The sequence below is a fragment of the Marmota flaviventris genome, chromosome 13 (assembly GCF_047511675.1).
Source record: "Marmota flaviventris isolate mMarFla1 chromosome 13, mMarFla1.hap1, whole genome shotgun sequence".
Classification (NCBI taxonomy): domain Eukaryota; kingdom Metazoa; phylum Chordata; class Mammalia; order Rodentia; family Sciuridae; genus Marmota; species Marmota flaviventris.
Genome location: NC_092510.1, coordinates 76,917,344 through 76,989,432, shown reverse-complemented (window position 1 = coordinate 76,989,432; position 72,089 = coordinate 76,917,344). Strand labels below are relative to the sequence as shown.

General features: G+C 34.7%; 2 protein-coding genes and 3 pseudogenes across 2 annotated transcripts; all 5 read left to right on the top strand.

Annotated features, from left to right (window-relative positions):
• Positions 1–18,732: 18,732 nt before the first annotated feature.
• Positions 18,733–19,695, top strand: LOC114098788 (olfactory receptor 13C3). The gene has a single exon (XM_027943014.3). It carries the CDS (start codon positions 18,733–18,735, stop codon positions 19,693–19,695), a length of 963 nt encoding a protein of 320 aa, XP_027798815.3.
• Positions 19,696–36,429: 16,734 nt separating this feature from the next.
• Positions 36,430–37,377, top strand: LOC114098807 (olfactory receptor 13C3-like; annotated as a pseudogene).
• A 10,393-nt stretch (positions 37,378–47,770) lies between these two features.
• LOC114083943 (olfactory receptor 13C3-like) lies at positions 47,771–48,724 on the top strand. The gene has a single exon (XM_034635653.2). It carries the CDS (start codon positions 47,771–47,773, stop codon positions 48,722–48,724), a length of 954 nt encoding a protein of 317 aa, XP_034491544.2.
• Positions 48,725–59,047: 10,323 nt separating this feature from the next.
• On the top strand, positions 59,048–59,997 carry LOC114098769 (olfactory receptor 13C4-like; annotated as a pseudogene).
• An 8,206-nt stretch (positions 59,998–68,203) lies between these two features.
• LOC114098768 (olfactory receptor 13C4-like) lies at positions 68,204–69,146 on the top strand (annotated as a pseudogene).
• Positions 69,147–72,089: the final 2,943 nt, after the last annotated feature.

Sequence of the window (72,089 nt, the reverse complement as noted above, 5' to 3'; positions counted from 1 at the left end):
TGGGAGCTTTGTGGCATTGCGCTAATGTTCTAGCTTCTGGCTTTGGGAGTTCACTTATGTATTGGGACTAACAGAGGCTCATTAGTTGGATCTTAAGTTTCATTGTTATCACATATGTTAAAATTATGGTAGAGAGTAGGAACATAAAACCCATTTAGTTCTTTCTTGGGTCATATTTAGTTACAATTAAAAGGTAACTCAAAGTTACTTTCTTGGTCAATGAATAAGTAAAAGATAAAGAAGCACTGATTATAGAAACTTGGTTCAAGGAACTTCCAGAAAGGGTTAATAGAAGAGGAAGTTTACATCCATTATTATTTACAGAGAATTATATCTAATAAGAATTGCATTTATATTAGGTATAGGAATCATCATAATTGTCTCTTACAAAGTTTGAATCCCACAATTTTTTAATATGTTATAATATAACCACACGGGTGATATGATATCTGAGCTAACACATGATATCTCAGAAAACATTTTAAAAATCTTTTCAAACATAGTTCCCATAGTTATGGCCATATTATTTGACCACAAGATGGTCAGATTATAATATTGCAGTTCTATATATTTGGGACAGAGATTTTAAAAAAAAACAGATTACAGGTACAGTAACAGTGTTCATATTGCTTGTCTACTGAAGAAGATGAGGGATAACACACCAATTTACATTGATATTTCTAGGTTAAAGCACCACAGAGGGGAATCCAATGTACCTTCTATCTTAAGAATTGGTGGTGGGTGGGAGAGAAAGGAATAGATGCTTTTCAAGAGGCAGATGTGACATTAGAAGAGAACACTGAACTTAGAGTACCTACATTTGAAACTCAAAGACTTGGAACCATTTTTCCTCCTCTTCTTTAAGTAAGGGCAGTTTGTACCTAAGAGTTTTGTTGTGAATGGTACTCAGAGGATGGTCTAAAATATAATACAAATCTCCATGACGCTACTGAAAACTCAATAGATGAAAAAGTTAAACCATATACAATTAACATCCATAATTTTAGGAAGAGTATTTACATAACAAGAAGATGACTTTGATGTCATTTCTGTACCCCTGAGTCTGAGGAATGTTTTTTTTTTTTTTCCTTTGGTTTGAGACTGGCTTTCTTCCTTAATAGCATTTCCTTTGTAGCCTTAAGAAATGCTCTCCACTTTATGTGATAGTTGGCAGGATAAAGCAAGGGGGTTCAAATGAGAATCAGTAAACAGTGTGCTCCTCCTATTATTTTCTTCAAGTTTCCACTTACCTGTAGTGTATCCTTCAGGTAATACCAATAGGTGAGTCTGTCTAAAATATTCTAACTCACAGGCCCAGTATTCTAGTTCAATCTCAGAAAAAAAGAAAATGGTGTAAGATGGTCCATGGTTCATTGAGAACTTTGTGGTGATATAAATATTTCTCTACATTTTGAGCTCCAGAAATATCTTCCAAAGGACTAGCTATTAGTACAGAAAGGCAATTTAAATTCTTTCTTGGAAAAGATAGGGAGGGGCCTAATATTTGCAACAAATTAAAGTCAGGAATATAAGCATAGAAAATTAAAAACTTTTCAAAACTCTAGGGGGAATGTTGTCAGACCTCATTATGTCCTATAATTGGTACATTTTTGTGTTGACAAAATTCAAATAAGGAATATATTGCAACCCACATTACCACAGTATTTGAAGACTTTAAGGCTGATCTATGGTAAAGTATGCCATTCTTTATGAGTTAAGTCCTCTTCCACCTGGAGGAGTAGAGGTAATAAATACCATCAGTGTGCAGGGGTTATTGTGCATATTTCCCATTCTTCTGCCCTAGGATGTTGTATTCCTATCTGTTAAAATTTTTCCCCATTTTTTTCTAAATCTCTGTTATCTGTCCAGGTCTATTGTCATTATTTCCTATCCTAATGAACCAACATCCCTTTATCATATATTTTTTATTGGTTCATAATAGTCATACATAACATTAGGCCTTATTTTGACATAATTATAAATGCTTAGAGTATAGTTTGCTCCAATTAAGTCCTCAGTACTTATCTTTGCCCTCCCCCTCCTCCCACCTCCTGTTTCCTTTCCTTTATTCTACCTATCTTTCTATTTATTTACATTTTCTTAAAAAAATTAGTTTCTTGTGGATAGACATGATGATATTCACTTAGTATTTTCATATGGTACACTGGAAAGTTAGTTAAGATTAATTCAATTATTTTCCCCTTAACCTGTCAATCTTCCCTCCCTATCAATCCCCTTCTTCCACATCCTTGATCTTTCTTCTATTGTACCAAAATCTGTTTAAAGCAGTTAATGTGGACCAATAGGCCAGTAAGTTGATTCATGCTAAGGCTCATAGATCTATGTTCAAGTCCTTTTTAGAATGTTTTGGTCCAAGTCATCTTATACACAAACTTGTTGTTGCCTTTAATGACATATTGCTTAAGTAGAGTTTGAATCCACATTTTGGACCCCAATGTTGACTTCTTCAGGATACTATCATACCTCCAAATACACTTTAGATTGACATGCCAAAGAACTTCCCATAGATCCCTCAGAAAACAGTGGTCCTATCAGTGGTAGGTTTGTAAGCCCAATAAGTTACCTTAACCTAACCATGGCTTCCTCCCTTCTTCCCTCCTTCTCCTTTTGTAATGGGGTCTTGTTATGTTTCCCAGGCTTGCATCCTCAAATCTCCTGGGCTGGGGGATCCTCCCACTTCAGTCTTCCGAGTGTTTGAGTGTTTGGACTATAGACACATGCTACCATGCCTTGCAAGTTTTTTATTTTTTATAAATAAATAAATTAATTAATTTGGTGGTACTGGGATCAAAAGCAGGACCTTGAAAATACTAGGCAAGTGTTCTATCCCTGAGCTACCTCTTCCCTCTCCCTTCTTTTCATTAATTTTTACCCAGATCATCTTCCTTGAAGTTGGACTGTTAAGCTTAGCAAGGGAAATGACCCATGAAACTGGCAGCGACATAAATCACTGCAGTAATTCTCCCCTTCATCTATTCCTAGTCATATGGAATAGACTCAGAAAAGCAAACATATAAGCCTTCCTCATGCACTGCATAGGAAAGAAACAAAGCCCACTAATCCTGTTTTTAAAAGATGAAAAGAAGGAAATGACCTGTTCTGAAGCAATGATGGGCACTTATAGATATTGTCCCAGTGTCATGTTCCACAATTGATCCTTCTCCTGGAACTCATAAACGTAACCAACATGCCACCAACATAGAAGCGAACAAGGAAAAAAATAGAAAATGAGAAGTTTTTGCAAATGCTGTTATTCTTACCACCTCTCTATATCTTTATAAAATATCTCAATAATCTATCAAATGACAATCCCTCTTTTCCTTCATATATATGAAATTTTAACACATATTCATTCTGTTGTAAAAGCTATCAGTCTTTTATTAGGAGATTCTAACATTCAATCAATCCACTTCTTTATGTATCATGCATACGGTAAGCCCTTTGTGATGCTTTATAACTTATATTTCACTTGGAGTAAAATGGGTTCCTTAAATACAGTATCAACATTAAAAATAGCCCAATATTCTTGCTAGAGGACTTTAATAGTGGTAGCAGTATTTTCTTCATTTTTCAGGTATGCAAATATAAGTCCAGCATAAGTGTTTCCCTATTATCCACTTGAAACCAAGAATAATAAACCAATGTAATCTACTTGTCAACTGCAGTTTTTCCTGGGTTCCTTCAAAAATCAGTCTGTTGTGAGTTGAATAATGTCCCTCCAAAAGATATGTTAAAGGTCCATGCTCAAGTGCCTCAGAATGTGACCTTATTTGGAAATACTGTTTTATAGTTTTAATCAGATAAGCTGAAGTTACACTGCAGGACAGGGTTGTTTAACCAATGTGACTGGTGTCCTTATATGAACAGCAGAGAAAAACAGACACAACGGTGAGGGCTACCACATGACACTGGAGGCAGAAACGGAAGTATTGTGGCTGTACACCAAGGAAAATCAAGAATTGCTGACAAATCACCCAAAGCTGGGAAGAGGAAAGGAAGGATTCTCCCCTACCGACTTCGTGCATTGGCCCTGCTGAAAACTTCATTTTACATTTCCACCCTCTAGAACTGTAGACAATATATTTCTATGTTTTAATTCACCCAAGTTGTAGTGCTGTGTTATGTCAGGCATAGAAAACTAATATATAGTTCATAACTGCTTTTAGTCTCTGTTTTTTTCTGCTGACAAGCATAATAATTTTAGTATATTTTCAGTTTCTAAGGGAGACAGTGGATGCATATTTTTGCACATATTATTGCATTGCTTGAATGCCTCCATGTCTTCTCATCTCGTGTCCAAGAGAGGCACTTTCAAAGAGCTAATGAAAGCTCCCACTTGTTAATTACTGGTCCTTTTCTAAATTAAGAATGATATTTCATCATAGGCATAGACTTACTCCAGTTGGATTTCCCCTCTTCAGGTCCCTAAAGTGTTGTATAACGTCCCATCTCGTACATGTGTATTTTTTCATCATTCAATCTTATAAGGCTCATTTTCCAGACCATAATGTCTGTCCATACCTTGCTATCTGAGAAATTATAAAAATGTATACCATGTTATTATAAAGTTTTTCTGAAAGTAAGAAGCACTGCTAATACTCATTGAGCAGATTTATCTTTCTATTTTCAAGGGACTATTGTAAACAAGTGAAAAGATTGTTTCCTTTGAGGTTGAGCGTCTGCTTTCTTTACTTGAGTAGATATGACGCTGCTTCTTTAGCATCCTTTGTAACTGATCATGGGGAGAGGCCTATTTTTCTGTGGGGTAAGAAATTCCTCGGGGAGATTAACATAGGGACCAAACACATGGCAGGCCTTTTTATGTATGCTATGGACACCTCCAATTATCCTTCATTTCATATTCTTGAATATGCAATTTCCATTTAAAAGTGAACTCTGTGTGCATTTCTGTATTAGAATGTTCTTTTCATATACTTCATAACATGCATATTTCAGTTCCAAAGTAATTTTCCATATTTCCATAATAGAAGAAATCTAAATTAATGCTCAGTTGGCCAACTATTGTCTTCCAAAAGGCATAAAACTTGAGGCTTCCTCCAATAATTATCTATGAAAAGTTTCAGTGGTATTCCCAGGATAAAAGTAATGGAATTTGGTTAAAAGCTTTCATCAGTGTGATGACATATTGTGGACACTTCTGATTATATTTGAGAATTGGGATTTCATCTCCTGGGACGTACATTTGAATATTCTTTGGAGCTCCAAGAGTACCTGCTGCTATTCAGAGCCCCACTCAAATCTAGCTTTTCTCAATCTCCTGGCAGCTTCATAAATAAAGAATAATAACGTTTCTTGATATGACATATGATTTCTCTACAAATCAATCAACCTGATCAATTAAGTGCTTTTGATTTGGAGGCCATAGAACAATACCTTACTTGGATTGATAAAGGAAGAAATAATAATAGACCAAATAATTCCTAAGACAATATTACTGTTTGCTTGGCCTTGTATTTTAGCAAGTTTAATCAGCCAGTCCCCTGGTGGTTATATTATTTATCATCGCTTGTAATTCAGTCTTAAATATTCAGATTAAGATATCAGCATTTTGTCATCAGAATAATGAACAGTAATTTACAATTGCTTGAGTGTGCCACCTCAACAGAATGTGGCAATAAACAGGAGAATTTAAATGTCTTCTGGGAGCATAGTAATTATGTATTGGAATCCACTCATACTGGATTTAAATTTCTTCTGAAATAGAAATAAAGAATATGCTATTAAAATAGATCATAAAATAATAGTACATATCTTGAATTGTTAATGCCATGTCAGTTATGGCTAAGCAACCACATTATTTAGTCCTCAGTAGCCAATCATAAACCTCTTTGGCTACAGGTCATACTGGATGATTATACAAAAAAGTTGTGGGTACTAATACATACATTTTTTTTTTTGTATATCCAGGATTGAACTCAGGGGCACTCAACCACTGAGCCACATTCCCAGCCCTATTTTGTATTAGAGACAGGGTCTCACTGAGTTGCTTGGTGCCTTACCATTGCTGAGGCTGGCTTTGAACTCATGACCCTCTTGCCTCAGCCTCCTGATTAGAGGCATGTGCCACTGCGCCTGGCATACTTACATCTTACAGAGTTCCTTGATGTATATTATGAATTTGATTGTATTCTGATAGTTCTTAAGTTCCCATGTGGCTTATTCTTTTAGAAAAGAATAAACAGAAGATTTGTATGGCCCAATGATTTGGCTAAGTGAAGTGTCCTCCATTCAAACATATAATACATATCCAGTAATAATTTTTGGTAGAGGTGATACAATATACACACATTGCTTTCATTTTTAAATTAAGACTTTGAGACTTATTTTTATATCTCTCAAAAGAAAAGCCTAAGTTTTGATGGCTTCAATGGTGAATTCTACCAAACATTGGAGAAAGAATTAATGTCGATCCTTTATAAATTTTTCCAAAAAGTTGAAGATGAGGGACCCCTTTTAAAATCATTTTAGGAAGCCAGCATTGCACTTTAAATTAATCTACTTTCAATTAATAATACTAGTAGACTAAATAATCCTAATAGACTCCCCTCCCCATCATTAAATGGCATTTTGGAAAGTTAAGCTAGAAAATCTATGCATTCTCTTGTTCTTCTACTTCACCTTCCTCTCAAATGAGTACATGAAATGACCTGAGCAGTTGGAGAAGTTGTCTGTGTCATAAGCATAATATTAGGGGACACTTCAGTGTCATTGTATAATCAATCCAAATTTTCTTGCATTCTCAATGTCTTTGGAGCTTCAGAAAGATGATTGCATTTAGTCTCTAATGGTGGAATTTGATTATTCCATCTTTAAGGTATTCTTTGTGTAGCTCCATCTTTATCCACCTCATCAGATTGGAAGTTTTTCCATCTACCTAGATCTTTTAAGGTTGTAGTTAATTTAGTATCCTGAGTAAGTCTGCAATAAATCTTTCTCTTTTTTTAAAGAAAAAAATTTGTAGTTGTAAGTGGCAGAATGCCTTTATTTTGTTTTATTTTTATTTTTATGTGGTGCTGAGGATCGAACCCAGTGCCTCACGCATGCTAGACAAGCACTCTGTAGCTAAGTGACAGCCCAGCCCTGTAACAAATCTTTCTATTCAACTATTCTGAAAGTAATGGAAATATCTCCCTCTATGCTAATGCATAAAATCCAAGTTAATATTGGGTTAGCTGGAAGTTGATGACATTCATTTACAGTATGATCTAACTCTTTGAATAATATCCCTGCATCTCTAATGTCTCTTGATTTTCAGCTCTTACAATATATATTATCTTAGTAGTGACTATGGATTAAATGGAGGTCACAATCCAATCAAAGAATTATCTTCCTAACTCCGTGTTAGTGCCTGTCCTTCCTCATTGCAGACAGGCTATTGTGGACTTGGCAATCTTAGGATCACTCTGGTATTTTCATTTTTGGTAAAGCAGCCCAGGTAACAAATTGGCTTAACTTCCATCCATCTGAACTTCCTGTTAATCCATTTAGTTCTTTTCTCAGCTTTAGATCTATCAGCCACAAGTTCCACTGATATGTATTTCTTCTTCTCAATGCTGATAGAGCTACTGTGACATTAAGTAACTGGTGGCCTTGGAGCTATATATTTTTAATAATTTTAGTATATTAACAAAACCATGTTACTAATGGTTTCTTCCCCACCTCCCCACAATTTACCTTTTTTTCTTCTGAATAAAGCCTTAACTCTCATTTAAATTACGGAGATGAAGGTGTTTCAGATATCCTCATGTCACCAATTGCAACAGTTAACAGATTTTTATGTAGATTTGAGTAATTGAAGCTCCACAGGGTATAGTCACATAGATTTTAATAGAGATAAAAGATACAACATCTCAGCAAATGAAATAGCAGTCACAGTGAGGTCCAAAATCTTCCAGTAGCAGTTCCAGGATTTTCCTCATTCTCACAGGATATATTTTATTTTTGGTTTGTGAAATGCCAAGATATGTACCAAAATGGTTTGGTCCCTAGAGAGACAAAGCTCAAGTTTGGTAAGAGGTCTTTTATACTCCACTGTTCCTGTATTTAAAATATGGCATGTAAAAAAGCTATACGCAAATCATTATCATAAACAATCTAGTACAGTGTACCTCCAGCAGAGTTTCAGACTATAAATAGTATGTTATTATTTAATAGGATATTTCATTCTTTTCTTGACCAGGCATCAGTCCCCAATTTCCCAGTGTTCGTGGAGGTAAACATAGACAACTAACACATTCATGAAGCTCTTCATTTTACAGCAAACTTGATTTATTTTTTACCAGTCTCCTATATTCTATAGCTAATGTAACATAATAAAAAAGAAAAACTGCATATTTCCATTAGTTTTATAGAATGCATTGGATTGGAATAGAGTTTCAAATTTCTTTTCTTGCTTGATAAATTATAACACCTAATCAGATTAGTGAACTCCCAGCTTTGTCTCTGATACTGCTTAAACTACTCTTAAGTACTATTTCCGCCATCTTTTTAAAAATATTTTCCCTCCCTCCTCCATTTTTGTTCTGTATCTCTCTTCTTTATAACTCACCACTACAGCAGGTGTTTGAGTTGATGACTCAGTTACAAAAAAGACAATCTAGCTTTTTATTGATATTCAATTTAAAATTCACTATTGAAGAAACAAATTGCTTAGATGATTTGCTTCACATTAAAGCAATGGTGAGAAGGCTTTTAAAACTCCAATCTTGTTAGTCTTTGCCTAAGTAAAACAAACAAAAACCTCAAATTAAAATGAGGATAAAAAATTATTCCAATGTCTGAATTGAGATAATGTTGCATCTTGAAGAAAATGAAGCTAGTAGTGTTTTGGGAAATTAATCAGGTGATAGGTTGGAAAGATGATCATAGCAATATTGTGAGTCTTATCTATCAGACTCTGGTATAAGAATATGCAGTTCTGCTAATAAGTTCTATTTTGAAGTGCCTTATAAGGCATTACACTCTAATGAACTTTTTGTGATCTTTTAGAATTACTAGGCACATTAAATTGGAGAAGAGGAAATTACTGTAGAAACCCAATGCTATTATATCATACATCATTTTCAACTACTCATCAAATTGTAATACAGTCATTACTTTATAGGTTTGTTTACTCCGTATGTTCAAATCTTGAGGAAAGGGAATGTAGCAATTTCCTTCTCTTGCAAATAATGTTCAGAAATGTTGCTCATATGCAATAGTAGATATGAATATGTTTTATGAACTTCAAGATTCTGTAACATTTACTATGAAAAATATAATTCATAAGAAATAAAGATAAAAATACTGTTTTAATAAAATTGTCTCTTAGAGTCCATATAAAACTGGTGAAAACTAGTTAATATATTATAATATATATTTATTTTTAAAAAGCTTGTTATTCTTGATATGGAGAAGAAAAATATACAACTAATTTTTATTTTTATTATTTCACTGATGAAGATGTTTATTAAGTATGTCATGGATCAATTTTGATTGTAAAATCTTAAGTAAATCCATTCCAATAAAGTAATAAGATTTTTCTAAATAAATGAAAAAAAAAGTTTAACATCCTTAGTGGAGAGATACAAATCAAACTACACTGAGATTACATCTCACTTCAGTTATAATGACAATCATCAAGAATACAAATAACAATAATTTCTGGTGAGGATTTGTGGGAAAAGGTATGCATTGTTGGTAGGACTGAAAATTAGTACAATTGCTTTAGAAAACAGTATGAAGATTCCTCTAAAGATTAGAAATGGAACAACTATATGACTCAGCCATCCCATTCCTTTGTATCTATCCAGAACACCTCAAATCAGCACACTACACTGATACATGAATACCAACATTTATAGCAATACAATTCACAATGGCTAAATTATAGAACCCACCTAGGCCTCTGTCAACAGATGAGTGGGTAAAGAAAGTACATACACACTCAAAAAGGAGTTTTACTCAGCCATAAAGAAGAATGAAATGATGTCATTTGTGAGTATATTGATGGAACAGAAGAGCATTATGCCAAGTGAATTAAGCCAAACTCAGAAAGTCAAGGGTTAAATGTTTTCTCTCATATGTGGAAGCTAGAGAAAGAAAGAGGAGAAAAAAGGATTAATAAAAATGAATCTCAGGAAAATAGAAGGGAGACCAATAGAGTAAGAAAGGGGACTTAGTGGGTAGTAAGGGGAGGAGGGGAAGGCAAGGGAAACTACTGAGAAAGGAAATCTACAATTTACGTTATGTCCATGTGCAAATAGACCACAATAAGTCACACACACACACACACACACACACACACACACACACATGATGGACTAATTAAATCACAATAACAATAATAGAAGGAAGATAAATAGAGCAGAGCAAGTGGATTGGAGAAGGAGGAGAGGAGGGAAAGGGAAGGTACTGGGAAATGAAACTAATCAAATTATATGCAGGTACAAATATGGTATAATGAATCCCACTATTATGGAGAATTACAGTTTACCAATAAACATAACTATTTGGAATTTAAAGAATGTAATGAAATTTTCTAAAATTGTACTTAAACTATATTCATTGAAAACCATGTTATTAGTGGTTTCTTATCCCCTTGAATTTACCTTTCTAATGTAAGAGTTGTCAAAAGTATTCTTTCCCTTATGTAAATAATGTGACCATTATATGTTACGTAGGTTTAGTGCAACTCTTTTCTCAGTCCTTAGTTCCTTGTAAAATTCTCAACTGAACATTGTATCCCCAATGTCCAGTAAAGGGTTTGTACATAGTGGTATTCAGCATATATTTTTGACTAAATTAATTTATTAAGTAGGACACTAGAAGAATTTCTCAATTCTTTTTTTTTAAACTTTAATTTGTTATATATGACAACAGAATGCATTATAATTCATATTATACATATAGAGTACAATTTTACATATCTCTGGTTGAACTCAAAGTAGAGGCACATCCTTCATATCTTCATACATGTACTTAGGGTAATGATGACCATCGCATTCCACTGTCTTTCTTACCCTCGGGACCCCTCCCTTCCCCTTTCTCCCCTTTTCCCCTTTGTCATATCTAGAGTTCATTTAATCCTCCCATCCCCCCCCCAAAGCATATTATAAATCAGCATTCTTCAATCAGAGAAATCATTTGGCATTTGTTTTTTTGGGATTGGCTAATTTCACTTAGCATTATATTTTCCAGCTTCATCCATTTACTTGCAAATGCCATCATTTTATTCTTTTTTAATGCTAAATAATATTTCATTGTGTATATACACCACATTTTCTTTATTCATTCATCTACTGAATGGCATCTATGTTGGTTCCACAGTTTAGCTATTGTGGAGCAGGTGGCATCACTATACTGAGCTTAAACTATACCACAGAGCAATAGTAACAAAAATGACATGATATTGGCACCAAAATAGACTTGTAGACCAATGGTGCAGATTAGAGGACACAGAAACTAACTCAAATAATTACAGTTATCTTATATTTGACAAAAGCACCAAAAACATACATTGGAGAAAAGATAACCTCTTCAACAAATGGTATTGGGAAAATTAGAAATCCATATGCAACAAAATGAAATTTAACCCTTATCTCTCACCATGCACAAAACTCAACTCAAAGTGGATGAAGGACCTAGGAATTAAACCAGAGAACCTGCACCTAATAAAAGAAAAGGTAGGCCCAAATCTCCATCATGTCAGATTAGGCCCCAACTTCCTTAATAAGACTCCTTAAGTGCAAGAATTAATATCAAGAATCAATAAATGGGATGGATTCAAATTAAAAAGCTTCTTCTCAGGAAAAAAAAATACAATTAGTGAGGTGAATAGAAAGCCTACTAATTGGGAAACAATTCTTATCACACTCACATTAGACAGAGCACTAATCTTTAGAATATATAAAGAACTAAAAAATCTTAACACCAAAAAAACAAATAACCCAATCAATAAATGGGCCAAGGAACTGAACAGACACTTCTCAGAAGATATACAATCAACAAATATAAGAATTTTTCAATTCTTAAAACTAGAAAAAGTAAACCCTGATTTCCAAAAATAAAAATTGTTTAAAAATATATTTTAAAGAGATTTGTCACCTAAAATATTAGACTTCATAGTTTTTACTAATTAAAATATTAATAATGACATTGTGACTTTGAACACTTTCTGAGTTTTCTCACATAGAGAAAGTGAAAACTTAATTGGTTTCTGTCATGTTCTTTAGCTTAAAACTTCTGTGCTATTAAATTAAAACATAAAAAAATTCCAGGCATTATTTTAATTTGTATTGATTTAAATTATCTTGATATTTTGGAATATTTTAGATTTATACACAAGTTGCAAAGATAGTGAAAGAGTTTTTATACTTGTAATCTTGATGAATGGGATTTTATAATTTCTAGTTATTCAAGTACTACTGTGTAACCTTGGAACATTATTTTATTACTTCATACCTTAGTTTACTCATTTATAAAAGGATAAATCCTACTATATAATTTCTACAGAATTTCCCAGCTTTAAGATTCTCTGGCTTTAAATATAAAACACAGTGCTGACATGTTCTTTTTTGTATTTTAATGCTAATATATTGTGTTTTCTAGTATGTATTTGTGTGTCTGTGCATGCATAAGTACCACTCCTGCTTTGTTTAACAAATTGTTATTTCTCAGAAGCCCAACATTGTATGACAAATTTCAGTATATCTACCCTATAGCTTAATAGACTTTCCTAAAACACTTTAATTCAATAATGTGTTATCTACTTACCTGAACTTATTCCCAGAATAATTCATTCTGGATTAATTTTTTTTTTATCTTAACATATGGGTTTACTTTTGTCTTGTGGTTTTTTACTTATTGTATAGTTTGGCTGTTTGTCTTCATTCCAAAGAAGGTTGGGGAATCATAGAATTTACAGGGAAATGGATGGCATTAGAGCAGATTATGCTAAGTGAAGCTAGCCAATCCCTAAAAAACAAATGCCAAATGTCTTCTTTGATATAAGGAGAGTAACTAAGAACAGAGTAGGGACGAAGAGCAGGAGAAGAAGATTAACATTTAACAGGGATGAGAGGTGGGAGGGAAAGGGAGAGAGAAGGGAAATTGCATGGTAATGGAAGGAGACCCTCAGGGTTATACAGTGGAGGAGGTAGAGAGAGAGGAGGGGAGGGGAGGGGAGAGGTGGGGAGGGGGGAGGGTGGAGGACGGGAAAGGCAGCAGAGCACAACAGACACTAGTATGGCAATTTGTAAATCAATGGATGTGTAACTGATGTGATTCTGCAATCTGGGTATGGGGTGAAGGTGGGAGTTCATAACCCACTTGAATCAAAGTGTGGAATATGATATGTCAAGAAATTTGTAATGTTTTGAACAACCCACAATAAAAAATTAAAAAAAAAAAGAATAAAGATGCAGTAAGGTAAAAATTGAATAATAATGCATTTAATTCACAGTGATTAGTTGCTTTATTTCAATAATAATACCTAGTTCATTTTTTTCAATAATGACATTACATCATTTTGCCAATTATAGTTTGAATTATTAATCTCTTTGAATTAACTTTGCTTTGGTAGATATATTTTAAGCAAAAAAGCTCTCACATTTCAGAAAATATCTTAGATGAACATTTGCCCTGTTTCCAAAAGGTAAAGGGCAAAGGAATGTTATTTTTGAGCTTTAGTTCAGTCTCAACCAACACATTCACAACACCAGATTTAATTGGGTGTGTGGGAAACTGTCCCTAACGCATCAGAAGTTTCTCCATTGCACAGATCCTTCACTCCAACTTCAAATTGTTTGGGGAATTGGGGAACAATTATAATAACTGTTGCATAATAAATATTTACTCTCCTGCCTGTGTGGTATCAAGCATGGTTTATTGAACTTGACTTTAATTCAGACTGCTGACATAAACACTATGAAAAAAGTCCTGGTTCCTATAGGAGGTGGAAATAATTTATCATGATCAAGGTGAGTCCTGCATACTAGAATCTGTACCATAACTCAACCAAACTCTATCTATAATAAATGTTATTAATATGAATCTGTACTATAAATAACCTGAAGCAATACAGGCAGGCTCCATTTTATTTTCTCCAAATGCAGCTGCAAATTATTATTGTATTTTTATTTGCATAATATCTGTTAATTCTAAAAGTAATCTCCATATACTATCTTATCATTTCCTTGCCATATTCTTACAAGAAAATTAAGGTAGGTGTTTTTCTCAATGATATACAAATGAGAAAATTGAGGTCATCAATTACAAAGAACTTCAAACCAAAGGCTGATTCTAGTCTGAGGCACTATTCCATTTTGCTAGATCCATATCATAGATAGTCCAATGAGCCCCATGTACTTGCAGTCCATGAACTGGTGATTGCATACATAGTAAGGCAACTTGTTAGTACTGATGGAAAGATGATTAAAACCTTTTGCAGGTGAACAATTCGGACATTATTAAGTTGCCCTGAATTAGAATCCACAAGTACCACACAGGGAAATTGCTCAAATGTCAAGAAAATAAACATTGATGTATTCAGTCAAAACCCATCTGCTGTGTGTAGCCACTCTGTTAGAGTTGGGTATAGAGGGATGAATAAGGAAGGCAGTGATTCCCTATTTCTCTTGTAATCTCCTAATAAACATGGTAGCCAATTTAAAGTGCTAGGAGCAAAAGAAAAACAAAGACAACAAGACAGGCCTGGTTTGAGGTATATTTGAATCGGTAAGACATTCCAACTCCGGAAAGGAAGGCTTAGAGCACTTGGCAAGGTAAGTTCCATTAGCTTAGGATGCACTGCTGTTAAGTGTGTCTGGAAGTGGAAGACAACAGGCTCCCCAAGCCTGAACCCCAATTTAACCCTAACCCCAGGTTAGGGGTAGGGTTACGGTTAGAATATCTCGTGACCTTTTGGAATATCTCTGTGACTTTGTCAGTGCCTTGTTGTTTTCTTTTTGCATTTGTGACTGGACTTACCAAAATTCTCATGCTTCTTATCCAATGTATCCCCCTGGTTAATTTCTGAATCCCACTTGAGAATTTTGATGTACCATAAGAATTCCTATAGAATCAGTGGAGTGTCATTGGATCCTTTCTCTGGGCATTGTTGAATGAGTACAGTTAATTAATTATTGTGACCCTAGTTTCTCTATGGTTCTCCGAGCACTTTCTGATGTTGACATATAAATTCTCTAGACTTTAGAGATACCATTTGGGCATGATAGTAATGTAAAAGGAATGGACTTAGGATCTTGCCTCTGCCCATTATTATCCATGGGACCTTGGCCCAGTGAACTCTTTAAACACAAAATATAGCACATAGGATGCTCCATTAGGCTGAATAAAATAAAAATTGATAACCTTTTTTGGTCTCACCTTTTCATCTCTAAACTTATATATATTTCCTGTCTTTCTCTTCAAAGTTTAAATGTCATATTTATTTTTAACTAAATTTTTCTGTGAAGAGAGACTATTCCTATTCAGTCAGATTTCTGACTCTAAGCAATATTTGTTCTAGTAATTTTCCCAAATATTATCATATATTGTGAATTGTGATGAAATTCTCAAAACTATCACTCCTTGCAGCAATTAAATTTGGAATTTTTATCAGAGTCAAATCCGTGATGATTTACAGAGAAAGTAATATTCACATCTAGTCAGCTTTTAGTGAACAACACTAATACAAATATCTTAGTTCATATTGTTACATTTCTGCTAAAAACACCTCATATCATACTGTATGATGTCAAGCTTGGAGAGCTGCTAATGTCAGTTGTGGGCTAACACTTGCCCCTTGCTTTTTTGCTTTCTAAACATGAACCCTTTCCCCTCCAAAAGACGTGTCACAGTCTCTCCCTGGGTTTAGACTTTTGACATACTAGATTCATTTTCCTTACTGGAAGGGCTTGCCACCATTCCTCCTTAGCATCCTTAGCAAGTACCTTGTGCATAGAAGACATGCTGCCGATTTGCCTACTCCTAATTTTGGCTCAACTTCTCCCTTTTGGGTTATATCCTCCTCTTTTCTTAGAAACCTGCCTAATTCTTTCCATGCTTCTAGATCCAGCCTAAGTCTTAAACTACTCCTGAAGTCTTCCTTGTAGGATAATTTCTACTTCTGGGAAAAATCTATAATTTTAATCCAAAGTATAATATATAAATATAGTTATAAAATATTTCCATATGTACCTTTTCTAGATTCGTAATTGAATGGTGAACTTTATAATAACAATATGTTATTTATTTATTTATCTTTACTATACTTGGAACAGCTTCCAAGCTAAGCTGTTAATGATATCCTAAACATTTTATAGTAGTTTGAAACAAGTTTATTTTCCTTAAAAATGTGTCTTTCAGTAATTTTGAGTGCTGCTGTCCTCTCATCTCTGCTCTCAGCTGTGTCATTAATTTAGGGAAAAGACCCTGGAAGAGGGGAATGGGGGATGAAGAATAGGAAAATAGACAGCAAGAGAAAAAAGCTGGGGCCTGGGGGAAGGCAAACCATGATGGAGTTTGACTGACCCAGAGCTAGCTTAGCACATTTATTTTTATAGGTTTTGTCATTAAAAGATTATTTGTGAGAAAGTTTCAACAAAGCAGGCAATCTGGAGGACACAGGACTGACTACCAAGACGTAGGGTTATCTTGTTATGTTCAGAATTCTCTATCCCTGGAAGCTGGTGGTGCCTGAGCCAAGGTCCCGACTGATACAACTCTGTGCCTTTGCCCAGTTTCCTCAGGGCTGGCATCACCCTAGCAACTGGGCCATCTTGACCTGCACCTTCCCATTGGAAGTTCCCAGCCCAAATGCAGCCACAAGGCAGTCAGACCACGATTCCCATCACTGCTCTCTACATTTGAGTATTTAAAAATGAAAGAAAGAAAAGAAAAACTCAACTCATCATTAGCTAAATAAACAATCCATTGCGAAGACTTAAAATATAATTATTATTGAAAATAAAAGAAGAGATCATGGGGAATTTATTACTTGATTTTCAAAAGGTATTACACTTTCGGTAGGCCTGATAAGTGTAGGAGGAAGCCTTGTTTCACTATCCACTCTGTCTCTGTGTCTGATAAAAAAAAAATCCTTGAATTTCTGATTGATGTAGCGCTATGTTTATATAACATTTAATGTTGCAGAGAGAAATTTGAAAAAGAAATGTGTCAATGTGGAGTTTTCTTTAAAAACAAAAAATTATGTTCCTGAATTTTTCTAGGTTGTTACTCTAATCTCTTATAATTAAGCACTCTTTTGTCCCCCACCAAAATTGGTTTGAATTAGGAACATCGAGATAAACTGCAAATTCAGTGTAGTTATAAACCTTGCAAGTCAAGTGCTTTGGCATACAATTGCAAAATCATCACCTGGGGTACTTATGAGAAATTCAGATCTCAGGATTTGCCCTGAGCACTAAAATGTGATCTGAATATTCCCCGTTTTGAAAATTAGTGAATCCATGAAACTGTACTTCAAACTCAATTATTTCCTATCTTGGTCAAGTCCAATCTTTTATATTTGCCAAAGAATAGGGATACTATAAAGAACATTATACTTTGTAAAGCATATTAATGATAGTATAGATGCACACATATTTGTATAAAATATTTAAACATGCTTACAATTTTTAGGTTGGCTTAAGCAAAATTTCAAACTCTGAAGCTGCAGAATGAAATAAGTGAAGATACTGTGTAATGTTTTCTGAAGATTCTCTATCTCATTTATGTGGAACTGGTCAACCCAATGGTCTTGTCATAGAACAATCAAACAAGATAATAAGAGTCAGTTGAAATATAGGATCAACTCTAGCTATGTTTTGAGTCAGATGTTATACTTCAGTTTATGTTATTTAATTTATTATGATAATATGTTGATAAAATATGCAATTAAACTGATTAATACAAGATATTGATCACTATAAAAAGAAGCAAATTTAAAAGTATTGGTTATGAAAGAAATATGTTTGAAAAAATCAAAACTGCTACAAAGTTTTGACTACTTCTAAAATTCCAGCCCTGGAATTTTAACCTCTCTATTGCTCTTTCACTAGTTCAAATGACATAAAGAAGTCAGGCTTATAGGTGGTACGTAGCCAGGGACTGTAGAAATACCAATCCAGAAAGCCGTTTTAACAACAGAAAAGATTACTTCTATATGTGTATCTGGCATACATATAGATTTCCTTCCTTTGTTAGCTCCTTTTTGATATGATACACATATAGAAATACCTGTGAGATAATTGATATGATACACATATAGAAGTATCTGTGAGAATAAAAAAAAGTATTCTCTTGCCATGCGACTATCTTTCTGTGGGAAGAACATTATCAATCATTTTACATGTGAGATAGCTGTCCTCAAGCTGGCTTGTGCTGATATATCCCACAATATTATTACTATGTAAAAATCAAATACGGCCTTTCCGGTTGTCCCACTACTGGTCATTTAAAAAAAAATTCTCACAGATACTTCTATATGTGTATCATGGGTAAATATCTATGTATTGTCAATGGGATATAGTTTTTTCATTATTCACTATTTCTTTGTTTTTTAGTAATACATATTATTGAAAATAATTTCCAAGCTTCAAGAAAGAACTCCTTCTAACATTCTAAAAAAAATGATTGTTCATGTACATTGTAATTTTGTTTCTTGGAAATATATGTATATTATGCTGGGTCATATTTGATATTCTGAAAATGAGTGAAAAGGATAAAATTAACCTGACATTTGTGTCAGAATTTCTTCTTCTGGGTCTTTCTGGATACCCAAAGACAGAACTCATTTACTTTGCTCTGATTCTAATTATGTACCTAGTGATTCTCAGTGGCAATGGTGTTCTAATCACAGCAAGCATCTTTGATTCCCATCTTCACACTCCTATGTACTTCTTCCTGGGCAACCTCTCCTTCCTGGATATCTGCTACACATCTTCTTCTGTACCCTCAACATTGGTGAGCTTAATAACAAAGAAAAGGAATATTTCCTTCTCTGGATGTACAGTACAGATGTTCTTTGGATTTGCAATGGGATCCACAGAATGTTTACTTCTTGGTATGATGGCTTTTGATCGCTATGTGGCCATCTGTAACCCTCTGAGGTACCCCATCATCATGAGCAAGGGGGTGTGTGCACTGATGGCCTCTGTATCATGGCTGTTTGGTGGAATCAATTCGGCTGTGCAAACCTCTCTTGCCATGCGACTGCCTTTCTGTGGGAAGAATATTATCAATCATTTTACATGTGAGATCTTAGCTGTCCTCAAGCTGGCTTGTGCTGATATATCTCTTAATATTATTACCATGTCAATATCAAATATGGCCTTCCTGGTTCTCCCATTGCTGGTCATTTTCTTCTCCTACATGTTTATCCTCTACACCATCTTGAGAATGAACTCAGCCACAGGGAGACGCAAGGCCTTTTCTACCTGCTCAGCTCATCTGACTGTGGTGGTCATATTCTATGGCACCATCTTCTTTATGTATGCAAAACCTAAGTCCCAAGACCTGACTGGGGAAGAAAAATTGCAAACTTCGGACAAACTCATTTCTTTATTTTATGGGGTAGTGACCCCCATGTTGAATCCTATCATATATAGCTTGAGGAATAAGGATGTTAAAGCTGCTGTAAAACATATGCTAAACCAAAAACCTATTCAATAAGAACATCAGAAATCCAAGTTTTTTTTTTTTTTTTTTTTTTTTTTTTTTTTATAAGAAGCACAAGATGGACTCATAGGTAAATCAATGAGAAAATTTTGGTAGAAACTAGGAAGAAACATTTTCTCTGTCTTCATTAACCTTGTTCAGCAAGAAAGGTTGAGAAATACAATTTGCTACAAACTCTGTTTTCAACATGTCATGATCCAAATCTTAAAAACACCCTGAATCCCATTTGAATCCCATTCTTGGTGATGCATGAAGAGAGTATTTAAAGTGAACTGTGTGGGTCAGTGGAGAACAGTCACACATAAGCTTTGGAAACAGGGATACAAGAGTACAAATTCTCCAATTCCCCAAACTAGCTAAAGTATATTGGATAAATTATTCATTTTTCTCTATGTCATAGCTTTCTTACCAAGAATAAGGAAAGAAAGAAAGAAAATGCAGTTGTTAGTGTCATTTAACATTTCAATAAGTTAGAGAAAACAACTACCATAGTGCCAGTAACATTCTGTCCTGAAATTTCAGAATTGAAAATAAAACTATATTAAGCACTAAAGATTAGTACTTAGCATCTCTTTACTCTAGTAAATAATGGTTAGAGTCAGACATCTCCCTGCAAAACTTACACCATTCATAGAAATCACACCATCCTTATTCACAAAGAGGAGATTGATCAGGCCAGGAGAAGAAATAAGAAGTGTGAAATGAATGTTGGGAAGCATTTCACTATTGTCCCAGTGACAGGAGAGAAACTGTTCCTGTTCCCATTTCGGTGAGGAGGCTGATAAAAGCCTCTTAAAATTTTGAGAGCTAACAAAGGAACGGAATCTGGCATCTGGCTTGATGAGTGGAGGCCTTAAGAGTTCTCAAGGATGCAGACTTGCAGAGTAAGCTAGTCAGAAGAGAGAGGAGGGTAGGTATTCTACACAGAAAACAAACAGAAGCATTTCAAGATGTTCTCACAAGCTCACATGAGGGATGAACAGTTAGTGATTGGAGAAAGGAATCAATTCTTGTTATTTTCCAATGAGGGGATACTCCTCGGTAAATCTAGAATAATATTTTCCTTTTTTGGTATGTTACTTGTTATAAGTCCAATTTTGAGCACAGGCTAACGTTGGGCTGTAACATCCCGATTTCCCATGGTCTCTATGATACCTGGGTTTTGACTTCATTTTCCTACTCAAGTTTCCTTTTTGTCATCTTTATTAGAGTTACAACTTTATCCTCCCTCTTCTACTCAGATCTTCACTTTTTTGGCCAATCCTCTTCTTTCAGGTAGGCTAACTTCTACCTAAGTGTTCATATACTACTGTGCTGTGACTATCTGCACGTAAGTGGATATTACTGCAGAGCACCTAGAGCTGAACATCTGTGCCTCTCCTCCATCCCCTCCATAAGTCCTACATTTACATCTGATCCCTGGCTATCTCCCTTTACTGTTTGATCCCTTTAAATAGGTTTTGGCCTATAAAATATTATTTCTATTGTTTTAGCCAACTCCTTAGCACCTAACCTTAATTTCCTCCACAATACCAAGATAGTCAGCATCTTCTGTGTATGCTTCCATCATATTGAACTCATCATCATCTGGCATAATACCAATAGATATGTATGAGTGGATGTAATCTAGCTTTGGTATAGACAAAATGTGCCCATGTTAACCAGTGGTCAGAAAACCAATAGATTAGATAACAAATTGTACTCTCTGAAAAATTGGAAAATCTCTAACAGATTTTAAGTATATTAAATATTAACTAAAATTCATGTTCTTTAAATTTCTAAGAAGCATCAATAATAAGAAATAAAAAGTGCTGTATTTTAGCCATCTCCCCAAAATGTCACTTTTAGTGTTTCTGCTATTAATTACTAGTCATATATTCATCATGTTTTTTATTTTGATTTATCAGTGATGTAGTATAAGCACTTTTTTAATGTATGAGTTTTATAGGATGAATCCAAGAAGTAACAACAATAGTCCAGATGATATGAACATTTCTATTTCTGGCAACATTACCCTTATAAATGTTATATTATCTATGTTAAACACAATTACAAGAATTTACTCAAACACGTTTTTAATTCTTATTATATTCATGCAAACATTTATGTATCTCTATATTATTTCATGTATGTTATATGTATATTAATTTTCTCTAAGTATAATGCACTTAATATTTTTCTTTAAAACAGTTTTTAGAAATGTTAATTTAAAAATATTTAATAGAAGATCAAGAATAATTTAACAAAACCCCATGTACATGTTATACAGCTTAAATAATTATCATACATGGAAAATCGTCTTTTATCATGTCTGTGCTCATTAATTTTCATCTTGAAGATTATTTCAAGGCAAATCCTGGCATAATTACATCATAATATATTTTATATTCTATAATTATGCTCAGGATATTAAATTGTGTGGAAATACCATAAATGGCAACAACCCAACAACCACCATTCACATTGTAGTTCAAGGGAATACACCTTCTGAAACACGTAAACTCTGATATGAATGACACCTCCAATACTGAAGCAAATATGAGGACTGGAGTCCACCATATGGGCACATGAGCCATATAAAATCCATCATTTGTCATTCTACTGAAAAGTTATTGTAAGATAATGTGGGCCATATGTTGATTGATTTTCTAAATTCCAAGAGAGGACTTTTTTTTTTTAAAAAACACTGAACACTTGCCCAGAGTTGGATATTTTACAAAGCACTTGCAACTTCAGAGTGTACACTCATGCAACTTCAGTGTGTGTACTCATACAACTTCAAAGTATGTACTCATGTGAAACTTTGTTAAAAATATGACATGGTCCTGGTGTAGGAAGATATTTCCGGACCAAAAAAATTCTAAAAGTTTATTTTTACCTCTCAGGAGAATATAGTAGAATGTTTTTGTCACTGTTGGCTTATACACCAATCATGTTGTCACCATTACTGCTTATTCCTTGAGTAGAATTTGAATATGTGTCATTGGTCCCAAATGTTCCTCAGGAGACTACCATACATGTACTAGTAACCTCCAAATACACATTTATAGTTTGTTTGGGTATGCCAAGAAGCTGTCATAGGCTCCATTTCTCCCATCACTTGCTTCTCCTTTTTTCCACTTTTCATTTATTTATTTTTTCCAGATTATCCTTCTTGGAGTAGGACTGTTATGTTCACCCAGAGAATGATCCATAAAATTGGTAGCAACTGTGGTCAATATTTAGCCCTTTATTATTCTCAGTTATGTGAAGTAGGGTTGGGTAGGTACAAGTATAGTGATTAGCATTATCCAGCAGTTTGGAAAAAGACCAAAACATTTATTTTTTTTTAATCCTCATGAAACATGTGTCAAACTTCTTTTTTTTCAGGTAAATTATTTATTTTTTTCTTTGAATAATTTATTTTTTTACTTCCATATTTATTTATTTTATTCTTTTTAATTGCTTTTATTTTTAAATATATGACAGTGGAATGCATCAGTATTCTTATTACACATATAGAACACAAATTTTCATATCTCTGTTTGTATATAAAGTATGTTCACACCAATTCATGTCTCCAAGATACCATCTCACTCCAGTCAGAATGGCATCTATTATGAAGACAAACAACAATAAGTGTTGGCAAGGATGTGGGGAAAAAGGCACATTCATACATTGCTGGTGGGACTGCAAATTGTGCAGCCAATATGGAAAGCAGTATGGAGATTCCTTGGAAAACTGGGAATGGAACCACCATTTGACCCAGCTATCTCTCTCCTTAGTCTGTACCCAAAGGACTTAAAAACAGCATACTACAGGGACACAGCCACATCAATTTTTATAGCAGCAAAATTCACAATAGCTAAACTGTGGAACTAAACTAAATGCCCTTCAGTAGATGAATGGATAAAAAATTGTGGCATATATACACAATGAAATTTTACTCAGCAATGAAAGAGAATAAAATCATGGCATTTTCAGGTAATGGATGCAGTTGGAGAAGATAATGCTAAGTGAAGTTACCCAATCTCCCCCAAAAAACAAATGGTGTTTTCTCTGATGTAAGGTGACTGACTCATAGTGGGGTAGGGAGAGGGATCATGGGAGGAATAGAAGAACTGTAGATATCACAGAGGGGTGGGAGGGGAAGGGAGGGGGCAGGGGTTTAGCAATGATGGTGGAATGTGATAGACATCATTAATCGTGCTTTAAAAAGCAGAGAACTAAGAATGATCCATATAGTCGTTCTTCTGGTAATTTAGACAGTAGTAATATTTAGATATACTATTGTGATATCATGTCCAACAAATGATCAGTCTTTTGGAGTTTATAAATGCAACAAATGTCCCACTAATATAAGATCAGGGAAAGAAAAAAAATGGGAACAGAGAATTTTCTATGAGCACCTATTTCAATTATTGCCATCTTCTCTCTATCTTCTCCTACAGGCTTTCAATAATATATCCAAGGCTTAGTTCCCTTTAATTCTTTGTATGTTAGGTTTTAACACTCTTCATGTAGTTGTGAAAGCCATACCTTTAGTCTCTTAACACACTCTAGTATTGTTAGAAGGATTTTCAAATATCCATTTCAATTTTTACTAGTCTGCAATTTTGTGGAATGGGAATAAAATTAAATCTATTGCTTGTGCTACTTTGCAAATCATTTTTAAATATCACATGCTATACCTTAGTTATATAACCAATATCCAAGTTTAAAAAAATGCTTTTGCACCAGGCCCTGATATTTGCAGTAGTAATTACTTGACTTGCCATGTATGCAAATCCAAACCCAAAACAAATGTCTCTCTCAATCAAGATTCACAGCTATCCACCTGGAAACAAGGGTAATGGGCCAATGTAATACACTAGCCACCTGTAGCTCTTCTGCATATTTTCTGTAGAAAGACCATAACTGTTTTTAGTCTCTGACTTTTCTAATAACAAATGAAACAAGTTGGGGGAATATTTTCAACTCTAGAGAGAAGAGGGACACATAATTTTTTTATAGTTTGTTGCATTGGTTGAAGACCTCTATGCCCTCTTATCTTATACCCCAAACAGGCTACTTTCAAAGAGAGAATAAAAGCTCCCATTGTTGGTTTTAGTCCTTTCCTGAATTTGGAAGGGAAGTTTTAAAATAAGACATGAACACGCCCCACTTGGATAATCTCTCTTCAGGTTAATAAATTAAGGTATCTCAGAATTTACATGCTAAACAGGAATCCTATGCTGTTACATAAGGCCTGCATTTTCAGGCTATACTACTATTCCATTAGCTATCATCTGAAAATTGGTAAAAATTCATGAATCATTATCTCATTATCTAGTTCCTCTGATTCATAAGGAAGACTGTTCTTAATTCTTCCTAAATCAAATGCTATTATTACTTGGGGACATCATTTTTTCATATTTATTCATTTTTATAATATGGTTCAAGTACCTATTATAGTAAAGAAAAAAACATGGACACATATCTTTTGTATTTACTATACATATATTATGGGTTATGATATATGTTTTGGTGTGTGTTTTTATTTGTGCATGTTTGTGTCTGTGCATGTATAATACAATTCCTACTTTCTTAAGTATATTGTCATTTTTTAAAGTTCAGTTATTTTACAGTAAAACATGGCATCTAGTAGTAAATTACTATAATTATCTAAGCATTAATATTCATACTGTACCTTAACAGACTTGACTAAAACACTTTAAGTCAATAATATGCTCTTTACTTATCTGAATTTATGTCCCAAACTATTCATCCCAGATTTAAAAAAAAAAAAAAAAACTTCTATGGCCTTAACATATGAATTCACTTTTGTTCTTGGATTTATTTATAGTATGGTTTGCAGGTTATATACTTCATGGTATATTTGTATTTTTTCATCCCAAAAACTTGGTGATTTCATTCTGTATGAAATTAATTTATCATGAAGAATGAAGAGAAAGTAAGGTAAAAGGAAAACAATAATGCGTTGAATTCATAGTGTACTTGTTTTATGTCACTCATCTCTATAATTTTTTCAGGTATGGTTTCATTTATATAGTTATTATTTGAATTATTTAATCTCTTTGAATTAATTTTGCCTTAGTAGACATCTTTTAAACTAATGATTTTTTTGTTTCATAAACTTTGGTTTGTTGAACATTTCCTGTTATCAAAAGTAACAAGGACTGGTGTATGTTATGTTCATATTGATATTCAGTTCAGCCTATATTCTCAGCATCACTCTTAATTGGCTATGTGAGACACTGTAACTACTCTTCAGAAGTTTCCCCATTCCACAGATCTTTCACTCCAACTTTAAATTGCTTTGGGTATTGGGGAACAATTATAATAATTATTGCATGACCAATGTTTACTCTTCCACATGTAAGGAATTGAGCATCACTTGTTAAACTGAGAGCTTACTGAAAATCAACATTTGGACCCATTAAGTTGTCCTGAACTTAAGTCCACAAATACTGGTCTGGTAACTAATTTGATAATCTGGAAAGCAACCTTCCCCAATTCAATCAAAACTCATCTGTACGTACAACAACTGTGTTTGGACATAGTTGTACAGGGATAAGCAACAGAGATGAGCTGCTTTCCACGTCCCTTGTCTCCCAATACACATATTAACCAAGTTCACTTGCTGGAAGTAGAGGACAACCAAAGGCAGCAATTTAGGTCTGGCGCAAGGTGAACTGGATCAGTGAGGGAGTTTCTGCCTGGGAGGGGATGGCAGAGCAGGCGCAGAAGTGGTTTAGCATCCTAACATGCATTGTAGTTACATTTTTCTGGAAAGGGTAGTAAACTAAGGCTTCTTAGTCCTGAATCCCAGAAGGGCTGGGTCTGGAACATTGCCACCATGCCCTGTAGGTCAGTTTCTTACAGTCATCTTCCTTTTGCATTCATGGTGGGTTGATCAGAGTGCTCATGTCCCTCATCTGTGGCATCTCCTGACAAATGTGTGATCCCCACTTCAATAGGATATTAATTTATTCTAACAAGTTTGCAGGGTGAGTGATTTCACAGCCAATGTTTCATAGTCTGAGGCAAGTGATTATTCCCACAACCTGGAACATTCTTTTTTTTCAGTTCTTTTTTTATTCTTTTTTTTATTATTAGTTGTTCAAAACATTACAAAGCTCTTGACATATCATATTTCATACATTTGATTCAAGCAGATTATGAACTCCCATTTTTACCCCGTATACATATTGCAGATTCACATCGGTTACACATCCACTTTTTTACATATTGCCATACTAGTGTCTGTTGTATTCTGCTGCCCTTCCTATCCTCTACTATACCCCCTCCCCTCCCCTCCCCTCTCCTCCCATCTTCTCTCTCTACCCCATCTACTGTAATTCATTTTTCTCTCTTGTTTTTTTTCCTCTTTCCCCTCACTTCCTCTTATATGTAATTTTGTATAACAATGAGGGTCTCCTTCCTTTACCATGCAATTTCCCTTCTCTCTCTCTTTCCCTTCCACCTCTCACCCCTGTTAAATGTTAATCTTCTTCTCATGCTCTTCCTCCCTATTCTGTTCTTAGTTACTCTCCTTATATCAAAGATGACATTTGGCATTTGTTTTTTAGGGATTGGCTAGCTTCACTTAGCATAATCTGTTGTAATGCCATCCATTTCCCTGCAAATTCTATGATTTTGTCATTTTTTAATGCAGAGTAATACTCCATTTTGTATAAATGCCACATTTTTTTTTATCCATTTGTCTATTGAAGGGCATCTAGGTTGGTACCACAGTCTTGATATTGTGAATTGTGCTGCTATGAACATCAATGTAGCAGTGTCCCTGTAGCATGCTCTTTTTAGGTCTTTAGGGAATAGACCAAGAAGGGGAATAGCTGGGTCAAATGGTGGTTCCATTCCCAGCTTTCCAAGAAATCTCCATACTGCTTTCCAAATTGGCTGCACCAATCTGCAGTCCCACCAGCAATGTACAAGTGTACCCTTTTCCCCACATCCTCGCCAGCACTTGTTGTTTGACTTCATAATGGCTGCCAATATTACTGGAGTGAGATGGTATCTTAGGGTGGTTTTGATTTGCATTTCTCTGACTGCTAGAGATGGTGAGCATTTTTTCATGTACTTATTGATTGATTGTATGTCCTCCTCTGAGAAGTGTCTGTTCAGGTCCTTGGCCCATTTGTTGATTGGGTAATTTGTTTTCTTATTGTTTAATTTTTTGAGTTCTTTGTATACTCTGGATATTAGGGCTCTATCTGAAGTGTGAGGAGTAAAGATTTGTTCCCAGGATGTAGGCTCCCTATTTACCTCTCTTATTGTTTCTTTTACTGAGAAAAATCTTTTTAGTTTGAGTAAGTCCCATTTGTTGATTCTAGTTATTAACTCTTGTGCTATGGGTGTCCTATTGAGGGATTTGGAGCCCGACCCCACAGTACGTAGATTGTAGCCAACTTTTTCTTGTATCAGATGCCGTGTCTCTGATTTGATATCAAGCTCCTTGATCCATTTTGAGTTAACTTTTGTGCATGGCGAGAGAAAGGGATTCAGTTTCATTTTGTTGCATATGGATTTCCAGTTTTCCCAGCACCATTTGTTGAAGATGCTATCCTTCCTCCATTTCATGCTTTTAGCCCCTTTATCAAATATAAGATAGTTGTAGTTTTGTGGATTGGTTTCTGTGTCCTCTATTCTGTATCATTGGTCCACCCGCCTGTTTTGGTACCAGTACCATGCTGTTTTTGTTACTATTGCTCTGTAGTATAGTTTGAGGTCTGGTATCACTATACCGCCTGATTCACACTTCCTGCTTAGAGTTGTTTTTGCTATTCTGGGTCTTTTATTTTTCCATATGAATTTCATGATTGCTTTCTCTATTTCTACAAGAAATGCCGTTGGGATTTTGATTGGCATTGCATGAAACCTATAGAGAACTTTTGGTAATATCGCCATTTTGATGATGTTAGTTCTGCCTATCCATGAACAGGGTATATTTTTCCATCTTCTAAGATCTTCTTCTGTCTCTCTCTTTAGGGTTCTGTAGTTTTCATTGTATAAGTCTTTCACCTCTTTTGTTAGGTTGATTTCCAAGTATTTTATTTTTTTTTAAGGATATTGTGAATGGAGTGGTTGTCCTCATTTCCATTTCAGAGGATTTGTCACTGATATACAGGAATGCCTTTGATTTATGCGTGTTGATTTTATATCCTGCCACTTTGCTGAATTCATTTATTAGCTCTAATAGTTTCTTTGTAGACCCTTTTGGGTCTGCAAGGTATAGAATCATGTCAACTGCAAATAGTGATAATTTAAGTTCTTCTTTTCCTATTTTTATGCCTTTAATTTCTTTCGTCTGTCTAATTGCTCTGGCCAGTGTTTTGAGAACTATATTGAATAGAAGTGGTGATAGAGGGCATCCCTGTCTTGTTCCAGATTTTAGAGGGAATGCCTTCAATTTTTCTCCATTCAGAATGATGCTAGCCTGAGGCTTAGCATAGATAGCTTTTACAATGTTGAGGTAAGTTCCTGTTATCCCTAGTTTTTCTAATGTTTTGAACATAAAGGGATGCTGTACTTTGTCAAATGCTTTTCCTGCATCTATCGAGATGATCATATGGTTCTTATCTTTAAGTCTATTGATGTGGTGAATAACATTTATTGATTTCCGTATATTGAACCATCCTTGCATCCCAGGGATGAATCCTACTTGATCATGGTGCCCAATTTTTTTGATGTGTTTTTGCATCCGATTCGCCAGAATTTTATTGAGGATTTTTGCATCTAGGTTCATTAGAGATATTGGTCTGTAGTTTTCTTTCTTTGAAGTGTCTTTGTCTGGTTTCGGAATCAGGGTGATGTTGGCTTCATAGAATGAATTTGGAAGAGCTCCCTCTTTTTCTATTTCCTGAAATAACTTGAAAAGTATTGGTATTAATTCTTCTTTAAATGTTTTGTAAAACTCCGCTGTATACCCATCCGGTCCTGGGCTTTTCTTGGTTGATAGTCTTTTGATTGCTTCTTCTATTTTACCCATTGGTATTGGTCTGTTCAAATTGTGTGTATCCTCCTGACCCAGTCTGGGCAAATCATATGACTTAAGAAATTTATCAATGTCTTCACTATCTCCTATTTTATTGGAATATAGATTTTCAAAATAATTTCTAATTTTCTTCTGTATTTCTGTAGCATCTGTTGTGATATTGCCTTTTTCATCCCGTATGTTAGTAATTTGAGTTCTCTCTCTTCTCTTCATTAGCATGGCTAAGGGTCTGTCGATCTTATTTATTTTTCTGAAGAACCAACTTTTAGTTTTGTTAATTTTTTCAATAGTTTCTTTTGTTTCAATTTCATTGATTTCCGCTCTGATTTTAATTATTTCTTGCCTTCTGCTACATTTGCTGTTGTTTTGCTCTACCTTTTCTAGGGCTTTGAGATGAAGTGTGAGCTCATTTATTTGTTGGTTTTTTTCTTTTTTTGAGGAATGACCTCCAGGCGATGAATTTCCCTCTTAAAACTGCTTTCATTGTGTCCCATAGATTCCGATATGTTGTGTCTGTATTTTCATTTATCTCTAAGAATTTTTTGATTTCCTCCTTTATGTCTTCTGTAACCCATTGATCATTCAGTAACATATTGTTCATTTTCCATGTGATGTAGGATTTTTCCTTCCTTCTTTTATCATTGATTTCCAGTTTCATTCCATTATGATCAGATAAAATATATGGTATTATCTCCACTCCTTTATATTTACTGAGGGTTGCCCTATGGCATAATATATGGTCTATTTTTGAGAAGGATCCATGTGCTACTGAGAAAAAAGTATATCCTCTTGATGATGGTTGATATATTCTATATATGTCAGTTAAGTCTAGGTTATTGATTGTGATATTGAGTTCTATAGTTTCTTTATTCAACTTTTGTTTGGAGGATCTGTCCAATGGTGAGAGAGGTGTGTTGAAGTCACCCATGATTATTGTGTTGTGGTCTATTTGATTCTTGAACTTGAGGAGAGTTTGTTTTATGAACGTCACAGCACCGTTATTTGGTGCATAAATATTGATAATTGTTATGTCTTGTTGGTGAATGGTTCCTTTTAACAGTATATAATGTCCTTCCTTATCCCTTTTGATTAATTTAGTCTTGAAGTCGATTTTATTCGATATGAGAATGGCCACCCCTGCTTGCTTACGTAGACCGTGTGCGTGGTATATTTTTTCCCAACCTTTCACCTTCAGCCTGTGTATGTCTTTTCCAATCAGATGTGTCTCCTGGAGGCAGCATATTGTTGGATTTGTTTTTTTAATCCATGTTACCAGCCTATGTCGCTTTATTGGAGAGTTTAAGCCATTAACGTTTAGAGTTACTATTGATACATGGTTTGTACTGCCAGCCATGTTTGATTATTTATCTTTTTTTTTTTTAATTTGGTTTGGTTCTCCATGATTAGCTTTACCCCCACCCTCTGTCTTTACTGAGGTACTTCCCACTGTTGGTTTTGGTTATTGTTTTTCATTTCTTCCTTGTGTAGTGTTTTGCTCAAGATGCTTTGCAATGCTGGTTTTCTGGCTGCAAATTCTTTTAACTTTTGTTTATCATGAAAGATTTTTATTTCGTTGTTGTACCTGAAGCTTAATTTTGCTGGATACAAAATTCTTGGTTGGCATCCATTGTCTTTCAGTGTTTGAAATACGTTGTTCCAGGATCTTCTCGCTTTCAGTGTCTGTGATGAAAAATCCGTTGTTAACCTTATTGGTTTACCCCTGAATGTAATCTGCCTCCTTTCTCTTGTAGCTTTTAATATTTTCTTTTTGTTCTGTATATTGGATATCTTCATAACAATGTGTCTTGGCGTTGGTCTACTGTGATTTTGTATGCTCGGTGTCCTGTATGCATCTACAATTTGTACAACCGTTTCCTTTTTTATTTCTGGAAAGTTTTCTATAATTATTTCATTCAGCAGGTTGCTCATTCCCTTGGTTTGAGCCTCTATACCTTCCTCTATCCTGATGACTCTTAAGTTTGTTTTTTTTATGTTATCCCATATCTCTTGGATGTTTTTCTCATGATTTTTTACCAGCCTTTCTGAGTTGGCTAGACTCTTTTCAAGATGATATATTTTGTCTTCATTATCTGATGTTCTGGCTTCTACTTGCTCCACTCTGTTAGTGATACTCTCATTTGAGTTTTTAATTTGGTTTATAGTTTCCTTTATTTCTAGAATTATTGTTTGATTTTTTTTATAATCTCTATCTCCTGATAAAGATGCTTATTTGTTTCTTTTATGTTACTTCTTGTTCTGTTTGACTGCTGAGTTACTGTTTACTCATATAAATTTATTTGATGCTTGGGAGGAAAGGTATTAGAAGGGAAGGGAAGAAGTCACTAAAGAGAATGAGCATAAGCAGGTAGAATTCAAGGAAGGGGGAATAAGGAAATTGAAAAGAAATGAAAAGACAAAAGAAAAAAATAGAAAATATAAAAAGAAAAAAATTTAAAAAATAATAAAAAAACTATTAAAAATAAAAAAAATTAAAAAAATTAAAAAATAAAAAAACCCAAATAATAAAAAAAAAAAATAATAAATGCAGTCTTAGAGTTTGATTAACTTCTCTTCCATTAGGTGGAGCTGTGCCCATGGGGCCAAGCTTCTCCTCTCAATACGCGGGAACCAATCACTGTGCAGCATCTCCTCCTCCCAGATTGGGCGGGTCTCCAATCCTGAGTGCCTAGGGCCTTTTCTTGTGTCTAGTCACTTCCCCACTTTTCCTCAAGCCAGGCCCCATTCACAGGTGACGCTCACCACAATACTGGCTATACACCAGGTCTGCTGCTCCCTGGAGCCCTATTTTCTTGAACGACTGGACACACTTTCCCTGTTTGCCATTCCCTCAGACCCTAAGTTTGTGGAGCTTGGGGCTTAGAACCCTTAGCGTATTTTGCTTGCCCTCTGGTAGCCACACCCCCGGTAGCTGGTGCAAGAGACCTCAGTTGTCAGCACTGGTGGGAGCGGTAGCCGGGGGTTCCACGCCATGGGTTCCGCGCCGCGGGTCCCGTGCCACTCCTGATTCGCTCGGTCTGACTATCGTGCTCACAGGAGAGCTGGGAGGGGCCCTTAAGTTTTCCCTGCTGTGTGGACAGGGAAGGCTAGGGGGTTACACACCTGTCACCACCAGTTTCAATGAAGTTATCTCCTCCACCACATTCTGGTGACGTCAGTTCTCTGCCATGGTGGTATCCCATGCAAATGGTGACAGTTCGTTTCCTTTGCCAGGTGACCAATGCAACGGATGTGTCCTGACTGGCTCTCCCAAGCCCCGTCTCAATCCTGTGGCCACTGCCTATGAAGGCTCGGTTGGTATTAACCTCCGCAGGTTCAGAAAGCCTGACCAGTTGTTTCAGCGGGATCGTTTAGTGCTGAGTCACAATGGTTTGTCTGCGAGACGCAGGCGAACAGGAGCTTGAATTCAGCCGATCCGGGCTCCATGTATGTTCTGAGAGGCCCAGACTGTTCGCCCCAGATCCACGTCAGCTCAGCATTGCCTAGTGATCCTGAGCAAACAGCATTTAGACGGTTTAAGACTCCCTATGCCCGCGCAGCTGAAGAGGTCAGAGACTTGATCTCTCCGCGCGGGCCACCATGTTGGATCCGAGTTTTAGAACATTCTTTTGATTAAAAATTTATACCTAACCATTCTCTTTCCACTGATAACTGAGTACAGTTAAGTTTTTCCTATATGATCTCAATTTATTTGTGGTACTCACCAACCATTCTGTTATTTATACATGGTTTCTGCGTAGATTTTAATGCTGCCTGTTAGTCATGAAAGTAGTAGAAAGAGAATGGATTCTTGATTTTGCTTCTGCTTAATTTTTGGTAATGTCATCGTAGGCAAGTAAAGTAAGATCATGCACAGTGTGGCACATAGGAGTTGTGATCTACGTTATCTCAGTGAATTTTTTTTCACTTATAATTTTGAGGATCATTTTGATCTTAAGCTGAAAGGACATAAACTAAAAATTGGTTTGAGGCTCAATTTTCTCCCATCTCTTTTGTAACTTTGATATTTTCTTATGTGTGTCTCTATTCAAAGATGAAAATTTCTACTTGATCTCTTTAAATAATTTCTAAAGTGAGAATGTCTCTGTCTAGTTTGACTTGTGGCTTCACCACAATACACACTGCAGAGAAGTTTTCCTACCTCTCCGTATGATAAACTGAGTGTTAGAGTTTAAGTTGAGCTGGTTATCCTGAAAATTGGTGGTGATTATGAAAGATGATTTATGTGTGCATGTGGCAGGAGGGAATTGCTGATTACCTAATTAATCTGAACATCTTTGTTTCACTTATCTGGTCAAAAACTTTAGAAATTACATTGCATGGTGTCAGAAGGACAGTGAAAGCCACTGTGTCTAAGCACTCACTGTGTGCTTTTTTTCTAATAATGGGACCTTTCTTCTAAAGAGGACTATCAGTTTCTCTGCCTGACCTTCAAGTCCTTAGGTATACCTTCCTCATGCTTCTCTTCAATGCCAGCTTTTCACACAGCAGTTTCTATCTGAAAAGAAATCACACAGCAACACTTCCATACTTAGATATTGTTCAAACTGTTTTCTTTTTGAGGACATTCCATTTCTCTCTTTTTTTGTTCCAAACCAAGCTCATTTTTTTTTTAATTAGAAATTCAGACTCACAGGCCCTGATCCTAGCTAAATCTTCCGATATTAGAAATATGACTGAAAAACTCTCAATATCTTGGTATCATATAAATATCTTGGTACAGGGCCTTCCAAAAGAGAATTATATTAACAAGGTCCTCAGGACATTTATATGCATACAAATATTTAAAAGAGTGGAATAGTTGATTCTTCAGTTTTCAAAGCAAAAACATTCAGCTTGTATTTGGTATGAAAACAAGGTGTAATAATTTTTGTATAGTTCATAGAGCTCTAGTAGACTATTGCCAAAGAAGTGAGCTTCAGCTGGGGAAATGATATTGGCCAAATTTTATTGTTTTATTTTATTTTTATATTTGTGCAAATGGGATTTCTTTTAACCTATTTGTACATGCACAAATGTAACAATAATGTACCAATGAACATATGAAAATAGAAAAACAAAACAAAAATACAACTCTGAGCTACATATTTCACTTACTATCTATAGGCCCAATAACTTTGGACAGATTTTGTCTTTCAAATTAAAAAAAATTATTATACATTATAGTCATATATAATAGAGAGGTTTATTTTGACACATTTATAAATGCATATAACAAAATTTTCTCCATTTCAATTCCTATTACTTCCCCTTTCCTTCTACTCCTTCCTTCCCAATATGCGTTCACTACTCTACTGGTCTTCTCTCTACTTATTTTCTGTTTTTAATTTTTTTAAAAAATGGTATATTATTGTTTTATATAAAAGTAGAATCCATTGTAATATATTTACATATACACATAGTATAATTTGATGAACTTCATTTCACAGTTCTTCCATATTTCCATCCCTTCTCTCTCTCCACAATCTTTCCCCTCCATTCTACTGTTTCCCTTTTTATTTTCCCAAGATTTCCACCCACCCCCCTTTTTAATAATTCCTTATTTCTCTCTAATTTAGGATATGAGAAAAAAATCCAGCCCTTCACTTCCTGAGTCTGGGCTATTTCACTTAGCATGATGTTTCCCAATTATGTTCATTAACCTGCAAATGACATATTTCATTCTTCTTTTTGGCTTAGTAAAACTCCATTGTTTATACACCACATTTTGTTCACCCATTTGTCTGGTGACAGGTACTGCGGGTGGTTACATAACTTGGCTATTGTACATTCCACTGCTATAGATATTGATATGTATGTATCACTATAGTATGCTGATTATATTCCTTTTGGATAAGTACCAAGAGTGGGATAGCTGGTCATATGATAAATTTGTTTGCTTTTGATAAAGTATTATGTTCAATGCATATATATATATATATATATATATATATATATATATATATATATATTTAAGCATGATAACCATTTTCTTAGGTTTATATAAACAAATAAATCATCATGGACAACACTTAAGTCACAGAATAAAACAAATGAAGAGAGACTATGTTTTATTCTCCATCACGTATGCCCAGAGCTGATCTATGCAATGATTGTGTTCAAGAAAAATGAAAGAGTAAGAGTGGGATGCTTCTATGAGATCAACAGTTAACTTCATCTTTGAACAGATGTTAAATTGCCAAATATGAGGTTCAATTTGCTGTGGTTAAATGGTTGCCCTTTTAAAATACACATTTATCTGATGGAAAAGAGAGTAAAATTTTAGGTAGACAAATAAATATACTTAAATTTAACAAACCTGCTTTAAAATTTTGAATGTTGCTTTTATAAATTTTCTTGGAATTCTATTCTTTATTATAGTTGGCCTTCCCCACTGTTCTCACTGGGATTGACGAAATGAAGTAGTCAGGTTCGTTGTCTGTAATATTCTAGGGCTTTTGAAAAGTCAACAGACAGTGTTGTCCATAGTAAGAAAAGTTGCTTCTGAATTTGATTCTGATCCTAGATAAATCTTCAGATATTAGAAATATGACAGAGAAACTCTCAATATCTTGGTATCATATTTTAGGTACTCTGTGGAAGATAATTGAATGACACTATTGAAGCACTCTGTCACCCTAGAAAAATGATTCTAAAGATATATTTTATATTTTTTGCTTGACCCTGAAAAGATTTTGTGTTGGAAGTTCCTTTGACATTGTGAAAGCTGGGACATGAATAAGATAAATCAGACATTTTTGACAGAATTCATTCTTCTGGGACTCTCTTGTTATCCGAAACTAGAGCTCATTTTCTTTACTCTGATTCTAATTATATACCTAGTGATTCTAAGTGGAAATGGTGTTCTGATCACAGCAAGCATCTTTGAGTCTCATCTTCACACTCCTACATACTACTTCCTGGGCAACCTCTGCTTCCTGGATATCTGCTACACATCATCCACTATTCCTTCAGGATTGGTGAGATTGGTCTCAAAGAAAAGAAACATTTCCTTCTCTGGATATTCAGTACAGATGTTCTTTGGATTTGCAATGGGATCCACAGAATGTTTTCTCCTTGCCATGATGGCTTTTGATCCCTATGTGGCCATCTATAACCCTCTGAGGTACCCCATCATCATGAGTAAGGGGGTGTGTATATTGATGGCCTCTGTATCATGGTTGTCTGGTGGAATCAATTCAGCTGTGCAAACCTCTCTTGCCATACGACTGCCTTTCTGTGGGAAGAACATTATCAATAATTTCACCTGTGAGATCTTAGCTGTCCTCAAGCTGGCTTGTGCTGATATATCCCTCAATATTATTACCATATCAATATCAAATATGGCCTTCCTGGTTCTCCCATTGCTGGTCATTCTCTTCTCCTATGTTTATCCTCTACACCATCTTGAGAATGAACTCAGCCACAGGGAGACACAAGGCCTTTTCTACCTGCTCAACTGACTGTGGTGATCATATTCTTTGGTACCATCTTCTTTATGTATGCAAAAACCCAAGTCCCAAGACCTGAATCGGGAAGATAAGTTGCCAACTTCAGACAAGCTTATTCCTTTGTTTTATGGGGAAGTGATCCCCATGTTGAACCCTATCATCTATAGCTTGAGGAATAAGGATGTTAAAGCTGCTGTAAAACATATGCTAAACCAAAAAGGTATTCAATAACACTATCTGAAAATGCAAGAGGTACAAGATGGACTCATGTTAAAATTGATGGGAATATTTTGGTAGAATCCCAGGAAGAAATATTTTATTCTGTCTTCATTATCCTTGTTCAGCAAGAATGGTTGAGAAACACAATTTGCTACAAACTCTGTTTCCAACATGTCATGATCCAAATCTCATAAACATCATGAATCCCATTTGAATCCCATTCTTGGTGATGCCTAAAGAGAGTTTTCCTAGTGGACTGTGTGGATCAGCAGAGAACAGTCACCTTTAAGCTTTGGAAACAGGGAGACAAGAGCACAAATTCTCCAATTCTGGCTAAATGAAATTGGAGAAATTATTCATTCTTTCTAAACCATACTTGTCTTACTTATAGGAAATAAATAAGTAAAATACAGTTCTTAATGTCATATAATTTCAATCACTTGGAAAAAAACAATTGACATAGTACCAGCATCATACTGTCTTCAAATTTCCGAACTGAAACTGAGACTGTATATCAAGTACTGAAAATTAATAGTTAGCACCTCTTATTCTAAACTAATAATTACTAAATTCAGGTTGCCCTCTGTAAAATTTGCCCTATTAATATAAATCACATCCTTCTTGATAACCCTCCAATATCTATGTAAAGAGATCAGGCCAGAAGAAATCTGTAGTGTAAAATGAATGTTGGGAGCTATTTCACTATTGTCCCAGTGAGAGGAGAGAAACTATTCCAACTGAAGCTTAGTGAAGAGGCTGAGAAGAGCCTCTTAAGATTTTGAGAGCTTACAAAGGAAGGAGAGTCTGACTTCTGGCTTGATGAGTGAAAGCCTAAGAAGGTCTGAAGGATGCAGACTAGCAGAGAAGCTAGTTTAGTGGAGAGAGGTGGGTGAGTATTGCAGACCAAAAATAAACAGAAGCATTTCAAATCTGCCTGAGGTATTCTCTCAGGCTCAGAAAGAGTGAAAAAAGGTGTTAGTGAATGGACAATGAAGATCAATTCTTGTTATTTTACAATAAAGGGAAATTCCTTGATAAATATAGAATGATTTTATTTATTTATTTATTTATTTTTGGTACATTGCTTATTAAAAAGTCTGATGTTGAGTACAGGCTAAATTTGGGCTGTGCTATCCAGATTTCCCATGGCCTCTTAGCTCATTATGATGGCTGGGCTTTGACTTCATTTTTCCATTCAAGTTTCCTTTTTGTTATTTGTGGGAAGAACACAACCTCTCTATATCTCCTACTCAGATTCTCTGCTCTTTGCCAACCCACTTCCTGCAGATCAGTCCTGGTTTCTACCCACTGTGATCCCTAAACCCTGCTGTGCTGTGACTGTCCCACAGAGCTGAATATTGTTACTGCAGAGCACCTTTGGCTGCTGGCTTCTCTCCTCTGTTGGACTTTGTTGGTGTTGACCCACAAGGCGTGAAGAAGAACATGTAAATGATGGCCCTAGAACATCTGGTGCCCCTCCTCCATCTCTTTCGCAGGCCCTATATTTACATCTGATCTTGTTTAGTTGTGTTTAATGTTTGACCTATTTAAATAAGATTTTTGACCAGTAAAATAATAGTATTTCCATTGTTTTAGCCAACTCCTTAGCACCTAACCTTAATTTTTCCCCACAACACTAAAGATCTGCATCTTCTGTGCAAGCTTATATCAGGTTGAACTCATCACCTTCTGGGATATACCATAGATATGTATGAGTGAATGCAATCTGGCTTTGATATAGACAATTGTTCTCATGTTAATGATCAGAGAGCTCACAGACTGGAAAATAAATCATACTCTGGAATATCAGAAAATCTCCAATAAATTCATATATTCTAAATTTCCAGAAAACATCAATGCATAAGAAAGAAAAAGTACTGCACTTTTAGCCATCTCCCAAAACACTCATTTTTAACATTTTTGTGATTAACTAGGAGTCATATATTCATTATGTTTTTATTTTGATTTATCAATAGCTGTATTATAAGCACTTGGGTTTATCTTTTAAATGTACAAATTTTATCAATTCTAAGAAGTGAAATGAATAGACCAGATGACATGAACATTTCTATTTCTGGCAAAATTATGTTCATAAAGGTCATATTATTTACCTTAAACACTGTAATAAGAATTTTGAATCTAATGTATGAAATATCATATGTCAAGAGCTTTGTAATGTTTTGAACAACCAATAATTTAAAATAAATAAATAAATAGAATTTACTGAAACATTTATGTCTCTTTTTCTCTGTATATATAACATAGACATATTTACATACTTATGTATATTTTTCTCAAACGTCTTGGGAAAGTTCATTTTCAAATATTTTGCAAAAGAACAATTTAATAAACTCTGTACACAGATTTACAAGTTAAACATTTCATCATTAATCATATCCACTTATCTCCTTTCTGTATATGTATAATATGATGACATAACTGCATCATATTATACATATTATTTGCCAGGATTAATGGTGTATGCCTGAAATCCCAGCCACTTAGGAGGGTGAGGAAGTTCAATATGAAGTTTGTTGCCAGTCTCAGTTACTTAGTGAGAACTTCAGGAACTTAACGAGACTCTGTCTAAAAATTAAAAATGACTTGGAATATAGCTTAGTGGTAAAAGCACCCCTGGGTTTAATTTCCAGTATCCAAACCAACCAAATATATTATTTAATGTAGTTATCTTCTGAATATATTAATTATTTGGATATGCATAATTATTTGGATATATGTAATTGGCAACAATCCAATTGCTACCATTCACATTGTTGTTCAATAGAATACATCTACTGCAACCTGTAAGTTCTGATATGAATGATGCCTTTGCCATTGAAGCAATAGGACAAAGATGGAAAAGACTGGTGTCTGCCATATTGGCACATGAGCCATATGAAATCCAACATTTTTCATTCCCCTGGATAATTACTGTAAGATAATGCAGGATAGATGTTATTTGATTTTCTAAGTTTCAAGAGAGGTCACATTTTAAAAGTAAGTACTGTATATTTGCAAAGAATTGGATCTTTAAAAAAAGGTTATTGATTAATTAATATATTTTAATTAGGTATATATACATCAGAATGCATTTTGATTCATTGTACAGAATTGCAGCACAACTTTACATTTCTATGGTTATACACAATGTATTGTCACATCACATGTGCACTCATACATGTACCTAGGGTAATGATGTCCATCTCATTCCACCATCTTTCCTTCCCCCATGCAGCCTCCCTCCCATCCCTCCTCTTTACCCAAAGTTCCTCCATTTTTTCCCATAGCTTCCCGGTCCCTGTTATGAATTAGCATTCACTTATCAGAGAGAACATTTGGACTTTAGTTTTGGGGGATTGGCTTATTTCTCTTAGCATGGTATTCTACAACTCCATCCATTTACCTGCAAATGCCATAATTTTCTTCTCTTTTAATACTGAGAAATATTCCATTGTGTGTGTGTAATATATATATATATATATATATATATATATCACAGTTTCTTTATCCATCTATTAAAGGTCATCTAGGTTTCTTCCACAGTTTAGCTATTGTGAATTGAGCTGCTATAAATATGGATGTGGCTGTGTTACTACAGTATGCAGATTTTAAGTCCTTTGGGTATAGACTGAGGAATGGGACAGCTGGGACAAATTATGGTTCCATTCCAAGTTTTCTAAGGAATCTCCATACTGCTTATTAGATTGGTTGCACCAATTTGCAGTCCCACCAGCAATTTATAAGTGTGCCTTTCCCTCTACATCCTCACCAACATTTATTGTTGTCTGTATTCTTGATAATTGCTAGTTTGAGTGGCGTGAGATGAAATCTTAGAGTAGTTTTTATTTGCATTTCTCTAATTAGTAAGATGTTATCTTTTACAGAGCACTCAAGATTCCAGAGTGTGTACTCGTGTGAGATATTAGTAGAGGACATGGTCCTGATGGAGGAAGAAATTTCAGAACAAAAATTAGAATTATGAAAGTTTAGTTTTTACCTCTCAGGCAAGGCCATTTTTTTTTTTTTTGTACAAGGGAGTGAACTCAGGGGCACTAAACTCCTGAGCTACATCCCTAAACCTATTTTGTATTTTATTTAGAGACAGTGTCTCACTGAGACTTAGTGTCTCGCCCTTGCTGAGCCTGGCTTTTAACTCATGATGCTTCCTCCTCAGCCTTCAGAGTCCCTGAGATTATAGGTATCCTCCACTGCACCTTGTCCCAGGCCAATTTTAAGCAACTGTCTTTTCCAATGTTTTAGTCGCTGATGGCTTCTACATGTATCATGTTTTTGCCATTAACTTCTCATTCCTTGAGTAGAATTTGAGCATATACCATGTACCCCAAATGCTAATGTTTAGCATCCTCTAAACTACTTTAGATGGAGCATGACAAAGAGCTCCCCTAGATTCCACTTTTATTGGCAATTGCTTCCCATTCTTTCCATTCTTCATTTATTTTTTCCAGATTATCTTCCTGGGATAGAATTGTTATGCTGAACCACAAAGTTCAATATATACAATGTTAATTTCCTTTTAATTCCATATATATTTTAACATTCTTCCCACAGTTTTGCAAAGTCTTCCCTTTAGTCTCTTATCATCTTCCAGTTTTTTAAGATGGGCTTTTAATTTTCATTAGCTTACTTTTTTTTGGATGGTCATATATAATAACTCTATTTTTGTGATGCTTTGCAAGCCATTGTTGAATTTCATATGGAGTGGCTTAATTAGATAACCAACATACAAATTAAAATCATACTCTTGCTCTAGGCCTAATAGTGGCAGTCACTCAACTGGCCAGGTATGCAAATCTAGATCCAAAACAAGTGTTCCTCTCAATCAAGATTTACTGTTGCCCACCTGGAAACAAGACAGTGGCCAATGTAATGCACTAGCTAGCTCTGGATTTTTCTGGATAGTTTCTATGAACAGCTCTTAACTGCTTTTAGTCTCTAACCTTTCTACTGACAAGCAGAACTTGCATGTATGTTCCCAGCTCTTGAGGAGACAGGATACCTATTTTTTTTTTCCACACATGGCTGCACTGTTGAATGCCTGCATGCCCTCTCATCTTATGCCCCCAAAAGGCCACTTCCAAAGAGGGAATAAAGGCTTCCATTTGTTGGTTCTGTCCTTCTCTGAATTCTGAAGAGAAGTTTTATGATACATGTAGACAAGCTCCACTTTGATCATCTCACTTCAGGTCCATAAATTAAGGTTTCTTACAGTTTATGCCCTACACAGGGACCCTTCAGACCCCTAAGGGTTTATTTTCAGACTGTATTACTTTTCCACTAGCTATCTTCTGAGAATTGGTAAAAATTCACATGCATCATTGTTATTGTTATCTAGCTCCTCAGAAGCATGAAAAAACATTTTTTTAATTCTTCCTAAGTCATATAGTAATAATTACTTGGAAATATTATTTTTATTTTATAACCTATACTTATTCATCTTTAGAAATAAATTTTTAATGATTTTCATAGGTTTCTGACTCTGAACTTCTGTGATCTTAGAATAGAAAAAAATCTTGACATATTTCTATTTTTATTTAAAGTACATATACAGTTCATTATCATGTGTATTCAGGTGTGTTTAATGTGTGCACATTAATGTATTTGTGCATTCATAAATACTGTTCCTGCTTTTAAAGTAAATATTTTGTTTTCCAGAGTCTGACTGTTTTACAGTAAAATGTGACATCTCTTCAAAAAATACTATAATAATCAAAGTATTAATATATACCCTCTAGCATAGCAGACATTTAAAATTTTTATTTAGGTAATGTTCTGTCTTCCTATCTGAACTTATGCCCAAGACTTTCATTATGGACATAAAATAACTTTTGTGGCTCTAACCTAAGGATTCACATTTGTCTTTGAGTTTATTTATTGTATGGGCTCTCTCTGGTGATGGCATCTAGAATGGAAAATTTTTGAAGGAGAATGAGCAGAAAATGAGCTGAAAAGTGAAATAATTATGCATTGAATTCATACTAAATATTTGTTTTATTTCATTAATAATAACTAGGTTATTTTTCAATTATAACGTGTCATTTTAGTAGTTATGATTTGAATTACTAAACTCTGAATTAACTTTGCTTAGTAGGTATATTTTAAACTAAAAAGCGCTCACATTTTGCAATACATTTTGATGAACAGTTCCTCTCCTAAAAGTGACAAGTGCAGAAGAATGTTGTTTTCTTTTTGAGCTATCATTCAGCCACAGTATATTCTCAGCACCACTTTTAATTGGGTGGGTGGGACATTGTCCCCAACGCATCAGAAATTTCTCCATTTTACAGATGCCTCACTACCACTTTAAATTGCTTTGGGAATTAGGGAACAATTATAATAACTGTTGCACAATACATATTTACTCTTCAGGTCTATGGAATTGGGCATCATTTCTTGAACCTGGCCTTAATTCATATAGTTGACATGAATGTTACGGAAAATGTAGATATTTCTTATACTAGGTAGAAATAATGTATCCTTATAAAGGTGAGTTCTGAATATCTTGAAACCATGAGTTTTCATTCATAATTTGGACTAGTACTAAATATGAATTTATGATGTGAATAAAAATTAGGCAATATAGATATAAATTTATTAGTACTGAATAGATTTATGGTTTAATATTATCATTATTATAATCTGTCCCATCTTGGTGAATTCATGAAGCAGTTTCTGCATGTATCTGAATTTCTCTGAAAACAAATTGTGAGGTAAGTAAGGTAGAGATTTCTATCTCTGTTGTACAAATGAAAACCTGAGCCTGTATGTTAGAAGAACAAAAAGAACCTCAAACTAAGAAGTTTTGTAACTAATTCCCAATATTTTCACTAGGTTAAGCATAAGTGTTCCAGTGACTTAGGTGACGCCATATATTTTTTGGTGCTGAAGCTTGTTCTTATTAGATATCTACTTATTAATACTGATAGAAAGAAAGAAGTGAGAGAACAATGTGGGCCTATTAAGTTTTGCTGAACATGAGTCCATAAATGCTGTGCAGGAACTTCTTTAAGAATTTAGAAAGTAAGTCTTATACCTATTCAGTCAAAATTCATCTATTATGTGCAGCCAGTGGGTCAGGCCATATTTGTACAGGAAGGAGCAAAATAAGTAAAGTGGTTTCCCATGTCTCTTGTTATCTCTCAATATAGAAAGTGACCCAATTAAAGTGCTGAGAGCAGAAGAAAACCAAAGACAGCATGACAGGTCTGGCTCAAGGTAAACTGGATCCTTGAAGGAGTTTCTGCTTGGGATGGGACAACAGAGAGCAGGTGCAGAAGTGGCTTAGCATGCTAACATGCGTCATAGTCACATCTGTCTGAAAGAGGAGTTCAACAGGCTCCCTGGTCCTGTACCCCAGAAGGGCTGGATCTGGAACATTGACACACTTTCTGGTAAGTCAGTGTCTTGCTGTTATCTTCCTTTGGTATTCATGGTGGGCTAGTCAGAGTGCTCATGTCCCTCATCTATGGCATCCCTTGACCAATTCTGAACTCCACTTCAGTAAGATATTGACTTATCTTAACAAGTAGCATAGAGTGAGCATAAAATCATAGCACAAGAAGTGTCATGTTCTGAGATATATGATCAATCTCAAGTTCCCCAAAACCTCTGTGATTAGACATTAAGACCTTGAAAGTGACCATTTTTTCTTTCCATTGTTAACTGCTTACAGTTAAGTTTTGCCTTTATCTCAATTTATTTGTATCACCAACCATTTTTTTTGTAAATATATTGTAAAGATTTTAATGCAACCTCCCAAGCATGAAAGTAGTGGAAAGAGAATGGTTTTAGATTTTTGCTCTAATGATACATTAGCTGTGTGATTTCAAGCAAGTGAGCTAATGTCAAGTGCACTATCTGATACATAGGAATCTGTGAGCTAAATTATTTTGGTGACTTTTTTTCTACTTAAGAAATTTGGGGGGTAGTGCTGGTATTACACTGAGTTAATAAAGATTAAAAATTGGTTTGAGATTTAAAGGTCTCATCTCTCATGTAGGAATCCAATATTCTTTCATCTGTGCCTCTCATCAAGGTTGAAACTTTCTACTTGGTGTTCTGTAAATTATTTCTGAAGTGACAATTTCTCTGTCTGGTTTGGCTTCTGACTCCAAGACATTACACACAGGAGAGAAATTTTCCCACCTCTCTTCACAAAATGAACTGCATATTGGAGTGAAAGTTGAGCTGGTTAACCTGAAAGATGGTGCTGATTATGAAAAGATGATTTTTGTGTGCATGTGGCAGGTAGCAACTACGGACAACCTAATTAATCTAGATCTCTCAACTTCCTTATGTCATATTTCTGCTCAAAAACCCCATAAACTGAATCCTGTGATGTCAAGCTTAGAGGGTAGCTAACATCACAGGTCTAAACATTCACTTTGTGCTTTGTTTCTCCTAACAGACTCCTTCCTTCTCAAATAGATTGTCAAATTCTTTGTCTGACTTTTGAAGCTTTGTATACACCAGCCTCATGTGCTTTTAGCTGTGTTTCCCACCAGTCCTCCACAGAAACTCCCTGTTTGAAAAGCAGGTGCTACGATCCTGCTGATCCTAAATGTTGCTCAGTCTGTTTCTATTTGGGGTATTTTTTTTTCTTTTTTCTTTTTAATGTCAGACATTCTTCTTTTTTTATATATTTCTTCAGATCTGCCTAAATTTGAAATTCTTTCAGAATTCTATCTTTACTTGTTTCTCCTTAGCCTCCCTCTGAGAGTTCTAATGAAATTCACCCTGGACACATGATTGAATCATACGCTCTATGATTTCATCATATGCTATATCAAATGGTGCCACAAATCTTTTCCTCTTTCCCTGGCTTAACTGTGTACTTTTATTAGCAGACGTGATGAGTCATACTTTTTCTATCCTTTCATCGATTGTTAAAATTTGCTGAATGAGGCTATCAATAATGTCTGGCAAAAAGATTTATCCTTTCATATGAATTTGTGTTTCAAAAATATTCATTTCTGTAGTATACTGAACAGCAACAATATGTGGCTCTGCAGTTTACTGGACAATGCAAAATATAATCACTTTGGCTTTTTTTTCCAGGTTGTTAAATCAGTCCATGTAATAATGCAAAAGAATATCTACTGGGATCAAAAACATCTCGATGAGCTGCCAATCACACTAAGGAAACTGACATCTTGCTTCTGAAAAGCTGTCCTCATACCAGCTGCTTTATCACAGCCTGTGGAAGTTCATTAGAAATGCAAATTCACAGGACCTGCTCCAGGCCTACTAAAAGAGAATTTATGTTTTAACAAAATTCTCAGGTGATTAACATGTGCATAAAAATTTGAACTTCTGAAGTAGTGGATTATTTATATTTACATCAAGAGAGAAAAAATCGACTGTGCTCTGTGGCAAAACAATGTGTAGTAACCTATTTGAGTTGTAGCACATAGAATTTTAGATCTCATTGCCAAAAAGCTGAGTGTAGTGCTCCATTTTATACTTATTGCATGGATAATCTTTGCTATATCCTGTCTTTCACATTTGATAAAAATTTTGGGATAAGGCGTATATTTGTCTGCCTTTTGTGAAGTATTACATGCCATACATATATGCAAATATACTTACTCATTATTATTGTTTCCTCACATTCACTGAAACAAATAAATCAAGGATAATTCTTATGTCATTAAAGAAAACATGTGGAGAGAGTGTAGGTATTGTTTCCCACAGATTCTCCATCACAGGAAGAGTTAGTCTACACAGTGCTTGTGTCCTATACGATTAAATAGAAAGAGTGAATTGTTTCTGTGAAATCAACAATTAACTTTAACTTTGAACTGATATTACATTACTGTATACATGGTTCAACGTGCTATGATGTAATGGTTGCCCTTATGAAAATACATATTTAACTCAAAAGAGATTCAGAATTTTACGTAGATTAAGAAATGTGCTTAAAAATCAAACCTGATTTAAATTGTGAAAATTCCTGTTGATCAGGAGTTAAAATTCTAGTCTTTGTTGTCTTTTGCTTTTTCCACTCTTCTCTTCCTGTGCTTGATGAAATGAAGTAGTCAGGTTTATAGCTTGCAATATTCTGGGGCTTTTAGAAAAGTCAAATAGGAGTGTCCTCATTGATAGGAGTATTGCTACCAAATTTGCTTCTGATCCTAGATATATCTTCACATATAGATACGGGATTCTAGATATATCTTCACATAATCAAGACAGGACAGAGGAATGCTCAGTATCCTGTCACAGGATATTGCAGTTTAGGCACAGACACTGTTGAAGATAACTGAATGACACTTTTGAAACACTCTCTCTTTCATCCTACAATGTTTATTCAAGAAATTTGTTACATTTATAGTTTGGCCATAAAAAAATTTAGGCCAACCTGCCTTTGACATCCTAAAGCTGGGATATGGATAGGACAAATGCAACATTTGTGAGAGAATTCATTCTTCTAGGACTCTCTGGTTACCCCAAATTTGAGATGAGTTTCTCGGCTCTGGTTCTAATTATGTACCTAGTGATTCTCAGTGGCAATGGTGTTCTGATCATATTAAGCATCTTTGATTCCCGTCTTCACACTCCCATGTACTTCTTCCTGGGCAACCTTTCCTTCCTGGATATCTGCTACACATCTTGTTCAGTTCCCTCAATACTGGTGAGTTTAATCTCAAAGAAAAGAAATATTTCCTTCTCTGGATGTACATTGCAGATGTTCTTTGTATTTGCCATGGGATCCACAGAGTGTTTACTTCTTGGTATGATGGCTTTTGATCGCTATGTGGCCATCTGTAACCCTCTGAGGTACCCCATCATCATGAGCAAGAGGGTGTGTGCACTGATGGCCTCTGTATCATGGCTGTCTGGTGGAATCAATTCAGCTGTGCAAACCTCTCTTGCCATGCGACTGCCATTCTGTGGGACAAACATTATCAATCACTTCACTTGTGAGATCTTAGCTGTCCTCAAGCTGGCTTGTGCTGATATATCCCTCAATATTATTACCATGTCAATAGCAAATATTATCTTCTTGGTTCTCCCACTGCTGGTCATTTTCTTCTCCTACATGTTCATCCTTTACACCATCTTGAGAATGAACTCAGCCACAGGGAGACACAAGGCCTTTTCCACCTGCTCAGCGCATCTGACTGTGGTGATCATATTCTTTGGTACCATCTTCTTTATGTATGCAAAACCCAAGTCCCAAGATCTGAATGGGGAAGACAAGTTGCGAACTTCAGACAAGCTTATTCCTTTGTTTTATGGGGAAGTGATCCCCATGTTGAATCCTATCATCTATAGCTTGAGGAATAAGGATGTTAAAGCTGCTGTAAAACATATGCTAAACCAAAAAGGTATTCAATAACACTATCTGAAAATGCAAGAGGTACAAGATGGACTCATGTTAAAATTGATGGGAATATTTTGGTAGAATCCTAGGAAGAAATACTTTATTCTGTCTTCATTATCCTTGTTCAGCAAGAATGGTTGAGAATCACAATATGCTACAAACTCTGTTTCAACATGTCATGATCCAAATCTCATAATCATCATGAATCCCATTTGAATCCCATTTTTGGTGATGCATAAATAGAGTTTTCCCAGTGGACTGTGTGGATCAGAAGAGAACAGTCACCTTTAAGCTTTGGAAATGGAGACAAGAGCACAAATTCTCCAATTCTAGCTAAATGAAGTTGGAGACATATTCATTCTTTTTAAACCATACTTGTCTTACTTGTAGGAAATAAATAAGTAAAATACAGTTTTTAATGTCATATAATTTCAATCACTTGGAAAAAAACAATTGACATAGTACCAGCATCATACTGTCTTCAAATTTCCGAACTGAAACTGAGACTGTATATCAAATACTGAAAGTTAATAGTTAGCACCTCTTATTTTAAACTAATAATTACTAAACTCAGGTTGCCCTCTGTAAAATTTGCCCCATTAATAAATCACATCCTTCTTGACAACCCTCCAATATCTATGTAAAGAGATCAGGCCAGAAGAAATATGTAGTGTAAAATGAATGTTGGGAGCTATTTCACTATTGTCCCAGTGAGAGGAGAGAAACTATTCCAACTGAAGCTTAGTGAAGAGGCTGAGAAGAGCCCCTTAAGATTTTGAGAGCTTACAAAGGAAGGAGAGTCTGACTTCTGGCTTGATGAGTGAAAGCCTAAGAAGGTCTGAAGGATGCAGACTAGCAGAGAAGCCAGTTTAGTGGAGAGAGGTGGGTGGGTACTGCAGACCAGAAATAAACAGAAGCATTTCAAATCTGCCTGAGGTATTCTCTCAGGCTCAGAAAGAGTGAAAAAAGGTGTTAGTGAATGGAGAACGAAGATCAATTCTTGTTATTTTACAATAAAGGGAAATTCCTTGATAAATATAGAATGATTTTATTTATTTATTTATTTATTTTTGGTACATTGCTTATTAAAAAGTCTGATGTTGAGTACAGGCTAAATTTGGGCTGTGCTATCCAGATTTCCCATGGCCTCTTAGCTCATTATGATGGCTGGGCTTTGACTTCATTTTTCCATTCAAGTTTCCTTTTTGTTATTTGTGGGAAGAACACAACCTCTCTATATCTCCTACTCAGATTCTCTGCTCTTTGCCAACCCACTTCCTGCAGATCAGTCCTGGTTTCTACCCACTGTGATCCCTAAACCCTGCTGTGTTGTGACTGTCCCACAGAGCTGAATATTGTTACTGCAGAGCACCTTTGGCTGCTGGCTTCTCTCCTCTGTTGGACTTTGTTGGTGTTGACCCACAAGGCGTGAAGAAGAACATGTAAATGATGGCCCTAGAACATCTGGTGCCCCTCCTCCATCTCTTTCGCAGGCCCTATATTTACATCTGATCTTGTTTAGTTGTGTTTAATGTTTGACCTATTCAAATAAGATTTTTGACCAGTAAAATAATATTATTTCCATTGTTTTAGCCAACTCCTTAGAACCTAACCTTAATTTCCCCCCCTAACATTAAGAATCTGCATCTTGTGTGCAACCTTATATCAGGTTGAACTCATCACCTTCTGGGATATACCATAGATATGTATGAGTGGACGCAATCTGGCTTTGATATAGACAATTGTTATCATGTTAATCAATGATCAGAGAGCTCACAGTCTGGAAAATAAATCATACTCTGGAATATCAGAAAATCTCCAGTAAATTCATATTTTCTAAATTACAAAAAAATCAATGCATAAGAAAGAAAAAGTACTGCACTTTTAGCCATCTCCCAAAACACTCATTTTTAACATTTTGTGATTAACTAGGAGTCATATATTCCTTATGTTTTTATTTTGATTTATTAATAGCTGTATTATAAGCACTTGTGTTTGTTTATCTTTCAAATGTACAAATTTTATCAATTCTAATAAGTGAAATGAATAGACCGGATAATATGAACATTTCTATTTCTGGCAAAATTATGTCCATAAAGGTCATATTATTTACCTTAAACACTGTAATATGAATTTACTCAAAGATTTATGTCACAGTCTCTCTATTTTTTTCTGTATATATAACACAGAAATATTTACATTCATATGTACATTTTTCTCAAACGTCTTGGTAATGTTGATTTTTAAATATTTTGCAAAAGAACAATTTAATAAACTCTGTACAGAGATTTACAAATTAAATAACTACCAACAAATGGTCATCTTGTCATTAATCATACCCACTTATCTCCTTTCTCTAGGTTATTTTGAGGCAAATCATTGACATAACTACATCATATTATACATATTATTTGCCAGATTAGTGGTGTATGCCTGAAATCCCAGCCACTTAGGAGGGTGAGGGAGTGCAATACGAAGTTTGATGCCAGTCTCAGCCACTTAGTGAGACCTTCAGAAACTTAGGGAGACTTTGACTAAAAATTAAAAAGGACTTGCAATGTAGCTTAGTGGTAAAAGCACCCCTGGGTTTAATTTCCAGTACCCAAACCAACCAACCAAGCACATTATTTAATGTAGTTATATCCTCAATATATTAATTATGTGGATTTGCACTATTTGGCAACAATCCAATGGCTACCATTCACATTGTTGTTCAATAGAATACATCTTCTGCAACCTGTAAGTTCTGATATGAATGATGCCTTTGCCATTGAAGCAATAGGACAATGATGGAAAAGACTGGTGTCTGCCATATAGGCACATGAGCCACATGAAATCCAACATTTCGCATTCCACTGGATAGTTACTGTAAGGTAATGCAGGATAGATGTTATTTGATTTTCTAAGTTTCAAGAGCGGTCACATTTTAAAAGTAAGTACTGTATATTTGCAAAGAATTGGATCTTTTTAAAAAAAACTTTATTAATTAATTAACTTATTTTAATTAGGTATATATGGCATCAGAATGCATTTTAATTCATTGTACACAGTTGCAGCACAACTTTACATTTCTATGGTTATACACAATATATAGTCACACCATATGTGTACTCATACATGTACCTAGGGTAATGATGTCCATTTCATTCCACCATCTTTCCTTCCCCCATGCAGCCTCCCACCCCTCCCTCCTCTTTACCCAAATTCCTCCATTATTTCCGATGGCTTTCCCATCCCTGTTATGGATCAGCATTCACTTACAAGAGAGAAATTTTGGCCTTTGTTTTTGGGGGATTGGCTTTTTTTGCTTAGCCTGGTATTTTACAACTCCATCCATTCACCTGCAAATGCCATAATTTCATTCTCTTTTAATGCTAAGAAATATTTCATTGTTTATATATACTACAGTTTCTTTAACCATTCATCTATTGAAGATCATCTAGGTTGCTTCCATGGTTTAGCTATTGTGAATTGAGCTGCTATGAACATTGATGTGGCTGCATTGCTACAGTATGCAGATTTTAAGTCCTTTGAATATACAGACTGAGGAGTGGAACAGCATGTTGGTTCCATTCCAAGTTTCCTAAGAAATCTCCATATTGCACCAATTTGCAGTCCCACCAGCAATGTATGAGTGTGTCTTTTCCCTCACATCCTTGCCAACATTTATTTGTTGTCTATATTCTTGATAATTGCCATTCTGACTGGCGTGAGATGAAATCTTAGAGTAGTTTTTATTTGCATTTCTCTAATTACTAAAGATATTGTCTTTTACAGAGCACTCGAGATTCCAGAGTGTGTACTTGTGTGAGATATTAGTAAAAATATAGGACATGGTCCTGACAGAGGAAGAAATTTCAGAACTAAAATGAGAATTATGAAAGTTTAGTTTTTACTTCCCAGGCCAGGCCAATTTTTTTTTTTTTTTTTTTTTTTTTTTTGGTACCAAGGATTGAACTCAGGAGCACTAAACCCCTGAGCCACATGCCCAGCCCTATTTTGTATTTTGAGTTGCTTAGTGCCTCACCTTTACTGAGGCTGGCTTTGAACTCATGATGTTTCCTCCTCAGCCTTCAGAGTCCCTGAGATTATAGGTATCCACCACTATGCTTGATCCCAGGCCAATTTTAAGCAACTGTCTTTTACAATGTTTTAGTCGCTGTTAGCTTATACATGTATCATGTTTTGCCATTCGCCTCTCATTCCTTGAATAGAATTTGAGCATATACCATGTACCCCAAATGTTAATTTCCCCAGGAGAACACCAGGTATGTACTAGCACCCTCTAAACTACCTTAGGTGGAGTATGACAAGGATCTCCCCTAGATTCCACTTTTATCGGCAATTGCTTCCCATTCTTTCCATTCTTCATTTATTTTTTCCAGATTATCCTCCCTTGGATAGAAATGTTACGCTGAACCACAAAGTTCAACATATACAATGTTGATTTCCTTTTAATTACATGTATTCCATATAAATTTTAACATTCTTCCTTCAGTTTTAAAAAGTCTTCCCTTTAGTCTCTTATAATTTTCCAGTTTTTTTAAGATGGGCTTTTAATTTTAATTAGCTTACTTTTTTTGTGGATGGGCATATATGATAAGTCTATTGTTTGTGATGCTTTGCAAGCCATTGTTGAATTCCATATGGAGTGCCTTAACTAGACAAGCAACATCCAAATTAAAATAATACTCTTGCTCTGGGCCCTAATAGTGGCAGTCACTCTACTGGCCAGGTATGCAAATCTAGATCCAAAACAAGTGTTACTCTCAATCAAGATTTATTGTTGTCCACCTGGAGACAAGACAGTGGCCAATGTAATGCACTAGCTAGCTCTGGCTTTTTCTGGATAGTTTCTATGAACAGCTCTTAACTGCTTTTAGTCTCTAACCTTTCTACTGACAAGCAGAACTTGCAGGTATGTTCCCAGCTCTTGAGGAGACAGGATACCTATTTTTTTTCACACATGGCTGCACTGTTGAATGCCTGCATACCCTCTCATCTTATGCCCCCAAAAGGCCACTTCCAAAGAGGGAATAAAGGCTCCCATTTGTTGGTTTTAGTCCTTCTCTGAATTTTGAAGAGAAGTTTTATGATAGATATAGACACACTCCACTTTGATAATCTCACTTCAGGTCCATAAATTAAGGTTTCTTACAGTTTATGCCCTACACAGGGACCCTTCAGACCCCTAAGGGTTTATTTTCAGACTGTATTACTTTTCTATTAGCTATCTTCTGAGAATTGGTAAAAATTCATATGCATCATTGTTATTGTTATCTAGTTCTTCAGAGGCATGAGAAAACATTTTTTTAATTCTTCCTAAGTCAAATAGTAATGATTACTTGGAAATATTATTTTTATTTTTTAGCCTACATTTATTTATTCATCTTTAGAAAGAAATTCTTAATGATTTTCATAGGTTTTTGACTCTGAACTTCTGTGATCATAGAATAGAAAAAAATCTTGACATATTTCTATTTTTATTTAAAGTGCATATACAGTTCATTATCATGTGTACTCAGGTGTGTTTAATGTGTGCACGTTAATGTATTTGTGCATGCATAAATACTGTTCCTGCTTTTAAAGTAAATATTTTGCATTCCAGAGTCTGACTGTTTTACAGTAAATTGTGACATCTGTTCAAAAAATACAATAATAATCAAAGTATTAATATATACCATCTAGCATAGCAGACATTTGAAAATTTTATTTAGGTAATGTTCTCTCCTCCTGTCTGAACTTATGCCCCAAACTCTCAGTTTGGACTTAAAAAAAAAGAAAACTTTTGTGGCCTTAAACTATGGATTCACTTTTGTCTTGTGAGTTTATTTATTAAATGGGCTATCACTGGTAATGGCATCCTGAATGGAACATTTATCAAGAAGAATGAATAGAAAATGAGCTGAAAAGTGAAATGACTATGCATTGAATTCATACTAAATATTTGTTTTATTTCATTAATAATAATTAGGTCATTTTTCAATTATGTCATTTTAGTAGTTATGGTTTGAATTACAAAACTCTGAATTAACTTTGCTTAGTAGGTATATTTTAAACTAAAAAGTGATCACATTTTGCAATACATTTTGATGAACATTTCCTCTCCTAAAAGTGACATGGGCAGAGAAATGTTGTTTCCTTTTTGAGCTATAGTTTAGCCAGAGTATATTCTCAGCACCACTTTTAATTAGGTGGGTGGAACCCAGTCCCCAATGCATCAGAAATTTCTCCATCTCACAGATGACTCACTACCACTTTAAATTGCTTTGGGAATTGGGGAAAAATTATAATAACTGTTGCACAATACATATTTACTCTTCAGATCTATGGAATTGGGCATCATTTCTTGAACCTGACCTTAATTCATATAGTTGACATGAATGTTAAGGAAAATGTAGTTATTTCTTCTAGTAGGTAGAAATAATGTATCCTTATAAAGGTGAGTTCTGAATATCTTGAAACCATAAGCTTTCATTCATAATTTGGACTAGTACTAAATATGAATTTATGATGTGAATAAAAATTAGGCAATATAGATATAAATTTATTAGTACTGAATAGATTTATGGTTTAATATTATCATTATTATAATCTGTCCCATCTTGGTGAATTCATGAAGCAGTTTCTGCATGTATCTGAATTTCTCTGAAAACAAATTGTGAGGTAAGTAAGGTAGAGATTTCTATCTCTGTTGTACAAATGAAAACCTGAGCCTGTATGTTAGAAGAACAAAAAGAACCTCAAACTAAGAAGTTTTGTAACTAATTCCCAATATTTTCACTAGGTTAAGCATAAGTGTTCCAGTGACTTAGGTGACGCCATATATTTTTTGGTGCTTAAGCTTGTTCTTATTAGATATCTACTTATTAATACTGATAGAAAGAAAGAAGTGAGAGAACAATGTGGGCCTATTAAGTTTTGCTGAACATGAGTCCATAAATGCTGTGCAGGAACTTCCTTAAGAATTTAGAAAGTAAGTCTTATACCTATTCAGTCAAAATTCATCTATTATGTGCAGCCAGTGGGTCAGGCCATAGTTGTATAGGAAGGAGCAAAATAAGTAAAGTGGTTTCCCATGTCTCTTGTTATCTCTCAATATAGAAAGTGACCCAATTAAAGTGCTGAGAGCAGAAGAAAACCAAAGACAGCATGACAGGTCTGGCTCAAGGTAAACTGGATCCTTGAAGGAGTTTCTGCTTGGGATGGGACGACAGAGAGCAGGTGCAGAAGTGGCTTAGCATGCTAACATGCGTCATAGTCACATCTGTCTGAAAGAGGAGTTCAACAGGCTCCCTGGTCCTGTACCCCAGAAGGGCTGGATCTGGAACATTGACACACTTTCTGGTAAGTCAGTGTCTTGCTGTTATCTTCCTTTGGCATTCATGGTGGGCTGGTCAGAGTGCTCATGTCCCTCATCTATGGCATCCCTTGACCAATTCTGAACTCCACTTCAGTAAGATATTGACTTATCTTAACAAGTAGCATAGAGTGAGCATAAAATCATAGCACAAGAAGTGTCATGTTCTGAGATATATGATCAATCTCAAGTTCCCCAAAACCTCTGTGATTAGACATTAAGACCTTGAAAGTGACCATTTTTTCTTTCCATTGTTAACTGCTTACAGTTAAGTTTTGCCTTTATCTCAATTTATTTGTATCACCAACCATTTTTTTTTGTAAATATATTGTAAAGATTTTAATGCAACCTCCCAAGCATGAAAGTAGTGGAAAGAGAATGGTTTTAGATTTTTGCTCTAATGATACATTAGCTGTGTGATTTCAAGCAAGCGAGCTAATGTCAAGTGCACTATCTGATACATAGGAATCTGTGAGCTAAATTATTTTGGTGACTTTTTTTCTACTTAAGAAATTTGGGGGGTAGTGCTGGTATTACACTGAGTTAATAAAGATTAAAAATTGGTTTGAGACTTAAAGGTCTCATCTCTCATGTAGGAATCCAATATTCTTTCATCTGTGCCTCTCATCAAGGTTGAAACTTTCTACTTGGTGTTCTGTAAATTATTTCTGAAGTGACAATTTCTCTGTCTGGTTTGGCTTCTGACTCCAAGACATTACACACAGGAGAGAAATTTTCCCACCTCTCTTCACAAAATGAACTGCATATTGGAGTGAAAGTTGAGCTGGTTAACCTGAAAGATGGTGCTGATTATGAAAAGATGATTTTTGTGTGCATGTGGCAGGTAGCAACTACGACAACCTAATTAATCTAGATCTCTCAACTTCCTTATGTCATATTTTTGCTCAAAAACCCCATAAACTGAATCCTGTGATGTCAAGCTTAGAGGGTAGCTAACATCACAGGTCTAAACATTCACTTTGTGCTTTGTTTCTCCTAACAGACTCCTTCCTTCTCAAATAGATTGTCAAATTCTTTGTCTGACTTTTGAAGCTTTGTATACACCAGCCTCATGTGCTTTTAGCTGTGTTTCCCACCAGTCCTCCACAGAAACTCCCTGTTTGAAAAGCAGGTGCTACGATCCTGCTGATCCTAAATGTTGCTCAGTCTGTTTCTATTTGGGGTATTTTTTTTTCTTTTTAATGTCAGACATTCTTCCTTTTTTATATATTTCTTCAGATCTGCCTAAATTTGAAATTCTTTCAGAAATCTATCTTTACTTGTTTCTCCTTAGCCTCCCTCTGAGAGTTCTAATAAAATTCACCCTGGACTCATGATCGAATCATATGCTCTATGACTTCATCATATGCTATATCAAATGGTGCCACGAATCTTTTCCTCTTTCCCTGGCTGAACTGTGCACTTTTATTGGCAGACATGATGGGTCATATTCTTTCTCCCCTTTCATCGATTGTTAGTTTTGTGCTTAATTAAGCTGTCGGTAATAATGTCTGGTAAAAGATTTATCCTTTTATATAAATTTGTGTTTCAAAAATATTCAGTTTCTGTAGTATACTGAACACCAACAATATGTGGCTCTGGAGTTTACTAGACAATGCAAAATATAATCACCTTGGTCTTTTTCCAGGTTGTTAAAACACGTAATAATGCAAAAGAATATCTACTCCTATCCAAAACTGCCAATGATGAACTGCCAATCACACTAAGGAAACTGACATCTTGCTTCTGAAAAGCTGTCCTCATATCAGCTGCTTTATCATAGCCTGTGGAAGTTCATTAGAAATACAAATTCACAGGACCTGCTCCAGGCCTACTAAAAGAGAATTTATGTTTTAACAAAATTCTCAGGTGATTAACATGTGCATAAAAATTTGAACTTCTGAAGTAGTGGATTATTTATATTTACATCAGGAGAGAAAAAATCAGACTGTGCTCTGTGGCATAACAAGGTGTAGTAACCTTTTTTCATTGTAGCACATAGAATTTTAGATCTCATTGCCAAAAAGCTGAGTGTAGTGCTCCATTTTATACTTATTGCATGGTTAATCTTTGCTACATCCTGTCTTTCACATTTGATAAAAATTATGGGATAAGGAGTATATTTGTCTGCCTTTTGTGAAGTATTACTACGTGCCACACATATATGCAAATATACTTAAGCATTATTACTGTGTCTTCACATTCGCTTAAACAAATAAATCAAGGGTAATTCTTAAGTCATGAAAGAAAACATATGAAGAGAGAGTATGTAGTGTTTTGCACAGATTCTTCATCACATGCAGAGTTAGTCTACACAATGCTTGTGTCCCATGCGACTAAATAGAAAGAGTAATTGTTTCTGTGAAATCAATAATTAACTTTAACTTTGAACTGATATTACATTACTGTATACATGGTTCAATGTGCTATGATGTAATGGTTGCCCTTATGAAAATACACATTTAACTCAGAAGTGATTCAGAATTTTACGTAGATTAAGAAATGTGCTTAAAAATCAAACCTGATTTAAATTGTGAAAATTCCTGTTGATCGGGAGTTAAAATTCTAGTCTTTGTTGTCTTTTGCTTTCTCCACTCTTCTCTTCCTGTGCTTGATGAAATGAAGTAGTCAGGTTTATAGCTTGCAATATTCTGGGGCTTTTAGAAAAGTCAAATAGGAATGTTCTCAATGATAGGAGTATTGCTACCAAATTTGCTTCTGATCCTAGATATATCTTCACATATAGATACGGGATTCTAGATATATCTTCACATAATCAAGACAGGACAGAGGAATGCTCAGTATCCTGTCACAGGATATTGTAGTTTAGGCACAGACACTATTGAAGATAACTGAATGACACTTTTGAAACACTCTCTCTTTCATCCTACAATGTTTATTCAAGAAATTTGTTACATTTATAGTTTGGCCATAAAAAAATTTAAGCCAACCTGCCTTTGACATCCTAAAGCTGAGATATGGATAGGACAAATGCAACATTTGTGAGAGAATTCATTCTTCTAGGACTCTCTGGTTACCCCAAATTTGAGATGAGTTTCTCGGCTCTGGTTCTAATTATGTACCTAGTGATTCTCAGTGGCAATGGTGTTCTGATCATATTAAGCATCTTTGATTCCCGTCTTCACACTCCCATGTACTTCTTCCTGGGCAACCTCTCCTTCCTGGATATCTGCTACACATCTTGTTCAGTTCCCTCAATACTGGTGAGTTTAATCTCAAAGAAAAGAAACATTTCCTTCTCTGGATGTGCAGTACAGATGTTCTTTGTATTTGCCATAGGATCCACAGAATGTTTTCTCCTTGCCATGATGGCTTTTGATCGCTATGTGGCCATCTGTAACCCTCTAAGGTACCCCATCATCATGAACAAGGGGGTGTGTGCACTGATGGCCTCTGTATCATGGCTGTCTGGTGGAATCAACTCAGCTGTGCAAACCTCTCTTGCCATGGGACTGCCTTTCTGTGGGACAAATGTTATCAATCATTTTACCTGTGAGATCTTAGCTGTCCTCAAGCTGGCTTGTGCTGATATATCTCTTAATATTATCACCATGTCAATATCAAATATGGCCTTCCTGGTTCTCCCACTGCTGGTCATTTTCTTCTCCTATGTGTTATCCTCTACACCATCTTGAGAATGAACTCAGCCACAGGGAGACACAAGGCCTTTTCTACCTGCTCAGCTCATCTGACTGTGGTGATCATATTCTTTGGTACCATCTTTTTTATGTATGCAAAACCCAAGTCCCAAGACCTGACTGGGGAAGACAAGTTGCGAACTTCAGACAAGCTTATTCCTTTGTTTTATGGGGAAGTGATCCCCATGTTGAATCCTATCATCTATAGCTTGAGGAATAAGGATGTTAAAGCTGCTGTAAAACATATGCTAAACCGAAAACTTACTTAGGAAAGCCATCAGGAAGCCAAGGCAGGAAGATTGCCAGTTCACCGCCAGCCTCAGCAAAAGCAAGGTGTTAAGCAGCTCAATGAGACCTGTGTCTAAATGAAAATACGGAATTGGGCTGGGGATGTGGCTCAGTGGTTGAGTGTCCCTGAGTTCAATCTCTGGTACCCCCCCTCCAAAAAAAAAAAAGAAAAAAAAACCCAACATCAGAAAATGCAAGTTTATATATTTGTGTCAGAACTACAATCTTACCCCATATCACCTAGTCAGATGCTTCACTCTTTGCCATTCTTCTTCCTTCAGATCCGTTGTGGTTTCTATCTAATGCTCTGGTCCCTAAACCCTGTGGTCCTCTGTCTGTCTCCATCCATGTGAATATTGTTACTGCAGAGCACCTATGATTGCTGGTGTCTCTCTTCTTGGATCACACTGTTGTTGATCCATCAAGGTGTGAAGGAGACTGTGAATAATGACATTTGAACATCTGCTGCCTGTCCTTCATCCGTTTCACAAGATGTACACTTATTCTGATCCCTGTTTAGTTTTCTTGAATTTTTTATGTATTTAAATAAGGTTTTGGCCTTTACAAATTCTATTTTTATTGTTTTAGTCAACTTCTTAGCACCTAACCTTAAGTTTCCCCCCACAATATCATGAGTGCCAGCATCTTATCTGCAGGTGTATATTAGGTTGGACTCATCACCTGCTAAATTATTCCATGGATATATGTGATGAATATAATTTAACTTTTATATAGAAATGTACATTCATGTTATCCAGTGATCAGGAAACTAACAGATTTAATAATTAATTGTCCTTCCTGAATGGTCAGAAAATCTTTAACAGATTGTTAGAAATATTAAATTTTGATTCATAAAAATCAAAATTCAGAGTGTTTTCTGAAATTTCAAAATCATAAGAAAAGAAAAAATGTTTATGAATTAAGATACTGTAGTAGGAGCCAGCTGTAATTTTGTAAAATTCAAAAAGCTGAAGGGCAAATACTGAGGTGTGTGGCTGAGGGTATATTCTGAGGTTTAATATTGGATCCTCAGGGACTTAACAGAGACTCAGAAATTCTGATTATGGGAACAGAGAGTGCAAAAGAGTTCATACATGCCAAACCTGCATCTGGAGCACTGAGGCAAGGCAGGCGCAGATGTCGAACAAAGGGAAAGAGAGAGAGACACAGTTGAGAAAATTGTTAGGGAATTGGGTGCAGAAGAGATCATCAGTTTGAGCTTTGCTGATCCTGGAGCTACATACCAGGCTGGTGCAGAGAAATGCTTCACTTTTTAAAATTTACATTCGGAGAGCTGTATGAAGGAAACCCATCTTGTAGTGGTCATACCTAAGCTTGTAACTTTGGAAATATAAATCTCTGCATCTTCATTTCCACTGGATATTGCAGTTTATGTGTGCCACAAGAAAACAACTTTGAAGGAAACCCTATGAATAAAATATACAATAAAGTTGCTGTGAGCCAAAGGTTGCTAAGCCGCCATGGAGAGCAACAGAAACAGAGTGTGGCATGCTCTACCACCTGGGCTTGAGTGCTTCTTTGTACACAGGAAAAGCTCTTGGGCACCAAAAATCCACCAGCTCCTCACACCAGGGAGGAACCCATCTGCTGGGCTGGGAACACCCAACACAGTCCCCACTGTTTAGTCACAAGACCTGCCTCTTCCCAGTCCACTTCAGAGCTACCACAGTCACCCCAGTCACACTGGAGGAGAGCAGAGTGAAAACAGTGTGAATAAGTTCTGAGCCTGAGTTCTGCACAGTTTATTTGATGAAGTTGTTGATTTAGATCTGGAAAAAAATGTGCAAATCCCCACCCCAGTGAAGAGTTCATTGGTTTCAGTTGCTCCCATGCCCAGAGACAATCAAAGGATATGTCACTGAGGTTCGGGCATTTGTCATACCCATAATACTTGATGGATTCCAAAACCAAAGTCCCTGAGAGTTGCCTGTCTTAAATACTGTAGCTAAGGATGATGTTTGTCTTCTTCATGTTTGTTTTTAATTTTGCTCTATTGTCTTCTGTGTTGGTTTGTTTTGTTTATACTCATTATTTTTTATTTCATGCTTTTGTCTAATTTTCATATATTTTTCAAATTCGTCAATTTGATTTTTCTTTTCTTTACTCTTTCTCAATTTTCCCCTTCCTACTTTCTTTCTTACTCTTCTTCTGTCTCTCTTCTCTAAATTGCTCCCACCTTTTTTGTTTTGATCTCTTTTGTTTTTTTTTTCTATTTTGTTTTTTCATCTTTTTTCTATGTAGTTTAATATTAATTTGCTTCCTTTCTTGCCTAATCTTTCAGCCTATTCCATATTATTACTTTGCATTTCTTCTCTTTGGGTGGTAATGTGATAGACAATAATTTTCATTGTTTTTAACATATGTTGGTATATGATTTGTTTTAAGCTGTCACTGTCACTGTAGGTAATCTCTCCTCTCAAAGTGGTGCTGATTGAACACAGAACTTTGAACAGGTGGAGTGGGTGCTTTGATACCAATATGCATTGTGATCTGAGAGCACATCATAAAGAGAAAGTGCAACACTAAAATACCCCTAAATAAAAATGGAAGAGATATCCTCTCCAATAGATGTGAAAATCTCAACATAAAAACACAGGAAATATATAAAAACAAGGCAAGGAGGCATCTCTAAAAGTTTATAACTCTCAAATAACTGAATTCTTCAATATCAAAGTGGAGGAAATTCTGGACAAGGAACTTAAAACTCGATTGAAAAAAAATGATCAATGAATTAAAAGAAGATAAAAATAAACAACCAAAAGAGGATATGGAAGAGCATTTCAATTGAAATTCAGAAATAACAAGCAAATAGAAATTTTGAAAGTGTAAAACTCAGTAAGTCAAATAAAAAAAAATCAGTGGAAACCCTCACCAATAGACTTGATGAAACAGAAGAAAGAATATTAGGGCTCACATTTGAAGTGAAGGGAATAGGACTTTTAGACAGTAATCAAGAAAAGAAACTGTGAAAAGAATTTATAAGAGCTCTGAAATAGCATTTAAAGACCAAGTTTAAGATTCATGAGTCTGAATGAAGAAGTAGCAATACAGGCAATGGTATCTAAAACTTATTTAGTTCAATAATAGCACAAAATTGCTCTACTCTTGGAAAGAAGATGGATTCATACATATTAATAAATATTGACATACGTGTTCATACCCTAACTCTAACCCTACCCTACCTCTAAACTTAGTCCTACCCCTAATCCTATTGCTAAACATAAAATTATTTATGCATAAAACCATATATATTTATACTAATATTTATATGTATTTTGAAATCTATATTTACATATTAAATCACATAGATTTTCATATGTAATCATTTATATATTCTTACCCTATCTTGAAAACAAACCATAACTAGACACCTAACACTAATGCGATGATATATATTTACTTTTCATCTATATTTAGATAGATAGATAGATAGATATAGATATATATGTTCATGCCCTAACCCTAATCTTACACTTAAACTTATTTGAACTATAACACTCCCCCTAAACATTAAACTTTGGTTTGGGGTGGGGCATACTGAGGATTAAATTCAGGGGCACTCTACCACTAAGCCACATCCCCAGCCCTTTTTGTATTTTATTTAGAGGCAGGGTCTCACTGAGTTGCTTAGTGCCTCACCATTGCTGAGGCTGCCTTTGAACTTGTGATCCTCCTACCTCAGCCTCCTCAGAGGCTGGGATTACAGGTGTGTGCTGCTGATCTCAGAAATATTAAACTTTTTAGATATAAAAACATATATTTATGTGACTATTCATATATATTTTCACATACATATTCATTATATTATCATATACATTGATGTAGATATCATGCCTTTTTCCTAATCTTAATTATACTCCTAAAGAAACTGTAACTTTGATTTATACCCAAACTCTAACCCTACTTATAAACTAACCATAGTCATATATGTATATTTTATACTTTTCATATGTATTTGTCTATACATATTATTACCCTAACTTTAATCCTAATCTTAACCCTAAACACCAAATTCTAAACCTTAGTCCTAAACCTTGAATTCAAACCCTAACTCTAGATGCTAACCTCTAAAACCCAAGCCAATATACTACTCTAACACTAAACTGAACCGTAAATCTAACTCTACACATATACATATTCATATACACAATTTTTATCCCCTATCCCTAACACTAACTGTATTCCTAAATCTATAATTACCCCTAAACCTAACCATTCTCATAAGCATATATGTATATATTTATATGCATTTACTTAAATATATACTGATATTACATATATATAAATCTGTTTATCCATTCATATATATGTTCATATATATTTTTGTATATATTGATAACCTAAACCCGAATTTAACACTAATCCTAATCCTAACCATATTCATATTTATAATTATATATATTTTATATAAATAATCTTGTACATATTCACATATGTTCTCAATATTTGGTTTATATCCATGTATGTATTCTAATCTAACCCTAACAATAACCATACACCTATCCCTAAAACTAATCATGTTCATGTATATATTCTTGTATATATTTAATTTAGATTTATATATACATATTCCCTGTATTCATGAATATATTCACATATATATTTATACCCCAATACTAAACCTAAATTTAACTCCACTTCTAATAGTAAAGATATCTGTACATATATGTTTGTGTGTATATATATATATACATATTCATATACATTTATATATGTATATACATATATTTTCATATATACATTCATATCATATGTATATTCATATATATATTCAATCCCTATTTCTAAACCTAACACTAACTTGAATCCCCAAAATAATCATATATATTCAAATACATATTTCATAAGTATTTCCACATATATTCATAAATATATTGATATACATATTTATGTATATAATGCATATATTCATAAGTATATTTATGCTGTAATCTTAACAACTCTAACCCTATCTGTAACATTACCCATTCCATATTTTTATGTGTTAATTATATGTATTTTCATACATATATCCTTATAGAAATATATTCTCATATAAATATATATATTAATTTATATATTCATAATCTGTCTTTAACCCTAACTGTAAACATATGCCTGACCCAAATCCTATACATATATAATATAGGTTTTCATATATATTTTCACATATGTATTCATATATATTCATATATGTTGATATATGTTATTAGTCTAAGCTTAATCCTAAACTTAGTCTGAACCCTAACATTCCCTTAAACATGAAACTATTTATATAAAACACTATATGTTTATATGAATATTCATATATATTTTATATTTCCAAATAAATTCATATATAGGTTCATATATATTTATATTATATATATATATAATATATATATATTATATATAATATATATATATATTATATATATATATATATATAATATATATATTATATATTATATATTCATACCCTTTCTTTAAACCATACTGTAACTATACACAACCCTAAACATATCCATATATAAAACCTTACATATTCATGTAGGTTGTCATATATATATTCACCTATATTGGTCTATATATTCATAACCCTAACCTTAACCCTAACCTTAACTTTAATGTAAGTCCTAATCCTAACACAACCCCAACAATAAAACTGTTTACATATAAAACCATTTATGTTTATTTGAATATTCTCACATATTTTGACATATATTTATATTATCACAGACAAATTTATATATATTCATATGTATTCATACTCTTTCTTTAAACCAAACTCTAACAATACACCTAACTCTAAACCTTTCCATATATAAAACATATATATTTCTATGACTTTTAATACATATATTTACATATATATTCATATAGATTGATATTTATGTTCATACTCTAACTGTACCCCTAAACTTAGTTCTTACCCTCACAGTGCCCAACTATATACTATTTATTTATAAAAACATATATATTTATATAAATATTCATATATATGTGACATACATTTATATATTCACACATAAGTTTATATATATTTATATATATTCATTCCCTGTATTTAAACCAAATTTTAACTATATATCTAACTCATCATATTAGTATTATATAAACAATATATTTATATAGGTTTTCATATATATTGCCACATATATAACTCTCTATATGAATATATAGAGAGATATGTATGTTCATACCCTAACCCTAACTGTATGAATATGTATATTCATACATACATGACACATATTTATATATTCACATAAATATTTATATATGTTCATATGTGTTAATAAATATTCATTTATGCATTCATTCATAACCAATTTTTATTTGGGCTGGGGATGTGGCTCAAGCAGTAGCGCACTTGCCTGGCATGCATGCAGCCCAGGTTCGATCCTCAGCACCACATACAAACATAACCAATTTTTAAAACAAATTGTAACCATATACCTAACACTAAACCTATTCATACATAAAACCAAATATGTTTATATATGTTACCATATATATTTTATTCTAGAATAAACTGTTCCATGAGAAGATTCCCTGTTTAATGGCACTCATAATAAGTCAAATTTTTCTTATCCTTACATGTCTTAGAATAGGGTTTTACTCAACTTAGGCTATTATTAATATTGTATCCACATTAACATAGACCAGCAAAAAGTGTATTCTGGTTTTATGATATTCTTGTTTCAATGGTATGTATTTTTTGAAGTATACTGAACAGGTAGGTGTGACCCTGCTCTTTGCTGGAAAATGTGAATGAATGATGGTGTAGGTCATTATTCAAGTTGTTAATACAGTTTATATAATAAAAACTAAAGAAAATCTGCTGGGATCAGAAAACACCTGGATAATCTCCCAACTCACAGTGGGTAAACTAACATCTTTTTACTCTGAATATATCATCATACCAGCTAGTTCATCACAGCCTGAACATTTATTAGGAAGATTCACAGACCTTTTCCTGTATTACTAAAAATAATTTTAATTAGCAAGATCCTACAGCAATGTGTATGCCGACAAAACACACACACACACACACACACACACACACACACACATGAATGAAACACTGAATTAAATTAATTCTTTATTATTTCACCAGGGCAGCAATCTTCAGATTGTAATTGGTGGGAAAACAAGGTATAATCACCTTTGATGTTGATTGCTGGAGAACTGAGCTTCATGCTCCAATATTTATGAAGAGATTGAATAACTGTGAGCACAGTTGGGGATAATGAAAGATAAGCTTTATTTTTGTAAAACAGCATGTGCCACATACACACACACACACACACACACACACACACACACACACATATATATATATATATATATATATATATATATATATATATACCTGTATATATAAGCATTATATATGTAATATTATATATTTAATGCTTATATATACAAGTATATGTTATGTATATATTATATATATTGTATACTTAAGCATTATTACTGTTTTCTTCAGGTTCACTTAAACAAATTCATCAAGAATAATTTCAAAGTCACAGAATAACACAAGTGAAGCAAGACTGTTTAGTTTTTCAAAGATTCTTCATTGCATATGTGCAGAGCTGGTCTATGAGATGGTCATGTCTAAAAGACAAAATAAGAGTGAACTGTTTCTATGAGATCAATGTCTAACTTTGAATGGATGTTAAATTGCACTGTATGTGGTTCAATTTGATATGATCTAATGGTTGCTCTGTGAAAATTTGACTGAAAAGAAATTCAGAGTTTCAGATCGAAAAACAAAAATGCAAACCTCCTTTGAAATTAAGAATATTGCTTTTAAACATTGAATCAAAATTTCTGTCATTGTTTTCTTTTGCCTTCTTCACTGTTCTCTTACTATACTTGACTAAATGAAGAAGTCAGATTTGCTTTCTGAAATATTCTTGGGCTTTTAAAAAAGTCAACTGGGAGTTTCTTCAACAATAAGGAAAGTTGCTTCTGAATTTGTTTATGATCCTAGAGAAATCTCCAGATATGGAAACATGGCAGAGAAACTCTCAATATCTTCATATTATATTTTTGGCACAAACACTGTTGAAGATGACAGAATGACAGCTTTGAAACCTTCTATCACCCTAGAGAAACGATTCTACAAGATGTTTGTCATATTTGTTGCTTGACCCTGAAAATATTCTGTGTTGGATGTTCCTTTGACATCCTGAAAACGGGGACATGGATAAGGTAAACCAGACATTGTGACAGAATTTATTCTTCTGGGACTCTCTGGTTGTCCCAAACTACAGATCATTTACTTTGTGTGATTCTCATTATGTACCTAATGTTTCTAACTGAAAATGGTCTTCTGAACACAGCAAACATCTTTGATTCACATCTTCACACTCCCACGTATTTCTTTGTGGGCAAGTATCTCCTTTCTGGATATATGCCACCCATCTTCTTCTATATCCTCAACATTTGTGAACTTGATATCAAAGAAAAAGAGTATTTCCTTCTCTGGATGTACAGTACACATGTTCTTTGGAATTGCAATGGGGTCAACAGAATGTTTTCTCCTTGCCTTGATGGCTTTTGATCCCTATGTGGTCATCTGTAACCTTCTGAGATATCCCATCATCATGAACAAGGTGGTATGCGCACTGATGGCCTCAGTATCATGGCTGTCCAGTGAAATCAATTCAGCTGTGCAAACATCTTTTGCCATGCATCTCTGCCTTTCTGTAGGAAGAACATTTTCTACCATTTCTTATGTGAGATCTTAGTTGTCCTCAAGGTGGCTTGTGCTGATATATCCCTCAAGATTGTAACCTTACATTGTTAATAATGTGTCAAATATGGCCTTCCTGGTTCTTTCACTACTGACCATTTGCTTGTCTTTTATGTTCATCTTCTTCACTCTCCTGAGAATTAACCTAGGCACAGGGAGACACAAGGCTTTTTCCACCTGCTCTGCCCATCTGACCATCATGACCATATTCTATGGTACCATCTTCTTTATGTATGCAAAACTCACGTTCCAAGACTTCCTTAGGAAAGAGAGTTCACAAGCTATAGGGGGGCTTATTTCTGTCTTTTATGGTGTAGCGACCCCTATGCTGAATTATAGCTTTAGAATAAAGATATGAAATCTGCTATGAAATATTTGCTGTTTCAGTAAGCTGTTAAACAGTAACAGCAATGGGAAATATAGGTCTTTCATGTGTAATTAGCTCAATCTAGAGATTTCATAATATATACAAATATCCAAACACCATGTGGAACACCATTAATACATATTTTTCTTATTTGTTTTTGAATATAAATTTAAGAAGTATACTATAAATGGCATCATTGGGTAATCATAGAGTACCTTACTTAGGAAAAGCAAAATATTAAAGAAACATTTTTATTCGTTGCCTTTACTAGTCCTGTGCAACTAGAATCTCGGAGAACAGAAGTTTGCTATACAGCAAGATTTTAAGAGGTTCTGATCCATCTGTCTCAAAGACAATGAATTTCTTTGGAATCATCCCTTGTGATAACTGGAATGAGTGTTTCTGGTATATTTGTGGCAACTGAGTGGAAAACATCATAGATAGGCTTTGAAAACAGATGGCAGGAGTGTAAATTCTATTATTTCACAAACTACTTAAATAATATTGGGCATGTTATTCATCCTTTCTAAACTGTAGTTTCCTTGTTGTCAAAAAGGAGTAAATAAAGCCTGCTCCTGTGTGATTGTCAAGACAGTATATTGCACAAAGTGCCATTGTAGTGGCATATTCATCGTATTTCCCTTTGTAGAGGATGTTAATGTAGACTTTTCCATAGAATCAGAATTTAGGAATTGAAGCAAATATTCTGAATTGAATATGAAAGACCTACGTACCACTTCTTCTGTCAAGCACCAATTATTAGAGCCTGGCATCTCTCTCATGGAGTCTTTATATAAATATGAACCACTATTCCTCTTTGCCCTTTCTCTGACATATTTATATAAGAAAAGCATCATGGTTTCTGTGGAAAACTGGGAACACAGTTTGTTCTAATTCATCTGAGATAAGAAGATTCTGCAAAAGAGCCTACTTGAGGTTTGGGGTGTCTGGAAAGGAGGAGAAATTAACATGTGGCTCCATGAATGGAAGCTTGCTGATCTGTCTCCCTCTAGGCTCTTTACCAGCAGAAAAATTGGGGTAGAAGAGGTCTGGGATGTATTTTTGAAGACCAAAAATAACCAAATGATTTTGAGTTTGCCTGAAGGTTTCACTCAGTATTTCCTATAATCAATCAATCAAAGACATTATTTTACCATAACCAGAATATTATTATTAACACAGAAAATAATACAACTATTATCCAATTTCGTGGTCAGCAAACAATGACAGGGGTAAAATCAGACATAGCATTTGTTTTTGTGTGGCAAAACAAGATGTTTTAAGCACATTTTGTGTTTTCCCATCTTACATCTTGGAAGCTGTCACTTCTCTAAGAACCCTGGCTTTTTGAATGGAGTATATATTTAGAAATAGTATCTCACTGTTTCCAGAATGTCATTTTTTCCAGGTTTCTCAGTAATTGCAATTATGAAATACACACACACACACACACACACACATACACACATATATATACATATGCTAGAAATTGAACCAAGATATGCTTTACCACTGAGCCACATCCTCGGCTTTTTTTTTTTTTTAATTTTAAAACAGGGTCTAACTAAGTTGCTGAGAATCTTGATAAATTGCTGAGTCTGGCCTTGAACTTGTGATCCTCCTGCCTCAGACTTCTGAGCTGGTGAGATTACATATGTAATTATTTTAATAATTATCTTAATATCTATCATGTATATCATATTTAATAAAACCACAAGTTCATTCCAATGCACTGGAATACTAAATATTCCAGTATTTCCCCTTTTGATATTTGTACTTTTCATCTCCAACACTGACACATTTACAGGGCTAAAGTGAATACTAAAGAAATGAAAATCACCAGCAAGTGTAAACCAAGAAATTACCAGAAATCGCATAGGTCTGGAAATTATTCCTCCTCAAGGTTAGAGACCTTGTTTTCTGGGTATGGCATATTTAGTAGAGAACAATATGGGTCTCATCTTAATTATGGGCTAAACTATCCTATACTAGAGGCTATTGTAGATTTGCCTCGAAATTCTTTTCAAAAGTCTAGAATGAATGAAACTCATCTGCAAGGAGTTTAACTGCCTGCTCAAACAAAGTGCAGCATTCCAATGTTCTTTTAAGAAATAGTCAACAAAACCCAGCACTCAGCAAAGTAAATTTCATAATATCTGGAATCCATTAAAAATTTTCAAGATACGCAAAGAAGCTAAGTAATATAACTTGGTTAATAGAAGAAGACCGAGAAATGGAATTAGAGGACAAGGAATTTAAATGAGCTATAACGAATACAATAAATGTGTTGAATTACTTAAAGGGAAATAGGAATATAATGTGAAAGGAAAATGGGGAAGACACTATTATTCTAGAAGTAAAAGATTCAGTTTATGAACTTTTTAATTTTACTTTTTCAGTATATCAAATGTTAAGTGGATGGGGTTAATAGCAGGGCAGAAACTTTAGAAGTAATGATTATAAAAATAAAGACACAGCAAAAGAAAATATCCTACAAATGGGCTGGGAGTACATCTCAGCTGTGGATTTGTGGCCTATTACATGCAAGACCCTGAGTTCAGTCCTACAACCACCAAAAAAAAAAAATCCTAAATGAACCATAGATTAAAAAATTTACTAAAAATAAAATAAATAGACCCTCAAAGAGTTATGGATGCTACCAGGCAAGGCAACATGCTATATTTGAAGTCCCAGAGGGAGAACAAAGAGAGAAGAGGGCCAACAAAATGTTTGAGGAGATAAGTGACTAAATATTTCTCCTATTTTATGGAAGCTAGAAATCCAAAGATCTAGACTTTCAGGATAACAAACAGGGAGAATGTCAGGAAAACCACAACCCCAGATATTACGATCATGTTGCTGAAAATCAGCAATATGTACTCAGGCTACCTTAAGTTCGTTAAAAGGTTTTCTGTCTTTAAAAATAAACAGACACCCATAATCCTGGAATAAAATAGAGACAGAAT

Excerpts from the sequence above, each read along its gene's own strand:
- LOC114098788 (XM_027943014.3), top strand. The coding sequence starts at position 18,733 with ATGAGTGAAAAGGATAAAATTAACCTGACATTTGTGTCAGAATTTCTT.
- LOC114083943 (XM_034635653.2), top strand. The coding sequence starts at position 47,771 with ATGGATAGGACAAATGCAACATTTGTGAGAGAATTCATTCTTCTAGGA.